The 72,089-nt window shown below is 46.5% G+C and overlaps 2 protein-coding genes and 1 pseudogene across 2 annotated transcripts; all 3 read left to right on the top strand.

Annotated features, from left to right (window-relative positions):
• Positions 1-12,023: 12,023 nt before the first annotated feature.
• On the top strand, positions 12,024-15,069 carry LOC147974374 (receptor-like protein EIX2). The gene has a single exon (XM_087519459.1). It carries the CDS (start codon positions 12,030-12,032, stop codon positions 14,964-14,966), a length of 2,937 nt encoding a protein of 978 aa, XP_087375585.1. The 5' UTR covers positions 12,024-12,029; the 3' UTR covers positions 14,967-15,069.
• A 22,346-nt stretch (positions 15,070-37,415) lies between these two features.
• Positions 37,416-40,244, top strand: LOC147974373 (receptor-like protein EIX2; annotated as a pseudogene).
• A 10,218-nt stretch (positions 40,245-50,462) lies between these two features.
• LOC125527124 (uncharacterized) lies at positions 50,463-53,026 on the top strand. Its single transcript, XM_048691689.2, has 2 exons — positions 50,463-51,953; positions 52,484-53,026. Exons 1-2 carry the CDS (start codon positions 50,648-50,650, stop codon positions 52,600-52,602), a joined length of 1,425 nt encoding a protein of 474 aa, XP_048547646.2. The 5' UTR covers positions 50,463-50,647; the 3' UTR covers positions 52,603-53,026.
• The last annotated feature ends 19,063 nt before the right edge of the window (positions 53,027-72,089 follow it).

Here is a 72,089-nt window from a genome sequence, read left to right as displayed (position 1 = left end):
CAAGATCCCCTCCGTGTAGACCCGGCGCGTCCGTTTCCCCCCTCCAGGTGCCGGCTGCGGCGCCGTCCGTGAGGGGGGCACACAGCGGACACGCGTGCCGGGCGTTTGCAACTGCCACAACACTTCCAGACTTGTGAGAGGCCGCCTACGCAAGATTTGGCGGCATGCTAGCCCCCGGAGGCCGCCGGCCACAGCCGTAGACGCGCCAAGGACAATCCGCGTAGAGGGAATTTTTCGGATACTTCTCCATCACCAAAAATTATGAAAAAATACCATTGCTCCTATAGCACATGTGCTGACGTCGTGCAAAAAAACTCATGATTTTATCACGCTCCGAGTATTTAATAATATTCACGCCGCATCGTTACCGCAGAACGTCTACTACCGTGTCATCGCCATCTGTGAGGGGGGCCACGCCCCGGAGACACGTGCCGCCTCTTCGGACATTTCACCACACCACCCCGCATGTATGAGGGCCCGGTGCGATGCTCCGGTGGCATTGCTACCCCCACAGGGCCCCCGTCCCGCCTGACCCTGTAGCGTTTGACCCCCACAGGGCCCCCATCCCGCCTGACCCTTTAGCGTTTGACCACGGGATCTAGCCCTTTGACTTTGCACGGACGGGGTTTGACCAGCGCACCTCCCCACCCAGTTGTGTTAGGTCACCCCATAGGAACACTTTGGAGCAACATCCGGGCCAGACCCACAACAAGATCCCCTCCGTGTAGACCCGGCGCGTCCGTTTCCCCCCTCCAGGTGCCGACTGCGGCGCCGTCCGTGAGGGGGGGCACACACCGGACACGCGTGCCGGGTGTTTGCAACTGCCACAACACTTCCAGACTTGTGAGAGGCCGCCTACGCAAGATTTGGCGGCATGCTAGCCCCCGGAGGCCGCCGGCCACAGCCGTAGACGCGCGAAGAACAATCCGCGTAGAGGGAATTTTTCGGATACTTCTCCATCACCAAAAATTATGAAAAAATACCATCGCTCCTATAGCACATGTGCTGACGTGGTGCAAAAAAACTCATGATTTTATCGCGCTCCGAGTATTTAATAATATTCACGCCGCATCGTTACCGCAGAACGTCTACTACCGTGTCATCGCCGTCCGTGAGGGGGGCCACGCCCCGGAGACGCGTGCCGCCTCTTCGGACATGCCACCAGACCACCCCTCATGTATGAGGGCCCGGTGCGACGCTCCGGTGGCATTGCTACCGCCAAGGGCCCCCGTCCCGCCTAACCCTGTAGCGTTTGACCACGGGATCTAGCCCTTTGACTTTGCATGGACGGGATTTGACCAGTGGACCTCTCCACCCGGTTGTGTTAGGTCAGCCCATAGGAACACTTTGGAGCAACATCCGGGCCAGACCCACAGCAAGATCCCCTGCGTGTAGACCCGACGCGTCCGTTTGCCCCCTCCAAGTGCCGGCGGTGGCGCCGTCCGTGAGGGGGGCCAAACCCCGGAGACGCGTGCCGCCTCTTTGGACATGCCACCACACCACCCCGCATGTATGAGGGCCCGGTGTGACGCTCCGGTGGCATTGCTACCCCCCCAGGCCCCCCTCCTGCCTAACCCTGTAGCGTTTGACCACGGGATCTAGCCCTTTGACTTTGCATGGACGGGCTTTGACCAGCGGACCTCCCCGCCCGGTTGTGTTAGGTCAGCCCATAGGAACACTTTGGAGCAACAACCAAGCCAGACCCACAGCAAGATCCCCTCCGTGTAGACCCGACGCGCCCGTTTCCCCCCTACAGGTGTCGGCGGCGGCGCCGTCCGTGAGGTGGGGCACACCCCGGACACGCGTGCCGGGCGTTTGCAACCACCACAACACTTCCAAACTTGTGAGAGGCCACCTACGCAAGATTTTGGCGGCATGCTAGCCCCCGGAGGCCGCCGGCCACAGCCGTAGACGCGCGAAGGGCAATCCGTGTAGAGGGAATTTTTGGGATACTTCTCCATCATCAAAAATTATGAAAAAATATTATCGTTCCTATAGCACATGTGCCCACGTCGTGCAAAAAAACTCATGATTTTATCGCGCTCCGAGTATTTAATAATATTCACGCCGCATCGTTACCGCAGAATGGCTACTACCGTGTCATCGCCGTCCGTTAGGGGGGGCACACCCCGGAGATGCGTGCCGCCTCTTCGGACATGCCACCACACCACCCCGCATGTATGAGGGCCCGGTGCGACGCTCCGGTGGCATTGCTACCCCAGGGCACCCGTCCCGCCTAACCCTTTAGCGTTTGACCAAGGGATCTAGCCCTTTGATTTTGCACGGACGGGATTTGACCAGTGGACCTCTCCACCCGGTTGTGTTAGTTCAGCCCATAGGAACACTTTGGAGCAACATCCGGGCCAGACCCACAGCAAGATCCCCTCCGTGTAGACCCGACGCGTCCGTTTCCCCCCTCCAAGTGCCGGCGGTGGCGCCGTCCGTGAGGGGGGCCAAACCCCGGAGACGTGTGCCGCCTCTTCGGACATGCCACCACACCACCCCGCATGTATGAGGGCCCGGTGCGACGCTCCGGTGGCATTGCTACCCCCCCCCCCCAAGGGCCCCTGTCCTGCCTAACCCTAGAGTGGTTGACCACGAGATCTTGCCCTTTGACTTTCCACGGACAGGCTTTGAACAGTGGACCTCTCCACCCGGTTGTGTTAGGTCAGCTCAGAGGGACACCTGGGAGCAACATCCGGGCCAAACCGACAGCTACATCCCCTCCGTGTAGACTCGATGCGTCCGTTTTCCCCCTCCAGGTGCCGGCGGCGGCGCCGTCCGTTAGGGGGGCCACGCCCCTGAGATGCGTGTCGCCTCTTTGAACATGCCACAACACCAGCTCGCATGTATGAGGGTCCGGTACGATGCTCCGGTGGCATTGCTACCCCCCCCCCCCCAGGGCCCCCGTCCCGCCTAACCGTGGAGCGGTTGACCACGAGATCTAGCCTTTTGACTTTCCACGGACGGGCTTTGACCAGTGGACCTCTACACCCGGTTGTGTCAGGTCGCCCGTAGGGACACCCGGGAGCAACATCCGGGCAAACCCACAGCTACATCCACCGTGTAGACCCGACGCGTCCGTTTCCCCCCTCCAGGTGCCGGCGCCGTCCATGAGGGGGGCACACCGCGGACGTGAGGGGGGTCACACTCTGGAGACGGGTGTCGGGCGTTTGCAACCGCCACAAAACTTTTGTCGGCATAGCTGTTTTTGATTTTAATAAAATATAATGATCTATATTCAAAAGAACATGACCGCACATTATTAACGTGCTCGAAAAAATACAAACCATATATATATATATATTCATAATATATGAAAAAAAATACAAACTACATATATATTCATATGTATGTTTATATTTAACATGCTACATGTTAGTTTATATAATAATACATAAAAAAGCTTAAAAAATACATATGAAAAAAAAACTCTACCTATGCCGACGGCTATGCCGTCGGCATAGAGACGGCCAGGTTTTAGGCGGCGGGCGGCGTGCCGCGGATCGCTGACGTGGCGGGTATGCCGACGGCAGCCGTCGGCTTAGCTCGTGGACGGTGCGCCGCGGATCGGTGACGTGGCATGACGATATATGCCGACGGCCGCCCATCCAGGCCGTCGGCATAGATTTGACGACGTTAGCCGCTGGTCACGGGCGGGGTCGCCGGGCCCACGGGTATGCCGACGGCCTGGGTATGTCGACGGTTGCTGTCGCCATGTTCGCAGCTGGGCTGACGACATATGTATGCCGACGGGTGCCGTCGGCTTAGCTCGTGGTAGCCCGACGGCCAAGATACGCCGACGGCCAACACGTGGCTGTCGGCATAGCGCAAAGTAGGCCGACGGCAGCCGTCGGCATTGATTTGGCCGTCGGGGTAGGGCCAGTTTCCGGTAGTGAACTGAAACGTCCATGGCAGTATGTGTTTTCGCTGTTGTAGTTCACTTCCATAAAAAAAACCGCCACCCATGGAATCATCGAGACGATTTCTTATGAGCTACCTACATTCTCTCATTGGCATCAAGTCTGAACTTTCACCGTATCCTAATAAGGGTAAGACTGTTCTTACTTATGTTAAAACATTCGGCCAGCCACATGTGATAATAAGTGATGTCGGTCCCAAGTGGTCGGCTCCTAAGTCTGGTTGGATGAAGTTGTGCACCGATGGCTCCTATGCCGATGATGGCTCAGCGGGTGCTGGCATGGTATTAAGAGATGACAAGAGGCACTACAGGAAAAGCACACGTTGCCTTGTATCATGTAGTAAGCCGAGTGTTAAAACACGGGTTCACGGCATCTTTCCATGTAAGCCGAGTATTCCGTAAAGGACACACGACAAACATTAAAAACTCGGCTTACTTCTACATACGCCATGGACCAAGCGGCTAGGCACTCGGTTTACCTACAAGACTCGACGTACATCCCTGTACGTCGAAGATATAGCGAAAACGCGCTCGGCTTACGATAAAGTATACGGGAAACTTGCCATGTGACCCGCGCGCCGCCGCTGACGGCTCTGTGACGGTGCTGGACATAAGCCGAGTACCCGATAATACACCCGGCTTACGGGTTACGGCGCACAAAATATATGTTGTGCAGGAAATGATTAGCATGTTGAGTTGGACTTATAATTACTTATTGCATTTCTTTTCCTTCCCCTATTTCTCACACATTTTATCTAGGCTTGTTTTCATCGCACTTTTGATCTCATTTCATCACTGTTAGAAAAATCTGAGACGCGTACTCGGTCTACCGAGCACTGAAAGCAATCACACAAAAATGACACGGAGATTTGCTAACGAGATTCAGCGATTCGGATACATCCTCGGGGCCTGACCACGGGCGCTTCTCCATGTGAGACCGTCCAAGCCTCTGCTGTTAAGCTGGCACATGTTACATCATGTGTTTATCCCCAAATATAACTGATAGGACTATGATACAAAGTGTTGGAAACCGCCCGGGCCCATGGATAGTCACGGCATCCCGGGGAGGGCCCAGAGACCGCACCTTCCTGCGTGGGGCTGGGATATATCAACTACGGCGGTCTATCATCCAAATACCCACTGCACCACATTGATGTGGCACCAGCCTAACAAACCGGATAATCACACAGGAGGGTTCAGGACATAGTGTGGTAGACTGGTAGTCCCCCCACATCGAGCAGACCGGGGGCGGGGGGGTCATGTGACCCATGCACTCTAACCAGGTCTGGCATGTCGACATGACCTGCCATGACACAGAACAAGAGGAAAATCCCCCGATCAAACCCCTCTAGCATCCGGTCAACGCCAAAGACCGCACTGGCCCATGGTCGAGGCGTCAAAAACTGCCCGGAGACCGCACCGGCTTGCGCTGGGCCTGGATATATCAACAAAAGGGTGGGGGTGTTTAAATACGCAGTGCACAACATTGATGTGGCACCTGTCTCACAAACAGGACAGTCATGCAGGAAGGTTCAGGACGTCGGGTGACAGCCCCCCCCCCCCCCCCACATCGAGCAGACGGAGAGGCGAGTCCTATGACCATATGCGCTCCAACCAGCTCTGGCATGTCGGCATGACCTGGCGTGACACAGAATAAGAGGAAAACCTCCCGGTCAAACCCCTGTCGCATCCGGTCAATGTCATAGACCGCGCGGGCCCACAGATGGCTGCGGCATCGAAAACGCCCCAAGGAGGGCCCGGAGACCGCACCGGCCTACGTGGGGCACGGATATATCTACGAAAGGGCGGCCTGATGTCTAAAGGCCCAGTGCACAACATTGATGTCGCACCTCATGGGGAAATGATTTGGCAGGATGATGATATGGAATGTTTGATCTAGTGTATTGACTGACTCGGGAGTGCATGAATGCAATGAATAGACGCGTTATGCTATCAAAATTTCTAGTGAAAATTTGTAAGACTTGTCAAAATTTTGCCTTTTATGTAAGAAAACAAAAAGTTTCCGGTCTTGGCTACATGATGCCAGGGTCTTCGTGCTGCAAAATTATGTTATTTGTGGGGATGGGCAGAGAATAATATGTTTTCTTTGTCGTGTTTGAGCGTTAACGCGTCTATTTTATAGTTTCATCCGGGCGGTAGACGAAGCGGTACAAAGGCGGGTAGTACCGCCCAAGGACTGAGCGGTACAACCACTCACACGTGCAGTACAACCGGAGCAGGAAATAGAGCTAGACCGATGTGCAGTTGTGTTGGTTGTGAGACAGGTTTTCAATTATTCTCAGACTGTTCAAAATCAGGTCTCCACTTGTTCTTCTTATGGCTTGGCAATCACAATCAACATTGTTGTTATGTTAGTAGGAGCTGCCAAGAAGGGAGGACACCAATTCTGATGTTCCTGGAAACAGAGCTAGACTGGGGTCACGGGCAATATGCTCCGCCATCTTGCCTCGCCATGGGCAAGCCTTGTCCAAACAAGGGCTCCAGTCAACTTCTTGACTCTTCGTTTGGTGGCTCAATAAGAATCGGCCTAATGGGACTATGACAATATATGTTTCTATTATTTACATCTGATATAAACAATCATAGTATCTGGGGATATCTATGAAGATATTTTCTAGACACATATTCTCAGAGCTTTGAGAAAGATAATAAAAGATACTAGTTTCAAATGCATAAAATACACAATAGTACATCTACTGATAGACATCAATCGTGAAGAAGATTATTTTATTATTATTTTGCATAGATCTAGCACATACTCATTGCAACCAAAAGTGTTCTCACTAACCGTTCAACAAATGAACATAAATGTTCTTTCCAAATGCACATTTAATATAACATGAAGTATATTTGAAAATATAGATGTCAAAAACTAGCAAATTAATAAGATATTATGCTTAAAACAATAATTCATAAATAAATAAAAATGTTTTGTATAAATTTAAGTATGCCCCTGAACTTGATGAAGCCAGGTGGCGACCTCTTCTCCCTGATTCTGCTATTCCTGGGGGGTCTTGACGGTTCTAAAAAAGAATACATGGTCATCCCGTAAGTTCATATTTAGAGACTTAAGGGAGTGTGCGATCTCTAGTATCTTACCAGAGGGAGAGGAAGAGCCGTCTAGCGGAGGGATTTGGTAACTCCCGAACATTACCACGCCAGCCGAGGGGGCAATCTCGGTGGAAAGTGGATCTGGTTGACGCGCAGTGGTGCCTTCCTGGTGGACTTGGATCTGGCCGAGCAGTGCCTGGTGAAGTCAACATGCTCACATGGTTCAGTCGATGGGGTTCAGTCACTAGAGAGAGGAGGAAGGTTGTGTTACCAGGCACGGGGAATCCAGGCAGGGGGGCGACCGTCGATGCTGGTTCCTCTTGAACCTCGGCGGCAGCCGGATCCGGTAGACGCGCGGTGCGACCGCCACCACCACTGCCAGTGCCAGTTGATGGACTTGGGGTCTGTCTGGCCTGTTTTCCTCGGTCGGATGAGGGGACCTCCCTACTCCTCTTCCTCTTCCCTGTCGTCCTCATCGGCGGCTGCTGCGGCGGAGATGGCGGAGGGGTGGAAGGGAGTGGTGGTCGGGCGACGGAGGGGTGGGACGGAGTGGTGGTCGGGCAGCGGAGGGGTGGGATGGAGTGGTGCTCGGGCAGCGGAGGGAGGGAGAGACTGATAATTAGGGTTGTGTCTCGTGTTATATATGAAAAGAAGCTTTAAGATGCGTGACAACCAGCGAGATCGTCCATTCAACCAGGCTCCTCTTGGGCCCAGCTGGGCCAGCCCATTTCGATAATTTTGTGTTTCCTGTTTCTAGAAACGGGGAAAAGGTGTGGGAGCCGGGTTTCCTTCGTTGCGAGGGCTATGCCCGTACCGCCAGGTTGTCGCTTTTTTTACAATTCGTGAACCTTTTTTCTCAATTGATGAACTTTTATAAAATTACAGGATTTATTTTCAAATTCGATGAACATTTTCCAAATTATATGAACATTTTCCAAATTATATGAAATTTTTTCAAATTAGATGATTTAAACCAAATCGATGACCTTTTCTCAAAACCGGTTAACTTTTTTTCAAAAAACCAATGCTTTTTTTATTTTGATGATAAAGATTTTCAAATTCAATGAACTTTTTTTCGTAGTCGCTGAACTTTTTTCAAACTTGATGATTTTTTTTCCAAATCCGATGGTTTTTTCTCAAATTTGTTGAACTTTTAAATTTTTCTTAAAATTTGATGAGCTTTTTTGAAAATCCATGAAGTTGTTTTTGAATTTATGTTTCTTTTTCAGATAATTTATATTGGGTATATGTAACATTTTAATAAACGAAAAGGTTAACTACCACCGCTTTCTTTCAGTAGACAACAAGGTTATTTTGGTCTAGTGGTTAGTGCGGTGGGCTCGCAACAATGTGATCCCAAAATCAAGCTAACATGACTTTCACCCGAACCTACTCCGGGCCAAAATCAAGCACGAACCAGCATGAGTTTCCCCAGAAGCAGCGCCGCGCCGCCCCTTCCTTCTTCCCGCCGCCCGATGCCGCGCCACCACTTTCTTCTACCCATCGCCCGAAGCCGCACCACCCCTTTCTTTTCCCCGCCAGCCGAAGCTGCGTCGTGCCGCCCTCTTTCCCCGACGCGTGTGGGCAACGAATACGTCTGTGTACGCGAAATGTGACCGTATTTGCACGTCTGTGCAAGTTTGATGACTGCAAGCACATATTTTACAAGGTATGCACCAAAATGACCATCAGGTGCAAATTCTATGATTGCTAGTGTATTTACCTCGACTCTAAAGGACAAACATGAATATACCAAATATGCTTCTAAGCAAGAGGAAAGGACATGAACAAACGAAAGATGATTTCTAAGGAGGAGCAGAAGACCTCAGTAGGATTACTCTTATAAACCAGTGATTGTGTAGGCAGATAATAGCTTTCATGATTATTGAGATAATTCATAATGTGCTCTCAGCCTTCATGTAAGCACACATGTCTACGGCAACCGAGTAAAATGCTCAAAACCACCATATTTGTGGCTAGAGTACTAAAAAACTATTGTTTTTGCTAAAAACTACAAAAAAAACATCAACTCTGTGGCAAGTGAGTAACAAATGGCATTAACTCGAAACTGAACCGCCTCTCACAGCAAAACTGATGAGTGAGACCCGTCTGCCCGACTGATTTGGCATGTCCACGTGGACAATACGATGAGGTGGAAGATGGCCCCACTAGTCAGCCTCTCATCCCTTTTCAATTTTTTCCCTACTTCTGCGGTCAACGCCATGCCCACGGCCGCCGGCTCCGGTCTGCGGTGCGCGGCCGATCTGCCGCACGCGTGGCCGCGCCGCCCCTACTGCAGCTCCCTCCGACGCCGCCTCCCCTCCACGCACCGACCCGACCTGACTTCCCCTGCGCGGCCGTGCCACAAGCACCACAAACCTGCGTCTCCCATGCATCCACCTTTGACGCCGCCGGTCGTCCACGCCCCGGCCCAGCTTCCGCCGCTGCCGCCGTAGCCGAGGTGACACCTGCGGGGGACCTCCTGCGCGTGCTCGTGTCGTAGCGGAGCAGCAGCTAGCCGGCCACGAGCCTCCTCGGCTGCGCGTGCCCATTGTTGAGTATAATGTTTATTAGGAAAGTCGAGATAGACTAGGATTTGTTTTGGCTTGTCTTGCACTCCAAGTAGATGATTGCCTCGAAGCCTAGCCAATATCTTTCTTTACACATGACTTGAATACGACTGCCCTTCTTCTTCAGCTGAGCTGAGCTCGCTTGTTTTCCTCCGCCTTTTGCTGCTGCACTGCGTGGTACCGGTGCAACGCATGTGCATGTCAGTTCACTGCAGGTCAAGTGTCATCCTCAGTCGCCCGAGGATCTGCTTGCTCACTTGCGTGTTGGAGCTGAGCAAGCGCCCGAGGCCGCGGCGGCTCCACCCCGACTTGGTCTCGTCGCCCCAGCCCACGCCGCCCAGGACGTGGCCTCGGAAGCAGGACGCGGAGAAGGAGCCATGGCGGGCGACGGCGGAGAAGCGGCCGACGCTGAGCAAGAGGGCCAGGTGCAGGCAGCAGCGCGTCGGGAGTCGAGCCGCCCGCGCCGGGCTTCAGCCTTGCAGGTGCTGCCGCTGCTCTCTCTCTCTCTCTCTCTCTCTCTCTCTGGTGTATGCGCTCGGCGGGTGCGTTAGTTTGAAATTCTCCGCTGTGGTGGACTGCTGCAATTCAGGGCCTAGGCCCGATGGGCTTGCCCATGGGCCGAGCTTGGGCCTGAGTTTCGAGCCCACCAGTAGGGCCTAGATGGGCTTGGGCTTAACATATTTCCATTTTAAGGAAGAAGCCCGGCCCACGGCCCTAAGCCCTAAGGGCTTTTCAGGGCTTTTTACCAGATGGGTCGGGCTTGGGCTTGAAAAGTAGGCCCGATGGTAGGGCTTGGGAGCGCTTGGGCCTCAGTTTTCTGCCATGGGCTTTTCAAGGCCCGGCCCATGGCCAGGTATAGCGGGGTGGTGGTGGAAGGAGGAAATAAAACCGAAGTATCATGCTACCAACTGCTCCATTAAAAGTAGAGATAATGAGATTGTAGATTATGGATCACACGATTGCCAATTAAGAATCACACGACATTGTAGATGGTTGTAAATGAAGAAGAAAGGCTCTGGTGGGATACATTAATTACATTGGTAGATGATATACAGGTGCAGATAAATAAAAGGGGCCCATACTATTGGTGATTTGCTTGTTGTGTTTATGCCTTGTCATTGATTTCTTCATTGGAGGAGTCTTCGTAGATGCTCCCGGGTTTGAATAGTAAAATCTTTTCAAAACAAAAGAAAAAAATCAAAGAAAATCTTAATACTATTTTTGGTGCAAGATGGACGAATGCGTCACGCCCATGTAAAATTTGGTGAAGTTTGGACACATTCAAGGAGCTTGTAGAAAAAAGACAAATTTCGGACATGTGAGAAAGTTTGAAAAAATGCACTGTTCATAGCCGATTCTGCCTTCTTTTTTTGCGCGAACTCATTGAATGTCATTTGCCCATCAATAGTTTCAGATTTCTTTTTGAACTTTTACAATTTATTTAAATTTTACTGTCCATTTATATAGATGAGTCCAGTCTTCAAATTGAATCATCTACAACACCCATCCTTTCTTTCTCCTCCTTCGGGAAATATCCCATTGTCCGGTCCCACCAGTGATCCTTTTTTTGCCTCCATCTCCTCCGGCGATGGCCGCCGGTCTCCTGTCGTCGTCGCCGCAGCCCCGCATCGCCGTCTGACGGCCGCGCCTGCACCTCTGCGGCTCGGCTCTGAGGCCCCACCACGGCTGCCGCATCTCCTGCGGCCGTGGTCGCGCGCGGCCAGGTTCGCCGCGTCAGCCTCCGGCGGTGGTGGGGGCGGGTGGGAGGCGCCGTCGAAGGGAGAGGTAGGCGGATGCGGCGCGCAGCGGACCGTCAGAGGAGCTGCAGAGACACGCCTCCGACGCCGACGAGTCCCCCTCCCCCTCACACCCTGAACTTCATACTTCTACCACTACCGCAGCGTTGTTGATTGCAGATTGCTTAGTAGTACTGTATATTCATATCATGTACACATAGGCACAGTGACACAGTGACATTACAGAACCAAATTAGGACGAAGAGAGGTGATTGGATAGAACCAAGCTGCACACTACCAACCAGCTAGTAGTTTACTTACTACTCATGATTTGTTATTACCCCATTTGTGCCTACTTGCAGAAGGTGGAGAAGGAGACTGGTCATATTTAGGGGTGTGTTTGCAGGTGGCATGGGAGCAGGCCGAAAGACGGCAAAAAAGATGTTCGATTTCGGAAAGCGATGTATGGCCTCCTGACTTGTGGTAGAATTTTCAGTGTTGTGGGATCTCTGACCAGCGTCGGCTTCACAGTTTGGTCCACAGCCATGGGAGGAGACCAGACTAGGAGAGAAGACAAGTCTTGATCTCGTCAGCCCAAACTGCAATTAGTACAGGAGACTAGACTTGAGATAAGGACATGCAGGGAGACCAGACTAGCAGTGAAGTCAGGTCATAAGATGCTTGAGATGAGTACCTAGCTTCTGTGTTCCCCAGCTAGCTTAATTTACCATGCGAGGTCATACAATGCTTGGATTGCTCACAACGCTGGCCCTTTGCTACCTTGTGATCATAAACAACACCAGGGGCACAGCTGCGTGCATTGCCGTGGAGAGGAATGCGCTGGCTTCATTCAACGCCAGCATCATTGATCCTGGTGGGAGGTTACACACATGGCAAGGAGAAAACTGCTGCAGCTGGGGCGGTGTGAGCTGCAGCAAGAAAAACGGCCATGTCGTCAAGCTGGACCTTGGTGGTTACTCTCTCAAAGGCGAGATCAGTCCATCTTTGGCCGGCTTGACCAGATTGGTCCACCTCAACCTTAGCCATGGCGACTTTGGCGTGGTGCCCATCCCGGAATTCGTGGGCTCCTTCAAGATGTTGAGGTATCTTGATCTGTCGCATGCCGGTTTTGGCGGAACGGCTCCTCCTCAACTTGGTAATTTGTCCAGACTCAGCTACCTTGATCTGGGTTCATTCGGAGGTCCTGGGATCATTGTGGATAATTTTCATTGGGTTTCCAAGCTGAATTCCCTGAGGTATCTGGACCTCAGTTGGTCCTATCTTGCTGCTTCCGTGGATTGGCTGCAAGCAGTGAACATGCTCCCATCACTCCAAGTGCTTCGCCTGAATGATGCTAGTCTTCCTGCCACCGACCTCACTTCTCTTTTTCAGGTCAACTTCACTTCCCTTAAGCTACTTAATCTGAAGAATAACGATCTGAATTCGTCCTTGCCGAATTGGATTGGCGAGCTATCCGCCCTCTCAGAGTTGGACATGACTAGCTGTGGGCTTTCAGGCATGATTCCTGATGACCTTGGCAAAATGACTTCACTTACGTTCATAGGGCTAGGGGACAACAAGTTGACTGGAGCAATACCAACATCAGCTAGTAGGTTGTGCAACTTGGTTCAAATCAGTTTGTCCGGGAACATCTTGTCAGGAGATATTGCAGAAGCAGCCAAGATCATGTTTCCCTGTATGAAGCGGTTGCAGGTCCTTGAACTTTCTGGTAACAAGTTAACCGGAAACCTTTCTGGTTGTCTTGAGGTCATGTCAGGTTTAAGAATCCTTGATCTTAGTGCGAATTCACTGTCTGGAGTTGTGCCACACAGTATTGGTAACCTATCAAGCTTGATAAAATTGGATATTTCCTTCAATGAACTTAAAGGCACACTATCGGAAATACACTTTGCCAATTTATCAAGATTGGATACTTTAGATTTAGCATCAAATTGGTTCAGGATTGTAGTCAAACAAAGTTGGGTGCCACCTTTTCAGCTCATAAATCTTGGACTGCATCATTGCCCTGTAGGACCAGAGTTTCCATCTTGGCTGCAGTCACAAACTAGAATCGAGACGATTGATCTAGGCAACACAGGCATCAGGGGTGCGTTACCTGACTGGATCTGGAACTTCTCTTCCTCAATGACTAGCTTAGATGTCTCAACAAACAAAATAACTGGCAAGTTGCCTGCAAGCTTGGAGCAATCGAAAATGCTGAAAACTCTGAACATGAGGAGTAATAAACTTGAGGGAGACATTCCAGATTTGCCGTTTAGTGTCCAGGTGTTGGATCTATCTGCCAACAACTTATCAGGATCATTGCCACAAAGCTTTCAAGACAAAGAATTGCATTACCTATCCCTGTCAGAAAATTTCATTAGTGGAGTAATCCCAGCAGAATTTTGCAAAATGAAATCAATGGAACTGATTGACCTATCGAAAAATAATCTTTACGGAGAGCTACCAAATTGTTGGCACCAGGAATCGAAACTGTATGTCATAGACTTTTCAAGCAATAACTTGTGGGGAGAAATACCATCCACCATAGGTTATCTAAGTTCCCTTATGTCACTGCATCTCAGCAAAAACAACTTATCTGGAATATTGCCCACCTCATTACAGTCATGTCAAACGTTGGTGTTCCTTGATCTCGCAGAAAATAATTTGTCAGGAAACATACCAAGATGGATAGGTGACAGTCTGAAATCTTTAATACTTGTGAGTTTAGGGTCCAACCAGTTTTCTGGTGAAATACCTGAAGAGTTGTCCCAACTTCCTGCTCTGCAATATTTGGATCTTCATAACAACAAATTATCTGGCCCTGTACCACGTTTCCTGGGAAATTTAACTGCCTTACACTTGGGCAATCTTGACCAGGAAACATCGCCTTTTGTTCAGTTCAAGGTTTATGGTCTCGGGGATGCTTACTTTTCTGTGTACACAGATGCCTTGGAGGTAACGTGGAAAGGTCAAGTACTTGTTTTTAAGATAATACCATTCCTGCTTACCGGAGTTGACCTGTCAGCAAACCAGTTAACTGGCGAGATTCCAAGTGAAATAGTGTTTCTGTCTGCATTACGGTTATTGAATCTGTCAAGGAACCACATCGGAGGAAGTATCCCTGCTGAACTTGGGAATTTGGTGGATTTAGAGTCACTCGATCTCTCATGGAATGATCTATCAGGTCCTATTCCTGAAAGCATTGTGTCACTAGTTTATTTGTCCTTCCTGAATTTGTCCTACAATGATCTCACAGGGGAGATACCGTCGGGAAATCAATTGCAAACTTTAGATTTGGACTGGTTCTTGGGAAACAAAAATCTCTGCGGGCCTCCACTTGACAAAATCTGTGTGCCCGAGGGTAACAAAAACCGGCGCCGCAAACATCATCTCAGATTCGACACACTGACATGTCTATTTACACTGCTCGGGTTTGCATTTGGAATCTCCACTGTATTCACCACCTTCATATGCAGCACGGTCGCGAGGAATGCTTACTTTCAGTTCACCGACAGGGTACTCGGCAAGCTGCGGACGGCAGTTGAGATGAAGCTTGGCATCAACAGGATGATGCCAGCAGGAAGAGACCCCTCCATGGCAACACGGAGTCAGGACTCTGTCACTTGCTACGAGCTGGAACAGCCTTCCACTGCTATTATGTAAAGCGCCTTGTAATATGAACGGATAGTCTGAAGTACCCATATGCTATTTTCTTGTAAGAATAACCAGCTGAGTTCTCTCACTTGCCCCGCTGGATATTATTGTACGATCCACTTGAAACTCATTTGATAACTCATACACATGGAGCATGCATAATTTTTCAAGTATCTTTGGCTTTGGTTTGACTCAATTTCTTGTTACAACTGCAACAGCTTTGATAAAGTTTAATTAATTTCGAAGTTGATCATCCCCTGACGGGTTGATTTCCAGCTGCTGGACGTCTGGTTTCAGTGCGGCGGCCATTTAGAGCTGCAGCAAGAACAGCAGACGGCGATATGTTTTGTAGCAGAGACGCAAAATATTTCCTTCCTCTACATGCTGGAGCGGCCCAAACAAACATTCAACAAGTTGGTTTAAATTCACCTTCTCCCCTGTTGCTGTGCTGTGCTGTGCTGTGCTGAAGAACATGGGCTTCACTGTTTATATGTTTGTTCATGAATGTGCCAAAGAAGGTATCGACGACAGCTATCTGAAGTGATGGATTGGTCATCAAAAAATTGCCGAGAAACGAAGCAACCAGCAGACTATGGGAACGGGACAGTAGAAAAAGGAAGCACGAGGAATCGAGGATTACCGGCGGGATCCCCCGGGGCGGTGAGGAGCTGAACCAGTCTCCACGTTGATAGGAACACTACGCTAGGCTCAGGTTGGAGATTTACTAGAATGAGTCGGGTTTTCACTGTTTTCTTCTCCGTTTTTTCAGGTTTTTCTCACCGGTTTTCATTTCATTTTATTTTTTATTTTATTTTCTTTTTCATTGTTATTCTTTCATTTTCTTTATTTTCTTTCTCGGTTTGCATTGGTTTTTTTTCCTTTTCCTTTTCTTTTTTCTTAGGTTTTGTTTCTTCCTTTCTCGTTTTTCATCGATTTTTTGTTTTATTTTTTCTATTTATTTCTTTTTTCTTCTGATTTTCTTTTTTTCTTTAACATTTGTATATTTTTTTGTTTTATGTTTCTTTTGATTTTCACCCTACATTTTTTATATATGTCAAAAACATTTTTCTAATAACATTTTTCAATTTTTAATACATGGTCAACAGTTTTTCAAATACAAGAGTAACTTTTTTTAATACATGATCAACATTTTTTTCTATACAATTTTTTAAATGCTTGATTAAGAGTTTTTAAATAAAAGATTACCAATTTTTAATACATGATCAACATTTTTTCTATACACATTTAAGATTTTTCACATAGCGGGTTTCGTTGCCCTTTGTGAAGCCTTTTTTGGTTGCGAGGCTTAATTCGGATTATGGTGATTTTTTTTGCCTAGCACCTTGTTCCCTCGACGGCTCTATATTTGAAGTGGGAGGAGACAAGGTGCGTCGGATTGCCGGGGCAGGTTACCTCCCTAGTACCCCAAAGGAGGACGTCTAGACGTGGGCGGCCTAATGGTTCTATATTGCCGACATGTTGCTCGAAGACCCCGTTCGACAAGGTCTTCTGCCCTTTTCCCATGCACTGCTGAAAAAGCGGTACAACTGGCGAGCGACAAGCCACTCTTAAGAGGATGATGATGAAGTTACTCGGCTAGCCGCTCAAATTGCTTGCCTCCGCCACCACAAGCTCACAATTGTCAATGTGATGGCTGTGGCCATAGGCCGAGCAGTCCAACCGCTTCAGCAGCGCATCCATCCATTGTGGCAATACGAGCCATAAGAAAAGGCTTTGAGAACCAAGTGGCCCTGGTGGCTGCTGGAGGCGATTTAAAGGGGGAAAAGAGGACTTTGCCCAACAACAAATGTTCGATGACTTCTCCTATTTCAAGCCCGTTGATGCAGTAAGTTACCATATCCGACCGCTCGGCTGGTTTGAGCAGGGTTCTTATACTTCTGACCAGTTGTTGAACATGTCTGAGCAGAGATGAAAACGTTGTATCGAGACAGTGAGTTGTCCGGCTCCACGGCCGGAAACTTACGGCCGTTCCGATGACCCTGGTTTTACCGATGACCTCGATTGACTCGTTGAGGGTAGAGTTGGTGAAGGAAAAAAAGTCCTCTTTGATAGGGTTCCAGCCGATTGAGAGCTTTCTCTCTTCATTTTGTCCACACAGACAAACTCATAGGGCGCTGGCGCCCCCTTTGCAACCACCCTTGCATGGCGTCGTGATTCGGTGAACCAGTGGTCCCACCGGTAAAAACCCAAATCAAATAGCCTTGCCGGTTCGATTACCGGTATGGTTTTCAAACTATGACGAAAGCAACACACTAGACAATAGGACTAAGGTGTATGCATACTTCATGCGGTGTCGTCTATAGGTTGGGTTGGTGGGTCCACCAAAATAGCCAGAGCTTCGTTGGGGCCCAACTGGACTATATATGGCCCGCCCAGGATCTCTACACAGTTGCTAGTATGCATCGGTTGCCAACCCATCTGCAGTCCACTAACATCAGGCCATCTCATATATTATTATATCCTGTCTCAACTATTTTTTTAATTATATCCAAAGCATGAAAGCCTCCAAGGTCTTGCTTTCGCACCGTGGACGAGGATCCTCTACCGTGCCCAGCGGCACGGTACTCTGCCGGGAAAATCCTATATGCCGCTCGTTGCGTCAAACTGCCGGCGCTTCGCACAGGCGAGCGACCGAGCAGCGACGCAGGGCCGGCCCGTTTAACCGTCCAGCGCTCCCGGTTTTGGGAACCTTCTAGAGGTTCCCAGCTGGGTTTTTTTCGGTTTTGGGAACCTTCTAGAAGGTTTCTGAACCGGTTTTTTATTTTCCTTTCTTTTTCTATTTCTGTTTCTTTTACTTTTCTTTTTTTCTTTTTTGTCTTTCAAGTTTATGTTTTCTCTTTCAAAAAAATGTTTGCGCTTTTTCAAAAATGTTCGTGAACAAGTTTGCTCAAAAAATGTTCTTTTCATTCATAAATTTGTTCTCAAGATTCAAAAAATGTTCATGCTTTAAGAAATTGTCCAAATTTGTTCTTCGTTTCAAAATTTGTTCTCAAGATTCAAAAAATGTTCGTACTTTTAGAAAATATTTATGTTGAAATTTTGTTCTCAATTTGAAAATTTTGTTCTCTAAAATCAAAAAATGTTCGGGATTTTAAATTTTTGTTCAAAAAAGTTCTTTCCATTCATAAATATGTTCTCAAGATTCAAAAAATGTTCATGCTTTAAGAAATTGTCCAAATTTGTTCTTTGTTTCAAAATTTGTTCTCAAGATTCAAAAAAATGTTTGTACTTTTTTGTTTTTATTTTTCATGTTTCTTTTGTTTGAAATTTTCAAATATTTGTTCTCAATATTAACAAATGTTCTCGTGTTCAAAATTTGAAAAAATGTTTCATGTTTCAGAAAATGTTCTGGAATTTTAAAATGTACTTGTTTACAATTTCAGAAAATGTTCAATAATTTTAAATGGACTCGCTCAGGTTCTTTAATGCTGGCGCTGCAAATTTGTCATATTAGCTCGCGTGTCGCAGTGGCTAGCGCGCGGTGCTTATCTACAGCAGCTCGCGGGTTCGATTCCTAGCTAGCGCGCTTTTATTTTTCCGATTTTTCATTCTGCGGAGGTTAGCTAGTGAGCCGGCCCAGGCGAGTCATCTCCTATGCGAAACTGTGACTACTTGCCGCAATAAGCGGCGCATAGGAGTTCCCACTCTGCCGTGCCTTCTTACCCAGCGTACCCATTGGTATTGGGCCTATGGGTCAGAAATTAGAACTAACCAGCCCAGCCGTTCATCTATGCACAGATTAACTAGACTAACTAGTAGAATGCCTTGCTACGGGCACAAGAGAAATATAGATAAGTCCAAGAGCATAAGTTGTGGCCATTTTTTATCTGCTCCACGAAGATGTTGTCCCTCAACTTTTCTACATATATAGGTAATATATACTTTTAGATATATACCAAGATTGTGGGAAGACATAAGGTAACATTTCATATCTCGTTCCTTTCCATTTCCTCCTTATTCACCATCGCAACAAGACGTGACATCATGTTCATTCTCCCGCAAAAAAATAAAAAAATGTTCATTCTCCCTAACTGCCTCCTATTTTCTGACAAACCTTGGACCTCACCTCCGACCTTGCTATCGCATGGTCATATCTCTTCTCTTTCATTGTTCATATCCTTTCTATCAACGGATGATAGTGCATTACATTTAGTTGAAATATATTGCCCATCTCTCTTCATTAGTTCAAACTTTTGAAAGTTGGCTGAAGCATGAATCAATATGGTATCCAAGCCAAGAGGTCTTTTGAGTTCAAGACCCCGCCAACGCAGTATTAAAATAAAAGATCCTACGGTCTACATCGATCACACATCTAAGCACTAAATAAGCCTAAACGTGAGGGGGTGTTAAAATATATTGTCCATCTTGCTTCATCAGTTCAGATTTTTGGATGAGTTGGTTGGAGCATGAATTCAATAAACACCCACATTAATATTCTCTCAGTATCTTGGAGGTGCTCATATGGGTAGAGTGTGCATGCATGCGTTCATAAGGATGAGTGTGTGTACGTGTTTGTAAACATCGGCATTTGTACTGTGTGTGTTTTAACTTCAGAATACACAAGAATTATATCACAAGCACAAGTGTCAAGATATAACAACATGATGGTTTTCAAATTAAGGAGTTCTGTGAATATACATTTCTTGCCAAAGGAAACAGGAATATACATAGCAACTGGTGAATAAAGTCATATGGAGGATATAGTGCACCCCCTCCTCCCATGTAAAATTCAACATGTTAATTGCTTTGCATCCATTTTATAAACCAAGCCTTGCTTTAGTTGATGCCACCTAACAAGAGAATAGGCAAACATATGTACATGATTACACAATACATTAATTTCAGTGGTATTTTTTAATATGTTCGATGCTAGGCTAGCATATTATCAGATCAACAAACAAAACTTCAACATTCATTCAGAAACTCGGGTAGGTGGTCTAAATATTTTACCAACTTCAACAAGATGGAAAACAAATAGCAAGATGCACAATACAAAAGTGTCTCTTACCATGACAACACCCAATATAAATTAAAAATACGAAAAAGTTGTTACAGTAGTACTATTACTTACAACAAGAATTGTATGTTTCCTAAGCAAACTGCAACTTTTCTGGAATAAATGTTTCTTGACATTCAATGTTCATTTTAGAATCCACATAAAGTGTTGTGGAATAATTGTTTCTTGAAAGTCAACTTTCTGTATAGCGTAATTTCTTATGCATGAGAGATAAATAATGCACAAAATATAGAACCATAAGATAGCTGGAAGCCTGCTACTGTAAATTGGTGAAACTATGAGCCAGCAACAGAATAACATGGAAAGCAAGTATGAGAAATATGAAACTGCTATTCCTCTGTACAAAGCCAATACGAATTCCAGCCCATGCTATTAGTGAATCCTGTTGACCATGAAGAAGCTAAATGGAAAAATACTACTTTTTATATAATAGAAAATAGACCGCAAGAAGACACTGTTGCACATGGTACAAGGTGCATGTAAGGCAAGAAATCCACCAAAAATCGAAATAACAAAGAAAAGCAAAAAAAAAGTTTAGAAGGTTGAACCTAATGCTAGCACCATGGTAATAAACCCATGTCTACAAAGGAACATTAGCATTCAAATGTGAGAGCTCAGTAGCTTGTCATGTCTATATTTTGTTGCACTTGTATCTGATTTGAAATTTAAAGAATTATGATGAGAAACTCACGTAGAACTGCAGTATAATCTTTTGAATAAACATTGTCAATTGTCTAAGAGTGCTAACATTTAAACTCATTCAAAATGTTGGCAAATGGAATGAGAAATGTAATACCCGATATAATACATTATAAGGCTACAACAAGTCCCCTCCAATTTTTAGGAAGCTCTCCACTATATGTGTAGCAATGAACCAGCCTCAAAACCCATTATAGACTGCCAGATAGATATTTGTTTCTTCAATTTCTAGCAAACATATAAAATATTGATTGAGAGGCACTCCTGCTTACTACACATTGATTCATAACATCAAAGTGCAGGAACAAACTTGATTTTGTTGAACAGATAAAATTCACCTTGTTCTTCTTCACCAAAGTCTTCCCCAAGATTTTTCATCTAGTCTTCTTTCCCATATATATTTTTTTCAGAAAGGAGGCCTACCTAGGCTTCTTTCCCATATCTGCACAAGTCATGCTTAGAGCTGGTCCTTGTGAAGCACTAACCTACCTTGGCTCAACGCCAATGTGCATCAGCCTATCAAAAGCATAGGTGTAAGAATCATCCATGTACTCTACACAAACAAGGGAAAAATCGTATGAGCTTTGATGCTTCACTATATTATAGTTGAGCAGAAGAGATAAACGGGCAGAAGTCTGGATGTATAGTAGTGGGGAAGCTGAGGTTACCTGGATTACCGGTCAAAGGTGCCTTCCATTTGCCCTTGTGGTTCAGGTTCCTAAATTTTTGAATGCACAAAAACTTATGCCAGAAGTTGGACGCCCGAGGTATCCTATGCCATTTGGGGCGATGGAATTTCGAGTAACTGCTTGTTGAATTGATGATATTGCTGCTTGTTGAATTGATGATATTGCTGGGCATTGAATTAACTGAATCAGAGTGACTTCTAAAGATAGGGCACGATAGAATCACAAAGCATAGAAAAAGTAGATAAGTTTGTGTGAGATACTCACAGTCAATAATTTAGAAGCTTCTACATTACTAAAAAAATGCACTACATAGATATTATAGTTGTATCCATTATTCTCTTAACGGGCATAAATTGTAGCAAACTAAGCCAACATAATCCGCCTGTAATACTTAACCAGTGTCCAACATCCTTGAGTAACAAAACCAAGTATTAATGTTGATCACTTACAAAAGAAATGGGCTACAATCACAAGATAAATGACATGGAAAAGGTCAACCGAACCTTTAAAAGTGGGAACTGTAGCGTCAGTCCAATTCCGCTGCCATGGCACCATTTTTTGCTGCACCTAGTGCCACCCAAAGTTTGTCCTAATATTCTATTGCTAGTATATAAGTTCTAAAGTATTTTACTAACAAACAAAAAGGTGGGAAAAATGTGAATCTGCAAATTACGAGGACAAAATAAAATCAAAAGTCCAAACGGATGTGTTAAGATCAGTTTATACGTGCAGCCAAATGTTACAAAGCTAGCTTACATGATTTCAATCCACCAGAATCGAAAAGATGCACAAAATGTCGGGAAACGAATTACAAACACTACCATTTTAAAGAACAAAAGGTAAACGTAGTCCAGCCTTTCAGTGAATACTGAAGAGGAAAATAGAAATATTTATGAATCTCCAGAACAAACAAAATAACACAGAGTGGAAGCTTAGAAAGATATAGTAATGCCTCGCCAGCGTCACCTTCAAAGTTGCATATGTTACACCCAGACACACATAATGACACAAAAGAATTATGCTGGAATTTAATGTTCGGGCTAGAAGTAATTTGTTTCCATTTTATTGTACCCAGATTCTGTTGGTTACTTTTCCTACTGAATTTATCCTGCATATAAATAAGGGTTACTGAATCGTTGGAACCTAATCATTGTTGGTACCAAAATTTTGAACCATACTCTTAAAACAAGTAGTACCGATTGTTCCGCATAATGCATATAAGGTGTGTCAGTTTATATCCGTGGCACCCTGCTCCAAGTACCCCGCCGGTGAATCTTATGGCCGAAAGGCGACCGTGTGAAGTGATGGCGTCTGGTCGTAGGCGTCTGCTCATGTTTCTATCCATATAAATGTCAAAATGTCAAACCAGATGTGTGTGCTAGAAGATTGTTCCTAATTCAATATAAATGGATAATTTTTTACTGTTGCCCTTTATTTCTTGAAGACCAGTCAGTCTAGTTTTCCCTAGGTTCTGAAATCGCTGCATGGGCCCTCAACTTCTTCAGGTTCGGCTCTTGTGCAGATACAGTTAGCCTTTGCACTACAAATTTATTAGCAAAACATATGTTTCCTACATAGAACATAAAGCTAGCCAATCTCACCGAGAAATCATAGTGCCCTGCCTGAAGTTCCTGAAGCTCCTGTATGCCAAAGATGTAACTCCGTTGTTGTCTGAGCTTCCACTGGGCAATGTGTAGACAACTCTAAGCTTCATTTCCTCAATCATCATATCAGCATCCTTGTTGAACTGAAGAATACATATATATATATGGAATATAGTTGGTGGAATGCTAATCATCCAGAGCCTGATGACATTGACAACACAACACTAAATCATAGAAACCGGTGAAATTCCATAAATATCTTGAAGAAAGATCGATTCATAAACTTAGGTGGATGGAATAGAACACATATGTGTGTGCTCGTTTCATACTACTGGGTGGACGGGATAAAATCGCCATGGACACTCTCTCATTGGACAACATCTCTACTGAATAGGGAATAATTATCTCTATCAATAAGCAAAAGCAAACAACTGAAACAAGATAACTATATCACTTCAGTCCTTACATTGAGACGCCAATTTGATCGCAGAAGACCATCTGTAAAAATGCAGAACAACATGGGCCTTGGCCTCAATTCGGCGACCCAACTTCAATTTTGAAAGCCTGCAAGCAAGCGAGAGATAGGAGTGAGCACAGTAATCTGAAATCAAATGAGAGAGTGTCAGCATTGTCGTCGTGCTCCCCTGCTCAGGCCATCTCGGTGCAGCCACATCCCGTTCAGAAAATGTTCGATAAATGACTTGAATTTATTATATATGCCTTCATGTAATCACCAATTTTAGTTATAAAATAATAGATTGACTTGGGATTTCCAAACATGTTGGTGTCAAATGTATATTTACTCACTTAACATTGAACTATACAATATTGTGTATAGGATATACTGTACTCAGGCATGTAAATACAATAACTTTGTCATGCATCATTCATACGAAGCTCATTCTCACTTTTCTCATTCATACGAAGCTCATTTGTTCTCCTTCTTTATTTGTATCAGAATTTCTGAATTTAATGATGTTGTTAGTTCTGACCAATTTGTTCAATGCACATACACATTTAATCAACCATCACCATGAGCCATTTTGTGAAAAAACTAATTAAATAGAACCATGCACTACCCGAAACTACATGATGCCAATGTCCTTACCTTTGTTGCTTGCAAGAATGCATACTAAAACATGGGGCAAAATCGTAGCTCTAATCATGGCAGTCCTTGTTAGTTGTCGTTAATCTACATCTCATAGAAATATTATTTGCTGAAGACAATCTCAACATACAAACCTGAAGAGTTTTATTAAAACTCAGCTAGATGCCTTTCCCAAAATAGTACTCAATTCATCCCAAAATAAGTATCGCTGGTTGAGTTCAACTTTAGTATTTTGAGATGGATGGAGTAGTATTTTATACAAAGATAATTATATAGGTTCCACACTTACAAAGATTGGTAGGCATAAATATGAGTACTATCCATGGAAGTCATATTCAGTACTTCGATGGAGAATATCAGTATCATCTTTAGAAGAATTTAGCACCATGTCTAATTTAATTACACGGACACCTATTTGCAGAGCCATGATGATGGGAACGTCACTGCAGTCACTGATTAGCTGATTGCTAGTAAAATATGAGTACTGCGGTATAACGAAATAGTGGGACAACGGTGCATTCATGTCATGGCGGACCTGGTAATATGAGATTTACATCAAAATTCAGAGCAAAGCTTGTGACAGCAGATTGTTCCTAGGAAAATAAATAAACAAATAGAGCAAATAACCAAATTCAAACCAGGTACCATTTCAGTAAACTCTGCAAAATGATCCTACAAAGCATTGCAGCAAATTTGTTGAGCTACCTCAAGGAATCTAAAAATGCCAAGACCGGAAGATCGACACTTACTATATCAGGCGCTTCCTTATCATCTCATCCATGATAATCTGAACAACCGAGCTTTAGAAGTTCATAAGTATCTGCTAGATCGCTCAATCCTGTATTCCTGTTGTAGGGCAAAATCAACAGTTAATTGCATTAAGGTTTCAGATACAATAGATAGATACGTAAGATGCATCATTATGGTGTACATAGATGAAGCATTATAAGATGATGACACTGTTCGTACCAGATAGTTCCCATCGCTTTCATAGTTTCCCATCTCTACCCACGTTTCTATGCATTTTGGATCATCATCTGTAGAAAACGAAGTCTTGAATATCAGTTTTTTTTGCCACCACACGGTACTTCCTAAAATTAGGTGGTTGCTTACTGTCAACAAAACAAGATTTTATGTTAGAAATAATAAGGGCATGTACTGTTTAATACAGATTCTGCGCAGTCAGACTTCTAATCCTATTGGTGACTATAGACAAAGATAAGATACGAGGTAAACAACTAAACATACACCCTTGTGAACATACACGGAAGAGATTCAGGATTGTGTTTCCAGTAACGGTATACCTCTGGCCATCGTGTTTCTAGTACCGGTGTGTGCCTCTGGCCATCGACACGAAGGGGTGCAGGAAGCGGAGGGCCTCGACATCAAGCCCCAGCCCGTCAACGTCACGACGCTCGGCGAGCAGGCACATATGCGTTCACGCGTCCTCGCCTCCCTGCCGCGGTCGAGCGTCGCCAAACGGCCCCACACAAGCTTTGACTCCATGAATTACATGCTCCTCTTCCCGTGACGAGCGCCGCCTGCCTGTCCCCTAGATCCAGCCTCGACGTGACAACGTCGAGCGTCACCGCCTCCGATTCCTACGAGCACGAAGCCGAGGGCTCTAGGAAGAGGCCGGAAGAGGATAGGTGTAGCGGAAGAAAACCTGAGCGAGCTGTGGGAGGGAGGAGGGGAGAAGGGACCATGATCTCGCTCGGGCAAGGAAAGCGATAATTGGGGAAGGATATATTTTGTAGTTATTGCGAGGATCGTGCGAGAGGATTTCTTGGGCTACGTAAAAGTGTGTGGGAGGGAGCGAAGGTGGAGCTAAGTATGGAAAGAGATCTGTGGCTTCGACGGTTGTGTTTTTTTCCGAGCGGAGCTAAGTATGGAAGGAGATCGGTGGGAGAAATAAATCGGAGAGGGAGGTGATTTGTTTGGAAGGTGATCTCCTGTATATGGTATTATTTCTGAATTCTTAATTACCAAATATTTACATGATTGAATTAAATCGACACCTGCCAAAGCAAGCACGAATAAATGGAAGGAGTATCAGACACGATTCGGTTTTAAGTGTGAAGAAGAAAAAATTAACGTGGGAGTGGTGGTGGAAGGTGAGACGAAAATAAACCGGACGAAAAAAACCAGACAAAAGTGGGGGGACTATTCAACCAACTCATCCATTAGGAGTAGAGATTACCTACTTATTATTGTATAAAAAGTTATCTAGATATGGATGTATCTAGACAAATCTAAGACAAGAATTTTGGAACGGAGGTAGCAATACACATGAGCAACATTCTTAAATGAAAATGAACTCGTATTAAAAAAATGGTTTTGCTAAATCTGAGTCATATTCTACGCGGAGCGATTTTTAATATTTAATATTTTTCTTTCTCCTATTTTTGATTTGTTATTGTTTAATCAGTTTGATTACTATGTTTTTTTTCTTTTTTGCGTGCTACTTGTGTAACTGGAGTTGCATATATATATTCGTCGCCCACGTGACACTACAGTTGCACACCAGATGCATGCCCGTCATTGCCTTTATGAGCACTTATGAGAAACATGTGAACACATTTATGCCCGCCCGACTGACGTGCAACTATAATTATGTGCAATCCATGGACATGTAACTGCGGCCACATGAATCCCCCGGATATGGATTTTGGTCAACGGGATATTCGACGGATATGGTAGCGGATACGATATCGATAATATCCGACGGATGTAGATTATCCGGGCTTTTTACGAATTATATGAGGTTATCAAATAGGATTATTCAATAAATTTAGCCCAAACAATAAGTAGCGGTCTATTTTTTGGTAGGCCGCTCCGCAAGCAAGGAGCATTGCGAGGAGAAACAAAAAGGCACAAAAAATAAAAATAAAAGGACCAATCCAACCGATAAAACAATAATAAGTAATAAAAAGGAAAATATAAAATACAAAATTCGCTCTGCATAATATATGACCGAGATACAAAATTGGTGTTTTTTAGATAATAATATTTTTTAGGGAAAATAATAATAGTTAATTACTTTTTCAGAAAAGTAATATTTTTTTGCGAATCATAAAAGTAATAGTTAATTAGTTAATATGCAGGGGTGTGATGCATTAGTTTTTTTTTAGCGGTGTGTGATGATGTATCAGGTTTGCTAGGCTGGTTGGACTCTGGCCCATATCTTCTTTTTTTAGGCGGTATTCTGGCCCATACCAGCGCGTACCCCTGGGTAGGAAGAAGGCACGGCAGAGTACCGTGCTGCTGGGCACGGTAGAGGAGCCGGATCCAGCACGAGCATGTAGCAGCTCCCAGCTAGTCATGCGTACGCCCTTCGTTCCTAAATATTTGTCTTTCTAGAGATTTCAATAAATGACTACATATAAAGCAAAATGAGTGAATCTACACTTTAAAATATGTCTATATACATCCGTATGTGATAGTCCATTTGAAATCTCTAAAAAAACAAATATTTAGGAACGGAGGGAGTAATTTTCTAATCAGATGACAAAATCGCACCATGACACTTGGAGAAGAATTGATTGGGTTTCTAATCTGATCGCTTCAAATGAGTCAAGCATATATATATTCTTCAAAATTTCAAATATTTTATGCTCTGCTTTAGTCTGGCCTGTCCAACTTAGTCCTATACTCTAGAATTTTTGTTTCGGTTACAACTAAGCTATACAATCCTACTCTAGAAACTTCTTCTATGGTATTTATTACAAGTGTGCATCATAAAATCTCTGTCACAATATTTGAAGATACTGCAAATTGGAACCGATGTGTATGAACTTACTATTGTGAAACTAAAGTGGTGCAAGTTATTGTGTAGATGAGTGTGACTTTTATTTTCTATTCTCAAATAGATGTGATCTAGTTAACTAAAATATCTCTAACACTATTTGAGGAAAAGATAAATATAATTCACTTCCAAATGTGGTTCTACTTATGAACTCCGTATTTCTAATCACAAACGCTTGAACTGTATAACTATACGCTTTGAGTTTTATATTAATTGTTGTTTTTTGTTAGATCTAATAGAATAATACATTGAATACTAACTAAAATTGTATGTTAATGGTTATATTATCGAATAATAATTAGTTAGTTTCTCATTATATAGTGATTTATAAAAAAGTAAAATAGTTTATTATAAACATATGATGCCTTGCTCATCATCTCATGTTCCCGCCATGGGAGACTTAGTGTTCAGCTCCTTAAAGAAATGACCCAGATATGCAGGGTAGACACTTCTGATTGCACTCTTTCCAAAAGTTCGCGACATAGATGATGTAGCGTCTCATTCAGGCCAACAACCTTTTGAGTGAAGGCGTGTTTGTTGAATAAGGACCTGAATGCATTCCTGCGAAGGTTTGCTATAGTTGACTGCAATGACGATACGCTGTAAACCAGAAATCAGAGACATGCATTAATACTATCAACTTCACAGTATTCAAAATATTCATGGCTACTTTAGAAATGAAAGTTGCAGTAACTAAAGCATGCTTCAATCATAAAATCATTCAGAAGTCATTCTTTCTTAAAGCAACTAGATTCAAATCATATCATTGGTGCATGCAAACTCTTAAAACAAGAGAATCGGAAACAAGACTTAGCATCAAATTTTAGAGCCGCAGCTGATCAATCACTATGGATTAAAACAATCTTTAGGAGTTTGAGAAGATACATATACTACTTGCGAAAAGAAGCAGCGGAAGACAACCAGCTATACCGAGCTAGCCCACGCTCTTAGAATATGTATTCCTATGCTTCTATTACTACATAATAGTGCTTCATTTAGTGATGGATAGATAAATTGCTAGACTGCGCAAACACAAACATATACAATAAATACAACAAAAGTCGTTGTCCCTACCTACTGAGGAATCAAAAGTGTACGTGAGAGTGAAATTCACAAGCCATCATAATATGGTTAAGACACCAATCCACCATGCAGTCAAGCATAAATTGAAGTAATCGTTTTGTGGGACATATTCATGCAATATCTTCAATATAACTAACTATTTTTATCACAAGAAGGATACCTCTTAGGAACATTGACAAGCTGCAGCTCGAAGTTGTGAAGGAGGCTTCTATTCATGGATTCTTCATTAGAAAACCTCAGTGAATACTCCTTCTTCTTGAATGTCTCGAAAACAGCCTCTCAAGCAGCGTCAGATATTGCTGCCTGCATTCTGCAAACAGAGTAATGAAACAGTTAGAGATGTCAGACCACCATACTTTAAGTATGTAGTGTGTCACATAGTCCCTCCGTCCCGAAATAAGCGACTCAACATTGTACAAAGTTGAGTCACTTATTTTAGGACGGAGGGGGTAGATCATCAAGGTTTTATTTAAAGCAAACTGTGGATTGAACTAATTAGATGGATTTCAGCTACCATCGATAGCCCAAAACATGGATGGGGATTTCAAAATGCAAAGATTTACTTGAAAAGGATAGTGGATTTCTTTATTTACTATTACTGGATGTAACGATATAGTTTGTTGTGATTCCTGACTCATAGAACATTGAGAGAGTACATAACATGTCAATAAAGATGAAAGGCCAACAACCCTATATAATGGCTGGGAGTTATAAACACCAGAGCTATGGAGCTTACAAACTACACACCATACTCTTCGGACATAGGCACAAATCTAATGGTTTGTTTGAACTCAAACTATAATGTGATGAGCCTATCATTAATGAGTCCCCATGAAGTCAATTTAACAGTCATATAATGTTCATTATTACAGATTAAAAATGTCTCGCACAAAGGGAAAAAATAGCAATGGGCACATAAATGTTGTTTAAGTGGGGAGCAAGTTACAGTAGAGGGTGCCTACCCCTTGTTGCTATTTGCGTTGCACAACTTCTACGCAACTTCCTTGTTGGCCGTCCAAAGTGCAAAGAAGTCAATTCTCAGATCAAAGTTGTTATGTTCCCACATATCATCAACGAGAAGAGAGCCATCGCTGCAACAAGTAACTTATCAATAAGAGAACCATAGTTTAGCAATAGAATCATTTAACAAGTAACTTATCAATAAGGCACTTTGTACCGCTATAAGTAACTTTGTAGAAGAGATTCAACATCACGAAACTTGTTTCCTCTCCATCTTCTTCCTATCGCAGTCTTAAAGGAGGAGGAGGAGGAGGAGGAGGAGGAGGGAGAGCTGTTCCTACACTCATTGTTACGAGGCGGCGACCTCTTCTCTCTCACCCTACACTTCCTTGAGGGCGAGGTAGGGCTTGGGCTTGGCACTTCCTGGTGGCCACTTCCTGGTGGAGTTGGATTTGGCCCTGAGTGGGGAGCAGTCCCTAGTGAAGTCAATGACCGGGGTGACGCTGAAAAAATACACGCTCATGCAGTTCAGGAATCGACAGGGTTCAGTCGTAGCACTCGAGACATGAGGAGGGAGCGATGTGTTACCATGCGGTGGAGAGTTGTAGGGCACAGGGAGCTCCTCGGCCACGAGGAAGCTAGGCGAGGGGGAGACCAGCGACACTGCTTGCTCTTGAAACTCGACGGCGACCGAATCCGGTTGACGCGTGGCGACGCCTTGGGTCCCCCATGCGGTGCGACCGCCAGCGCGGCCGATTTGTCTGGTCCGTTTCCCCCGGCCGGATGAGGGAACCTCCCTCCGCCTCTTCCTCTTCCCGGTCATCCTCATTATCGGCTGTGGCAGGGGAGATGGCGGAGGGGTGGGAGAGAGTGGTAGGGTCGGGCGGCGGAGGGGTGGGAGAGACTGGTGGTCGGGCAACGGGTCGAAGAGGCGGCGGGGGAGATGGCGGAGGGGTGGGAAAGAGTGGTGGATAGGCGGCGGGTGGGAGGGGAGACTGTGGAGTGTGGACTGGGAGAATTAAGGTTTTCTCTGGTTATATATCAACACATGCTTTAAGATGCGTGCCAGCGAGAGCCTCCTCTTCATGGCGGATCCTACTTGGGCCCAGCTGGGCCGGCCCATTTCTATGCTTTGTTTTTCCCGTTTCTAGGAACGGGGAAAAGTTGCGAGGGCTACGCCCTAACCACCACGCTGTCGCCCTGAATTTGGAAGGATACTTCGCTTCTTTCATTTTTTTGATGTGTGGTTTCTTTACAATTCGTGAACCTTTTTTCTCAATTGATGATTTTTTTTAAAAAAACTTAGATTATTTCTTTTCAAATTCGATGAATATTTTTCAAATTAGATGAACGTTTTTTCAAACTAGATGATTTTCAAAGAAACCGATGAACTTTTCTTCAAAATCAATGAAGTTTTTTCAAATTCATGAACTTTTTTACAAAAAATCAATGAACCTTTTCCAAAATTGACTAATTTTTTGTCAAAATCGATGAACATTTTTTTATTTTTATGAACTTTTTCAAATTGAATGAACTTTTTTTAACTCGATGAATTTTTTTTGAATTCAACGATTTTTTTTTCAAAATTGATGAACTTTTAAATTTTCTTAAAATTTGATGAACTTCTTTGATAATCCATGAAGTTGTTTTCAAATTTATGTTTAATTTTTTCAGATAATTTATATTGGGTATATGTAACATTTTACTAAACGAAAAGGTTAACTAGCACTCCTTTCTTTTAGTAGACAACAAAGTTACGTTGGTCTAGTGCTTAGTGCGGTGGGCTCGCAACAATGCGCTGCCAAGTTCAAATCCCAACAATCTCCCTGTATTAGGAGCGCGAACATGCGTCTGCACGATTTCACATGCAGCACGCCACTTGTCGCAACCTGAGAGTTTTTCTTTTTTTTGTAGATCCATTTATTCAAAATATTTTATCTCTTAAACCGTGCATTCAAATCTCGAACCGTTTTCACCATTAAATTCCTCGCGTCGAGATCTTCAAAACTAGATCCTATGTTGATAGGTTTTGATGAACTTTTTTTTATGAAAAAAACCGAACGACAAAACCGGACGAAAAAACTGAACCGGGAGCACGGTTTTTTCCCTTTCCGAAAGAGGCATGCCCGTGCCTCTCGCGAAATCACAACCGTGCCTCTCGTGGAAACAAAACCGTGACTCTCGTGGAAGGAAAAAAAAACAGAAAACGCGTTTTTTTCCGTTTCCGAGAGGCACGGCCGTGACTCTCGCGAAAGCAAAACCGTGCCTCTCATGAAAGCAAAACAGTGACTCTCGCGAAAGAAAAAAAACAGAAAACGCATATTTTTTCCTTTTTCGAGAGGCACGGCCGTGACTGTCGTGCAAGCACAACCGTGCCTCTCGCGGAAGCAAAACCGTGACTGGCGAAAGAAAAAAAACAGAAAACGCGTTTTGTTTTTCCCTTTTCGAGAGGCATGGCCATGACTCTCGCGAAAGCACAACCGTGCCTCTCGCGGAAGCAAAACCGTGACTCTCGCGAAAGAAAAAGACAGAAAATGCGTTTTTTTCATTTCTGAAAGGCACGGCCGTGACTCTCGCTAAAGCACAACCATGCCTCTCGCGGAAGAAAACCCGTGACTTTCGCGAAAGAAAAAAAACGCATTTTTCTCGTGTAAATTTTTTTTATCGAAAAGCTACAAAAGACCGGGGAAAAACCAAAACATCAAAAAAACCCAAAAAAACCGTTTAAAAAGCCGAAAACACGTGTGGAAAAATAAATAAAATAAAATAAAATTCGGAGGAAGCGTTCAGAGCGCGACACGTGGCGAATGGCTGAGAGCGTGTCAAGTGACGCTGATCGTTACGAGACTCCCGAAGGAGCACTCGTTAACTAGTTGCTCTCGGCGTCTGCAACGCCATATAAGAGCCCCTCTTCATGCGACTGGACTCCGCCAAACACTAAACAACGCCTTAAGCACCCCTTAATGGGTTATTTGCAAACAGCGCCGTAACCCCCCCCCCCCCTCCGTATGATCTAAGTGCGCCGGCCCATCTATGTTTTTTATTCTATCGAGTAAAAGAGAAAAAGAAAATGTCAGTGACCTCCTCTTTCAAATTCAACGAACTTTTAAAAAAAATTATGAACGTTTTTCTAATTTGTGAATTTTTTGAATACATGAACATTTTTATAATTCATGATTTTTTCAAAAAAAATTGTTCGATTTTTTTTCCGAAAAAACACATATTTTTTCTGAAATGTATGTGCAAGAAATAACATTGTTGCGCTTTTAGCATCTAGCAGATCCGGCAACTACACGTCCCACAAAATGCGTATAAGGGCTCCCGTAAAAAAATTACGGTGTGGCGAGCGCTCAGGCCAAACAGATCCGGCAAATGTTTTGTGGGATATGTTCGGCTGGAATGCTCGCCGCAGCGTAAATTTTTTCATAAAATATCAAATAAATTGCACATTTCACAATAATGTCAAACAAATGGAATCTAAAATAAATTCAACATACGAATATATAAATGGTCAAGCAACTCACAATATAACAATAGTCATCCTTACAACAAATGTTCGGATTCAAATAATTATTACAACACCAAATTGTTCAAATCTCACACGAATAGAAATGGATACAAATGGGGATCTATCTCCCCCCCCCCCACCTCCCCATAGAGCTGCCACCGATGCTCAATGAGATCATCTGGAGTTGGTTGTGCGAATCACGGTTCTCCATCTTCCGGTAGGTCTCAAGAAATGCATGGATGTCATATGTGTCCCAAGCAGTCATGATGTTTCGGAGGAATTTTTTTATCTCAGAATCGAGCATGACCACAAACAATGGCAAACCAAGCTTGCGACAAACCAAATGCCCCCTCGATATCCTCGACAAAACCAAAGAAGCAATGCCAAATTCATAGATCATGTGAAGCCACGGCTTCAAGCATGATGGTGGGTTTACATTTGTGGCCAGTGTATTGCCCTGCCCAAGCCACCAGGCTGTTCTTCCACCTTCAATGCAATGCAATCAATACTACCTAGCATGCCTAGCCATCCCCTTGCTTGGTTCATTGCCATGAGCATTTTTATGTTCTCTTTGTTTGGAGCTCCAAGATACTCTGGGCCAAAAACCCGGATTATTGTCTTCGCAAAGACACGGACACTTTTGATGGTTGTATCTTTGCCAATGCGAAGATAGTCATCCGCGTAGTCGAGCGGAACACCATATGCAATCACTCTCATGGCTGCCAATTTTTTTATATGCACTAAAACCAATCAAACCGACGACATTCCTACGCGGGGGTGAAGAAACGGCAATTTTGCTCGTAAGCGTCGATGATGCGGACGGAAAGTGACCTACGCATTCGATATCGCCTATGAAAGAGGTGAGCCGGATATGTCAGTACCTCAGTGAAGTAGCCCTTCATGAGCATTTTGTCACCGAGAGCTCGGTTGCGGGGAATGCATAGTCAGCCAACCGTCGATCCATGCCGCTTTTTCTTCGGTCCCGCCTCAAATTCGTCGATGAGATGCGACAACACTAGGTTCTCATCATCGTCGTCAAGGATAAAATCTTCTATGTCCGAATCGTCAGACGAAGACGACAAGGACGAACTCCAATCCATCTACAAAATGCACACAATCCGGCATGAGTTTCACCCGAACCTACTCCGGGACAAAATCAAGAATGAACCAGCATGAGTTTCGCCCGAGCATACCTCGCCCGAAGTAGCGCCGCGCTGCCCCTTTCTTGTTCCCGCCGCCGAAGCCGCACCACCCATTTCTTTTCCCCACCAGCCGAAGCAGCGCCGTGCCGCCCTCTTCTCCCGACGCGCATGGGCAACGACTACGTCCGGTGGATCGAGTCCGACCTCTGTCGGGCATTCTCCTCGCGAGCGCGACGAAGGGCAGTGCGGGCACGACGGAGGGCAATGCGGACGGACATCTCTTCCTCCAGTCCGACTGGGATGAGATCCCACTTTGAAGATAGGCTGACGGAGGGCTTGGATCCGCTGCCTGCCATGTCAGAGAAGGCCGGAGTTTGCCGGAAGTGAGCTTGAGCGCGGAGGTGAGGAGAGTGGAGTGGCAAGGGTTTGGTCCAGGAAGCGGATGGGGACAAATATATATGGTGTCGGGATGGTACAGCGTGGGTCGGATCTGGCGTGGCGGACGTGCCCAGGCCTTCCCATATCTGCCCTACATTTGGGTTGGATATGATGGGTGCCGGTCAGCCCAGGCATTTGAGAGGCCCGTTTGGGTCGCATTTTTCTTTGACCGATCACTGACTAGACAGTCCGTGTGAACGTTTCAGGGGTTTGAGACGCCCATTTGGGTCACATTTTACTTTTCCTTTTTTGACTAGGCAGTCCGTGCGGACGTTTTAGGGGGTTTGAAGCGTTCGACTATAGATTCCCTATTAAAATTCAAAATGAAATTCAGAAAAACTTGCCAGGCCTTTATTGATCAGCTAAAATGTTTGCAAGAATTACAACTTGAGTCATGCGAGTGTACCCCAGCCACAAAACTCAAATATAAACATCTAAAAAAGAGGTCTCCCAGGGCCAAACGGACGACGGCTCTCAACCTTCAGATCTCGGAGGAGCCAAACGGACGGCCCGGGATTCACGTAAGCGCACCTGTCCCCGCCAACCCGATGGAAGCCCCCCCCCCCCCCCCCCCCCCCCCCCCGCCGCCGCCTCGTCTCGCCGACGTCGTCGTCTCGCCCCTAACCCGATGGCCGATGCGAGTGTTCAGACCACGACTTGGTCTCGCCGCCCCCGCCCCCAGGACGCGGCCGCGGAGGCAGGACGCGGAGAAGGAGCGACGGCGGGCGGCGGTGAAGAAGCAGCCGGCGCCGAGAAAGAGGGCCAGGTGCGGGCAGCAGCGCGTCTACTGAATTGTGTGTTCATTTCAGGAAATTTGGTTGACATATCAACTGACTGGTGCGCTCACACCCTCGAGATTTAGCAAAGTGTTCGAATTGGTCCTGCATTGCATTGCTGCTGTCTGCAGTGGCAGTTTAGGCATCTGTTCATAGCTCCTTGTTTGATCCATTTGTTCATAGTTCTGCAACCTGGATTTTACTTGCATTTGTGTGACGCCCCGCAAATTACCTTGCAGTTTCGCCTACTGAACTGCGATTCAGGTGGTTTGAGCATATATACCAAAATCCATAATATCAAATCGGTATTTTTAAATTCATAATATCAAATTAGTATTTTTAAATTCATCATGAAATGAATTTCCATACTTTTTTGTTTAATATTGTGGATGTCGATATTTTTTCTCTAAACTTGGCCAAAGTGACTTTCAATACAATTATACCCCTTATATTTTGGAACAGATGAAATAGTTAGTTTGGTGGGTGGGGGAGATGATAGTGTGTTTTATTTTTATTTATAATGCAGTGATTTGATGAGCCTTTAATGGTGTGATTCTATGTTATCCACTAACCAACCTATATTTATGTGTGAATATTTTTGTGTGGGTGGTCGCATGAACTACTATATTGGTGCCACAATATCACATGGTGACGTTGATTTTTTTTTTTCAAGTGCTGGGAGGGTGGGGGTTGATATGTTTTTACAGGCCTATTGCTGCTGATTGATTTGAAAAATTGTTGGCCCCGTCGAAATCGTAAATCAAATTCAAAATTAAATACCTCAATTGGATGAAAGAGCTTCAAAATTACGGAACACAGTGAATAAAATAATTAAATGGGAGAGCTTAGGAAAGTGTTGACCCGGTCAAAATCGGTTGACCCAAGCCTAAATTGAACACCTTAATTAATTGTGAGGCCTTAAAAATTTGGAAGCATGGTGTATAGTATAAAAGAATTGAATGAGATATCTTTGGGAAATTGTTGACCCGGTCAAAATCGGGTAACCCAATTCTTATTGAAGACCTCAATTAAATAATGTGGACTCCGTAAAACTAGGGAGCTTAGTGTTATAGAGGATTCCCATTCATGATGGGTTAACGATCCCACACATTTTATTTTCGGGCACACAATTCGAATTTCATACCATGTGTACGATGTCATCATCGCACATAGTTCAGCATTAGTAGGTGCGATTGGGAGGGCTTAATAACATCGATTTGCACTAATTGTTCAAAGACAGGCGGTCATGTGGATTTTCTGCCCATATACTAGCTTGCTTGACCTACATATATAAGATGAGTACGTATAGAGTATTCCTTTCATTGCGTATGGAGTATGGAGTATTTCCTGCCCATATGCTGATTGCCGTCTGCCGGCCGGCCGGCAGAGGATGTATATGTTAGTGCTTGTAGTATATAATATAAGGTTGTCTCTCGTTTCCTCCCGGCCTGCAAGAATCTCCTCGGGATCTCACCAGTTATTTGAATTCAAACAGATGTGTTGCACACCTTGCCGTGCAAGCAGATCTGCCATCGGATGACCAACTTTTGTATTCCCCGGTTAGCTTAATTTTTAAGCCTTATAGTTTGGTCCCCAGCCACGGGAGGCCATAAGATGCTTGGATTGCTCACATCGCTGGCCCTTTGGTGCCTTGTGATCAACATTAAGGGCTCAGCTGCGTGCATCTCCGGGGAGAGGGATGTGCTGGCTGCCTTCAATGCTACCATCAGCGATCCTGATTGGAGGTTGAGCTCATGGCAAGGAGAAAACTGCTGCAACTGGGGCGGCATCAGCTGCAGCAAGAAGACCGGCCATGTCGTCAAGCTGGACCTTGGTGGTCACTCCCTCAAAGGTGAGATCAGTCCATCTTTGGTGGGTTTGACCAGATTGGTGCACCTCAACCTAAGCCATGGTGACTTTGGCACGGTGCCCATCCCGGAATTCATAGGCTCTTTCAAGATGTTGAAGTATCTTGATCTGTCGCATGCCGGTTTTGGCGGAACGGCTCCTCCTCAACTTGGTAATTTGTCCAGACTCAGCTACCTTGATCTGGGTTCATTTGGAGGTCCTGGGATCATTGTGGATAATTTCCATTGGGTTTCCAAGCTGAATTCCCTGAGGTATCTGGACCTCAGTTGGTCCTATCTTGCTGCCTCCGTGGATTGGCTGCAGGCAGTGAACATGCTCCCGTCACTCCAAGTGCTTCGCCTGAATGATGCTAGCCTTCCTGCCACCGACCTCACTTCTCTTTGTCAAGTTAACTTCACTTCCCTTAAGCTGCTTAATCTGAAGAATAACGATCTGAATTCCTCCATGCCGAATTGGATTGTCAAGCTATCTGCCCTTTCAGAGTTGGACATGACTAGTTGTGGGCTTTCAGGCATGATTCCTGATGAACTTGGCAGACTGACTTCACTTACGTTCATAGGGCTAGGGGACAACAAGTTGACTGGAGCAATACCAACATCAGCTAGTAGGTTGTGCAACTTGGTTCAAATCAGTTTGTCCGGGAACATCTTGTCAGGAGATATTGCAGAAGCAGCCAAAAGCCTGTTTCCCTGTATGAAGCGGTTGCAGATCCTTGACCTTGCTGGTAACAACTTAATTGGAAGCCTGTCTGGTTGGCTTGAGGTCATGTCAAGTTTAAGAGTTCTTGACCTCAGCCGGAACTCACTGTCTGGAGTTGTTCCACGCAGTATTGGTAACCTATCAAGCTTGATATACTTGGATATATCCTTCAATAAATTTAAAGGCACATTATCAGCACTCCACTTTGCCAATTTATCAAGATTGGATACTTTAGATTTAGCATCAAATTCGTTCAAGATTGTAGTCAAACAAAGTTGGGTGCCACCTTTTCAGCTCATAAATCTTGGGCTGCAAGATTGCCTTGTTGGACCAGAGTTTCCAACTTGGTTGCGATCACAAACTAGAATCGAGATGATCGATCTAGGCAGTGCAGGCATCAGGGGTCCATTACCTGACTGGATCTGGAACTTCTCGTCATCAATGACTAGCTTAGATGTCTCAACAAACAACATAACTGGTAAGTTGCCTGCAAACTTGGAGCAATCGAGAAAGCTCACAACTCTGATCATGGGGAGTAATAAACTTGAGGGAAACATTCCAGATTTGCCACCTAGCATCCGAGTGTTGAATCTATCTGACAACAGCTTATCGGGCTCATTGCCACAGAGCTTGGGAGATAAAGATTTGCATTACCTATCTCTGTCAAAAAATTCCATTAGTGGAGTAATCCCAACAGATTTGTGCAACATGATGTCAATGGAACTGATTGACCTATCTGATAACAACCTTTCTGGAGAGCTTCCCAATTGTTGGCGGGAGGAATCGAAACTGTATGTCATAGACTTTTCAAGCAATAACTTATGGGGAGAAATACCATCCACCATTGGTTCTCTAAATTCCCTTATGTCACTAGATCTCAGCAAGAACGGCTTATCTGGAATATTGCCCAACTCATTGCAGTCATGTCAAATGTTGACGTTACTTGATCTGGCAGAAAATAATTTGTCAGGAAACATACCGAGATGGATAGGTGACAGTCTAAAATCTCTGGTATTTTTGCGTTTAGGGCTCAATCAGTTTTCTGGTGAAATACCTGAACAACTGTCCCAACTTCCTGATCTGCAAGATTTGAATCTTCGTGACAACAAACTCTCTGGCCCTGTACCACGGTTTCTGGGAAATTTAACAGCTTTCCACTTGTTCAACAAAAACCAGATAACATCTCCTTTTGTTCAGTTAAAGGTTCCTGGGAACACTTACGCGTTGGGTACCTACCGTGCTTACTTTTCTGTGTACACAAATACCTCGGGGGCAGTATACCTGTTGAAGGGCATTGATCTCTCAGCAAACCTGTTAACTAGTGAGATTCCAAGTGAAATAGGATTTCTATCTGGATTACTTTATTTGAATCTGTCAAGGAACCGCATTGGAGGAAGTATCCCTGGTGAAGTGGGGAATATGCTCATGTTAGAGGCACTCGATCTATCATCGAATGATCTATCAGGTCCAATTCCCGACAGCTTGACGTCACTAACGCATTTGTCCTACCTGAATTTGTCTTACAATGATCTCTGTGGGCATCCACTTGACGGAATCTGTGGACCCGAGAGTGACAAACACCGGCACCGGAAGCATCCTCTCAGATTTGACATGCTCACATGTCTGTTTACACTGCTCGGGTTTGCATTCGGAATCTCCACTGTTTTCACAACCTTCATATGCAGCACGGTCACGAGGAAGGCTTACTTTCAGTTCACCGACAGGGTACTTCGCAAGCTGCACAATGCAGTTGAGATGAGGCTTAGCATCAACAGGATGCCAGCAGGAAGAGAGCCCTCCTTGGCAATCAGGATTTAGGACTCCATCACTTGCTACAATCTGGAACAACCTTCCGCTGTTAGTATGTAAAGAGTCTTGTAATATGGACGGATTATTCGAACTAGCCATATGTGTATTTCTTAGAATAACCGGCTGAATTCCCTTGCCCCGTTGGGTATTATTGTACAATCCACTTGGACCTCTTTTTATAGTTCATATACTACACATGAAGCATGTACTATGGTGGGTTTGCATTTGATTTGACAAACATGTAAGTTTACAAAATGCATTTTTCTCCACTGTTTACCAGGATTCATGCGTTTTTCTTGCTCCTGTGAACCAAACATGTAAGTTTAAAAAGTTCCTGTATTCTCTAAAAGAAAGGTCCTCTGTTTTGTGCTTGTATGTTTATCATATTCTTGTGTCTGTCCTTTCCTGCGCTCTCAGAATCCCGTGTACCAAAGAGGCCCTTATGATTGGAAACAGAGACGAGTTTCACATTACAATTTCAACAAGCTTAATGATTTCTAGTTAGTCTGAAGTTCGTCATCCACTGACGGTGTTGCCCATCTCCAGCTGCTGGAGCTCTGATTTCAGTGTGTCGGTCATTCAGAGCTGCAGCCAGAACAACTGACGGTATGTTTCCAAGCGAAAACACAAAATCTTCAAGGTAAAGTTCACTGTTCTGAAGCTGCAGCCAGAACTTTTACATGCTGGAGAACATTCAAGACATAAAAACAAGGAGTAGAACAAGGGACTTTACCATTCAAGGTAAAGTTCACTGTTCTGAAGCTGCGGGCGCATCTTCAGTTCACTGTCTGTTTGTTTAGCAGTGTGCCAAAGGAAGCATGATGGTTCATCAAATCACCAAACAGTGACTTGAGAGCATTTTTACTCTGCCTAAACAAAGCTTAATTACAGGTGCCGATAAACAGATAGATCAAGATACTTCCTTCCACCCACAACGATCAGTCTATTGAAAGGGAAGGAGGCGTGGGAGGATTGCCACGAAAGGAGAGGGGAGGCGGCCGGCGAGAGGACACCGGCGGGGATCTCCCGGAGGGACGCTGCTGATTGGGTTCTCCTATTTGGCGCCTAGGTAGCGCGTTAGCGACCTAGCGCACACCCCGTCGAGCGCCCGATCCTGTGTTTGGGCCGGCTCATTTGGAGTTTCTTCCCCACCGGCTTTGGGAGAACCTTTCCTAAACCTTTTTTTTATTTTCTTCTTCTTTGTTTTTTCTCCCCGTTTTTCTTTCAGTTTCTTTTCCTTTTTTATTTTCTTTTCTTCTTCTTTTTTTGGAATTCGTGAACTTTTTCACAATTCATGAACATTTTTTAAAATTGCGAATATATTTGAAACTAACATGTTTTAAAATTTGGGAACAATTTTAGAAATCCATGAACATTTTTTTATTTTGGATGAACGTATTTTTTAAAATGGATGAACAGTTTTTTAGTCAGCGCACATTTTTTGAACTGATGATATTTTTTTAAAACTGTTTGGGAGGAATTTTTAAATTCATGAACATTTTTGGCCTTTTGTGAACATGTTTTAGAAATTTATGAACATTATTTGAATTCACAAAATTATATTCAAATTCATGTCCTTTTTTGAATACGCGAACATTTTTCAAAATCATACACATTTTTTGAATTCACAAACATGTTGTGATTTCTTGAACATTTAAAAAAATGATGTTTTTAATGACAAATTAATTTAAATAAAAAAAATTAAAAAGAAAAGGCAAAAAGTCAAGGAAAAGAAATGAAAAGGCAGGTCATGGATCAGCCAAAAAGGCGCAGGGGAGCGGGGGTCACGCCCTGTGTTTTCGCGGTGGGCGATGCACCAAATAGGTGGTCCCATGCCAAGTCACTAATTGATGAGTACTTCTTTCAAAGGTCACTCCATCATCCCATATTGCAACAAATGACGCAATTATCGCAATCTGGAAGTTTTTCTTTCTTTGGTAGATCCATTTATTCAAAACGTTTAATCTTTTTAACCATACGTCTAAATCTCGATCCGTTTTCACCGTTGGATTACTCGCATCGAGATCTTCAAAACTAGATTTCATGTTGATATGTTTTGACGAACCTTTTTTTCTCAAAAAAAACGGACAAAGCCTCTCGCAGAAGAAAAAATATGATTTTTTTGTTACTGAGAGGCAACACGTTTTTCCTTTTTTGAGACACGACCGTACCTCCCGCGGAAGCAAAATCGTGCCTCTCATGGAATGAAGAGAAATGAAAACATGTTTTTTTTTTCGTTTCCGAGAGACACGGCCGTGTCCTCTCACGGAAGCAAATCCGTACCTCTCGCGGAAGAAAAAGATATGTTTTTTTCGCCTCCGAGAGGCACGGCCATGCCTCTCACCAAGGAGAAAGAAAGAAAACGTGTTATTTTCGTTCCTCTCATTAAAGCAAATCCCTGCCTCTCGCCGAAGGAAAAAACATATTTTTTCATGCAAAAATTTATCTTTTTAATTTATTTTGTCCACAAGCTAAAGAAGACAGGTGGAAAACCAAAAAGGTGAAATATTTTCTGGAAAAAAACATCTAAAAAGCCAAAAAGCACATGCGAAAAATTAACAAGATAAAATCCGAAGGTAGCGCCCAGAGCGCGACACACGGCGGCCGCTAAGAGCGGGCCATGCTCTCAGCCCACCCCAAGTGACCTTGGGGGAGGCTGCGAACGATCGCTCCTCAGTTAGTTGCTCCTGGTCCCCTGTTGATTGGTTGGGTTGGTTGCTCCCGCGTATGGGAACTTGAGGCCACGTTTGCATCTAGAAAATACTAGTAGAATAAGACCCTCACATCTATCTACTCCCCCCATTTCAAAATAGATGACCCAAATTTGTATTAATTTTGTATTAAAGTTAATATAAAGTTGGGTCATCTATTTTGGAACGGAGGGAGTATTACCTAATGCATCTCGGTTGTCTAAAAAAATGCATATGAGAAAATACTAGTAGAACAAGATCCTCACATCTATTTATTATCTAATTTCTCTAAAAAATTCTATTACCTAATAATTGTGTGGGTCCATCCACCTACTCTAAACTATTCATAAAGTTAAAGTAAATTACCCACCATGCCATGATAGGTGAAAAAACTCTTCGTTAATTTTTTTTCTCTTATTTTTCGCCTATCATTGGAACTAGTTCTAAAGTTGAAGTAAATTACCCACCCAGCCACCCGTAAGTGAAAAACCCTCTTCGTTATTTTTTTTCTGAATTTATTGTTTGTCAATGAAACTACTCCTAAAGTTGAAGTAAATTACTCATCCAGCCACATGTAAAGTGAAAAAAATGAGTTTTCCAACGAATTATTCGTATATCATATGGCCTTTTAGTTTTTCATCCATCGTGAGACAGACCTTTTCTTTTCCTTCTCATACATGCATCAGAGGATTTACTCAAAAAAAAATGCACGCATTAAGGATCAAGTCCAACATCGATCCATTGTTAGCATGTTCGAATGCACGTGTCTTACGTTCGCATGAGCGTCGGTTGGTGCACAAATATTCAGATATGGTATATACATGGACAACAAATATTTGGAACTTGATTTGAAGACCACGATTTTATTACCTGTTGCAATGCGTGGACCCTTTTGCTGGTAATACTCATTTACATTCCAGGTAAAGATTATCACTTAGGCTTGAAAAGTGATGCGATCATGAACGACGCAATCACGCACGCTGGTAAACATAAACTCTCAAGGACTAGAATGAGGGGAACCCAAGTAGACGAAAACAATGAGCAGTGCCAATTACAGAGTGCGAGAACATAAATCAAGGGCAAACCACTAGTTCATACCTACACTCTAGAAAAAAAAATCGATTACAACCAAACTAGACAATCCTACTCTAGAAACCTCTTTTATTTGGTATTTATTGCAAGTGTGCATCGTAAAACCTCTACCACAGTATTCAAAGATACTACAAATAGGAACCAACGTGTATGAACATACTAGATGTGATCTAGTTAACGGAAATCTCTCTAACAACTTTTAAGAAAAAGATAAATGTTATTCCCATTGCAAATGTTGTTCTACTTATACACTTCGTATTTTTAATGATGGACGTTTGAACTGTATAATAATACACTTTGAGTTTTATATTAGTTTTGGTTATTGTTGTTAGATCTAATAGAAGAGTACTAATTAAACTTGTACTCGGTACCTAGATAACTCTAAGTCTTAATTCGAGGCGGAGGTTGTATGATAACACTTATATCATCAAATAATATTTAGCTAATATCTCATGATATAATATTTTTAAAAATAAAACAGATTAGTATAAATATATGTCGCCTTAAGTTTGTTCATTATCTCACCTTGCCACAAGATCAATGTTTTCCTTGGGCACTCAATGACTGCGGCGTCGTGTGTGCAGATATTCTTAATGCCGAGTTATGGATCCGGGGTCGCTCCAACCTGCTCCCAGGGTGTATCTCACCCCGGTTGGCGTCGCCCTCAGCACCAACCTGATGCCCAACGGCGGTATGTCTAGATCTGGCAAGATCATGACCTGAAGCAAAAGCATTTATCCGACTGTAGTCTAGTTCTGACATGAATCTTTGCTGTGGCGCGCACGTGCGTGTGTGTCTGTCATGACAGGCGTTGTTGTCGAGGTTCCAAGCGACGAGGGACACAATGAGGGACGCGCATATCGTGTCTATCAGGATCACGCAGGACCTCGCGTGATCCGTTCCTTGATGCAGTATGTTTGTTGTATTTCGTCGAAGGATTGCACGATATTTTGCATGTACTGGGTTTACTCTCTTTGCTTGGCTTTAATAGACTGGATGCACAACCAGCGTTAGAATTCTTCGAACATGTGTAACAAGACACTAATGAACTTTAGATGCTAGTCATTTCCAATAGTGTTATTTTCCCATGCACTGTTAGATCATGGTTGGCACAACTCGAAAAAAATCTATAAGAAAAAAAATACTCTTCTGTTTATGTATTTTGCCCACGCATTTGTGTTTTTTAGTGCAAATGTATGTACTTCCTCCGTTTCTAAATATAGGTCTTTTTAAAATATGTGCTACGTATGGATGTATATAGACATATTTTAGAGTGCAAATTCATTCATTTTGCTCTGTATGTAGTCCATATTGGAATCTCTAAAACACATTATATTGACGTGATGAATGGTGTATCTCTCGATGACACAACATTTATCCACCTGTTTATATCCATCTACCAAACAAGAATATTTTACCCCCATGTAATAGCTGATGTACCTTTGTTGGCAAAGAAATAAAACACAGAGGTTTCCCGTCAAAAAAATAAAAAACTACCAAACAAGAAGAAACATGCCTTGCAAATATAGCTGCCATTTATCACACATAACCTTGCATACATACAATGATTGGAATGGAGAAAACACATAAATGTTGAAAACACATAAATGGAGTGGCATGGCATCTTCAGTACGTAGGATTCTTCACATGAGGTTGGAGTAGATGGAAATTTTCCTTTGAAAACTAGTACAAATGAATCCTATGAAAAAATTCCTATGTGTAACCCTACAAATCAAACAAGCTACACATAGGAAAAAAATCATAAGGGTTGCAATCCTCCAAAATTCCTTTAGGAATCCTTTGAATCAAGGGGGCCGTCAGCTATGGGCAATAACAGAGTGATACATGTCCAGAAAGGGAAATACATTGCACAGCTGCATCCACACAAAAGGAAATACATTGAATACACAATCCAAGCACAGCTGCCTTCAAACAAAATATAAGGGGGAAAATGCCTTGCAAAAGAGAACATCTCCAGACACAGAATCCTGTGTACATTCAACTGTGCAAATAACAGAAATAACAGAATGGCACATGGCTGAATAACAATGGCAGATACAATGACAGACAAGCAAGCAAGAGCTAACAACACTGGTCGTTCAAATCTGCATCCATCCATAATTGACTATTCATCGCCCTGGGTGAGAAATATTTATTCTTCGGTACCCTCTATTTTAACATCAGTGCACCATAATTTTACGTTCCATAAATTTTGTCGTATTTCATACATAAAAAGAGATTGTAAGAAAATATATAATCGCCGTAAAAATATTTTATGTTACGTCAAATTACAAACGTAAAAACATACTGTAAGATATACATAAAATGCATTTTTTCTAGTCTTATGACCTATATTTTTGTTTTTATTATGCCAAATTTGAAGTACTGAATTCATATGAATGTAACTATCTGTATTGAAAATGCAATCTATTTATGAAACTATCATAAGATTACCTCGGTCGAAAAATAAATCGTTCTCCACCCTGGATGATGAATAGTATTATTATATACTCCCTCCGTCCCAAAATTCTTGTCTTTGATTTGTCTAAATACGGATGTATCAAGTCACGTTTTAGTATTAGATACATCCGTATTTAGACAAATCTAAGACAAGAATTTTGGGACGGATGGAGTATATAACATGATCCAATGGAGCGATTGAAAAAAATACAACTTTATGTGTCCTGGACAAAAAAACAAGTAGTTCTGTATATATTTATGTGATGTGAGCTGAAATCTTTTTTTTGCTGAGAGGACACATAAATGCATATTTCAATAAAAATGGTTTAAGTAGATGTCACACGTATGCTAATTTGATATAAATTGTTGGAGAACGTTGCAGAAAACAAAAATTTTCCTACGGTTTCACCAAGATCCATCTATGAGTTCATCTAGCAACGAGTGATTGGATGCATCTACGTACCTTGTAGATCGCGAGCGGAAGCGTTCAAAGAACGGGGATGAGGGAGTCATACTCGACGTGATCCGAATCACCGGAGATCCTAGCGCCGAACGGACGGCACCTCCGCGTTCAACACATGTACGGTCAGAGTAACGTCTCCTCCTTCTTGATCCAGCAAGGGGGGAGGAGAGGTTGATGAAGATCCAGCAGCACAACGGCGTGGTGGTGGATGCAGGGGTCACCGCAGCAGGGCTTCGCCGTTCTACTACGAGAGGGAGAGGTGTAGCAGGGGAGAGGGAGGCGCCAAGACTCAAGGGTGCGGCTGCCCCTCCCTCCCCCCTTTATATAGGCTCCCCAAGGGGGGGGGGCGCCGGCCCTAGGAGATGGGATCTCCTAGGGGGGCGGCGGCCAAGGGGTGGAGTGCCCCCCAAGCCAGGTGGGGCGCGCCCCCACCCTAGGGTTCCCAACCCTAGGCGCATGGGGTGGGCCAAGGGGGGCGCACCAGCCCACTATGGGCTGGTTCCCCTCCCCACTTAAGCCCATGGGGCCCTCCAAGATAGGTGGCCCCACCCGGTGGACCCCCGGGACCCTTCCGGTGGTCCCGATACAATACCGGTGACCCCCGAAACTCTCCCGATGGCCGAAACTGCACTTCCTATATATAATTCTTCACCTCCGGACCATTCCGGAACTCCTCGTGACGTCCGGGATCTCATCCGGGACTCCGAACAACACTCGGGTTACTGCATATACATATCTCTTCAACCCTAGCGTCACCGAACCTTAAGTGTGTAGACCCTACGGGTTCGGGGGACATGTAGACATGACCGAGATTGCTCTCCGGTCAATAACCAACAGCGGGATCTGGATACCCATGTTGGCTACCACATGCTCCTCGATGATCTCATCGGATGAACCACGACGTCGAGGATTCAAGCAACCCCGTATACAATTCCCTTTGTCAATCGGTATGTTACTTGCCCGGGATTCGATCGTCGGTATCCCAATACCTCGTTCAATCTCGTTACCGGCAAGTCACTTTACTCGTACCGTAATGCATGATCCCGTGACCAGACACTTGGTCACTTTGAGCTCATAATGATGATGCATTACCGAGTGGGCCCAGTGATACCTCTCCGTCATACGGAGTGACAAATCCCAGTCTTGATCCGTGTCAACCCAACAGACACTTTCGGAGATACCCGTAGTATACCTTTATAGTCACCCAGTTACGTTGTGACGTTTGGTATACCCAAAGTACTCCTACGGTATCCGGGAGTTACACGATCTCATGGTCTAAGGAAGAGATACTTGACATTGGAAAAACTCTAGCAAACGAACTATACGATCTTGTGCTATGTTTAGGATTGGGTCTTGTCCATCACATCATTCTCCTAATGATGTGATCTCGTTATCAATGACATCCAATGTCCATAATCAGGAAACCATAACTATCTGTTGATCAACGAGCTAGACAACTAGAGGCTTACTAGGGACATGTTGGTGTCTATTATTCACACATGTATTACGATTTCCGGATAACACAATTATAGCATGAATAAAGACAATTATCATGAACAAGGAAATATAATAATAATGCTTTTATTATTCTTTAGGTTTCTAATCATTTATTTATTTTTTACCCGTTGCAACGCACGGGCCTTTTTGCTATGATTAATAACGACACAAAGCATCGTTGAATTATAAGAGAATTCATATAGTATAAACACCAAATATCTCACAGATATGAGGACTTGATCCGTAGAACTTTTCTGACTTGATCAGTAGAACTTTTCTGATTTCATGCGACCTTAGTGCTTCCTTATTCTAATTAGTTAAATTTGAGATTCGACAGATATATTTCATGACAGAGTACATAATTCTAGTTCCTATTTTCGGCTTGATTAGTTCCAAATTACAAGGCTACGAGTGTTCAAAAGATAACTAATTGAAACACTGAACATGTTGGTTTGATGACCTCCGACTAGCAGTTATATGCATGTTCTTCTCTCTTCCGGTTGTGTGACATGGATTACTGAATTTTAAAGAATATATATGTTTTAGGATTTTTGGTGATGTTTCATTCAAGAAAAGAAGAAACTTAATTAGGCTTGAATTTTGGTAGAGAATATCCGTATAATATGTTCTTGCTGTAAATTAATTACTTTGTTGTTTAGGCTTGAATTTTGGTAGAGAATATCCGTACAATATGTTCTTGCTGTAAATTAATTACTTTGTTGTTGGAACTTTTTATAAAATGTTTCAGCCTTTTTTTAGTTTTGGAGATACACTAAATGGACATACAGAAAAAATACAAAAATATAACATGTATGCATGTATTTATGGCTTTTCATTTCGAGATTTAGATGACCTGAAACAGTTAAATGAGATACTTCTAATTACAATTATCAATTTTTTAAAGTTGGATCCCTTGGCCAACATGCGATTTTGTACATGTTGTGCCACATATCTTATTCAAGATTTACGGTCTTCAGTTCATTAAATCAGTTTTTCTCTTTCACGGATGCTCCATGTCATAAATAGTTTACGGGAGATCTGACCTGTGAGCTGCTCTTAAGTTATGCACTTCTTGAGTTAATCGTTGACGATCGAGATTGAGCATTCAACATTCTAATTATCATTTATATCTGCAGCTCAATGCACTTCCTGAATTAGCGGTCGACGATAAATATTGAGCAATCTACATTCTAATCATCTTTCTTTTTTGTTGCCCCGTCATCTTTGGCTTAACTTTGACATTTCTCTTATTCCAATTTCCAAGGTAACAATTTTACGGTGCCCAGAAAAATTTAATTCATATAGGATGTAACTTCTATGTTAGGATGCCCAGCATAATATACTTTTTCCTGATGCCACCAACTAATCTGCCATGCCGCTTCTATATAGTGGTTTCTTTGAAAATGGCTACACATAAAAAACAATACAACGTTCCTGTTTTACATAGGATGCCAACCTCTTTGGGTCTGACATGACCTATTTGGAGCACAATTTCATCTCCCTTCAACGCATTATTGCATCTATATTATTTGGTTGCCACAAAGTGCATACATAATAAAAGAACAAGATGCCTCCTTTTTAATGTCAGATACTCTTGAGCTTTATTAATCCTGACTACCATACATATAAACCCACTTAGTATAAAAAAGAAGTCTTGAAAATTTCTAGCTCACGCAGTTGCGTGGGTCGATGACTAGCTCAACAGCTTTGTTGCCACCACTTGGAACCGGGCCATTGGCCTCCCCCGGGTCCTCCTTATCAATTGCAATATCTTCTTGCCCAGGTTAATTCCCTCCTCCTTGCCAACGCCCCCTTCGATGGTGGCCTCCCATAAAAGCACTCAACACTACCGCGGAGCCGGTTCTGCACCCCATGGTTTTCTCCCGTTGCAAAGCACGGACAAATTTCCTAGTAAAGGTAAAGAATTGGAATAAAAAACATAGGGGATATGGTTCGCCCTGGGCTGCGGCCTAAGGTCGGAGGCCCAAGTTGCAGCCCAAAGTGGCGGCTGTCAGGAGGAGGAGGCCCGAATAAAACCCTAGCCCCGGCAATAACCACCCACCGCTCTCACTCGCTCCCCCCAGGATTTCATCTTCCCAATTCAATTCGATTTCATCTTCCCACCCAACACGGATCGATCGTGCCAATCCATCCACGCACACACCCGCCGAGACGAAGCAACGATTTGTGATCCATCCAGCTTGAACAAGGCAATCGATTTGGGATCGATTGACGGCCAATTTGAAGACTGGGAGGATCCGATGGCCGATTACGGCTACCCCGACGGCGGCGGCAAAGAGAAGGACATGCAGTGGCCACCGGCTCCTCCCGCCTACGGCTACCCCGACGACAACGGCGAGCGGCCGCCCTTTGTCCTCATCGATCCAAAGGCCTACTTCGCCGACCGCAAGAACGCCACCACCGCCTTCTGCGATATGAAGGCCCCCAAGCTCAGGGGCCGACTCCAGGTCACCTTCTGCGCCGTCGCCCCGCCGCTCGTCTCCTACTTCTGCGTCCACGCCACCCACATGGACCACACCGAGTTCGCCGTATCGCCCTTCATCGTGGCCACCGAGACCGACGGCGGCCTCGTCCTCCTATGCGTCGTCGCCGGTAAGCATCCAACCGATGCCCAGCTTCTCCGAAATCGCCAATACTTCGTCTACGACGCCTGCGACTGCCAACTTTACCACCTCCCGCACCCTGGCCCCCAACACGAAATCAACGGCTTCTCGCTCGCCATCATGCGCGAGCCCAACAAAGGCACCGGCACCTGCAACCTACACCCCCATGGACAGGCAGAGTTCGGTCACTTCGTCGTTGCCGCACAAGCTCGCTTCTTCTGGGGTAAAGAATCTCCTCAGCTCTGCATCTATCACTCTGCTACCAAGACCTGGAGCAAGAAGCCGGTGGTGATAGATTCATCTCCACAAAAACACTCCACAACCAAGACATTCACCATTGGAGGACCTAAGGGCACCGTGGCCTGGGTGGATCTCTGGCGCAACATCATCTTCTGCGACGTGCTTGCCGAACGCCCCAAGCTCAGCTACCTGAATCTGCCACCGCCCCTCAGGCCCCGCCCCAACGTCGGGGCTGGCAATCCAAGGTCTCATCGCAACATTGCGGTCCTTGGCAACACCATCAAGTATGTCGAGATGCTGCCTCACCCCGACAGAAGCTCCTCTACACACCCCTCCCATCGTTGGGAGGTCGCGGCATGGAGCATCCAGAAGGCAAATCGGTCCTGGCCCAAGGACTGGCACACCGAATGCAACCTCGATTCCACCCATATAAAGGTTGATTCTGGTACCACAGCGGCTGCCCTCCCAACCCTGTCGACTCTCCACGTTGGCCTGCCCACCCTCAGCCTGCAGAATGATGCCATTGTTCACTTCCTCGCCAAGATTGACTACCGCCAAAGCGAACACACAGCTTGGGTGCTTACTGTTGACATGCAGACCAAGACTGTCACGCAAGTGGCCGAGTTTTGCGCCGAGAGGACTCTTGGTTTAGCCTTGGGCTTCGACGCAAGTAGCATCTCGGCATATCTCCAAACTGCTCCAGGTAACTGACTGTACTTTATTTTCACCCCTGCCTCGCTCTCTGTTACTTCCAGCGATACATGCTAAACTACCAGATTAATCCATGTTCTTCCTGGTGGAGTTGGTGACGGCATCGTCATTTCACACACATCGATATTGGGGGGTTCAGGGTGGATAATCCATCGTAAGATATGCTAGGTCATGATACTATATTCATCTCAAGACTTGTTTGGGGGAAACATAGGGAGGTTTTGAACACATTATGTTGATATATAGCACTGAGATGGGAGATGATATACATCCAGCTCCAAGTCAAATGCGAGCTATTTGGGGATGCTAACGGTGAATTTCTCACCAGAACAATTCACACTTCTGCTGTGACATGTAATTTAAGATATAGGGCGAGCGTTGCATGCTTAGCTAGTTTGGTCTTTTCTCAGTTGTCTTTTCGCGTGGAAATATAGGACAATTGTTGTATTAGCGCTAGTTGTTTGTGGATCAGTTCTTCTTTCCCAAACTATTACTGAAGACGTGTGGAATTTGACATGCCAGGTACACAGCGAATACCTAAACGACCAGGGGTGCCGTTGATGAAATGCCCTAGCAAGAAGCAGAGTAAAGATGCTCGAGATCATAAAGAAGACGACGCCATGGTGATTTTTTCTTCATGAGGTTGCATGGAAGCTGTATGACCTGCGATTGGTGCCGGGTATCAGTGGAGGGGGTAGTGGATTATCATGTCTGCTGGTCTGCCCCTTCCTTTGTCTGTCTTTTGTTTATTTTAGGATTATTATGGCCCTCTAGACCCTGTTCTGGAGTTCCTTTCTTCATTATCTCACCGCCTACTCTACCGGCTTGTCTATAATACAAGCTGTATTATTAAAACTGTGTATGAACTATATATTATGTCAGTTGTAGTACCCCCTTCTGTTTTCTGTTCCCCGCGGTTGTCTTCTGTTAACATCATAACCTGCTGTTACCATCATACCTGTGGAGAGTTGGGTGAGTATTGTTTCTGACATGTGTTGTCAGTGACGCAACATCTCCATTTGGGTGGGTGGGGAATTTATTAACATTTTGAGCTATGTAGCAAGTGTTTATTGTGATGTCAGATTTTTTTGTCTGTGCTTATTGATTAGCTGCTTTCTTATTTTCTTGGCGTGTGCTAGGAGTCATCCTCTGTTTGTTCGTGCTTGCAATTGCAATGTTGTCTGTAATATCCTTGTTTTTTATTTTATTTTTAAAAGAAAGAGAAACTAAATAGACATGTTTGCAATTTATACTTGCTGGTAACTCTTATTTGTTTCTCATGGAACCAGGAAGGACCCCCTTTTTTATCCAGGTTCACCCTAATAATCGGTTATATTCAACAGTCAGTTATATGTGTAGTTATGCTAGCTAGCTCGTGGTTTCCATGACACAATACTCCTAGCTTTTTGGGAATTAACCTTGCAGTACAAAACACTATTATGCTCACCAAGGTTAAATTGAGTTATTCGGTAGATGTGATATATCCAGGTTAATTTTATTTGGCAACCTTCAAAATGACATTCCCTTTTAGTTTTATAGAGGGAGGGAGTACCCTTTTTTTGGAAACCGAGGCAAAAGATTTATATTTGTCGTTAGGGCATTTCTTCGACCAGGTGAACAGGAGGAAAAGTACCAAACTACCCTCAATTTGAAAAAAAATTACTTGTCGCTGGGATGGTCGTCTTCCTCCATCGCTCCTCCCCTCCGCCAGGCTCCGCCCCTCTGCTGTTCGCAGCTCCGGCGTCCGTCCCTGCCGGCCACAACTCCCTTGCCGTCCGCCTTCCTCAGCTCCAATCGAGAGCCCCAAGTCCCGTTCTTGCTGGCCACAGCTCCCTCGCCGGCCGTCTTTCTCCGCTTCAGATTTGTTTGTCTGTGCTTATTGGTTAGCTGCTTTCTTATTTTCTTGGCGTGTGCTAGGAGTCATCCTCTGTTTGTTTGTGATTGCAAATGCAATGTTGTCTGTAACATCCTTATTTTTTATTTTATTTTTAAAAGAAAGAGAAACTAAACAGACATGTTTGCAATTGATACTTGCTGGTAACTCTTATTTGTTTCTCATGGAACCAGGAAGGACCCCCTTTTTAATCCAGGTTCACCCTAATAATCGGTTATATTCAACAGTTAGTTATATGTGTAGTTATGCTAGCTAGCTCGTGGTTTCCATGACACAATACTCCTAGCGTTTTGGGAATTAACCTTGCAGTACAAAACACTATTATGCTCACCAAGGTTAAATTGAGTTATTCGGTAGATGTCATATATCCAGGTTAATTTTATTTGGCAACCTTCAAAATGACATTCCCTTTTAGTTTTATAAAGGGAGGGAGTACCCTTTTTTTGGAAACGGAGGCAAAAGATTTATAATTTGTCGTTGGGGCATTTCTTCGACCAGGTGAACAGGAGGAAAAGTACCAAACTACCCCTGATTTGGAAAAAAAACTTGTCGCTGGGATCGTCGTCTTCCTCCATCGCTCCGCCCCTCTGCCGTTCGCAGCTCCGGCGTCCGTCCCTGCCGGCCACAACTCCCTTGCCGTCCGCGTTCCTCAGCTCCAATGGAGAGCCCCAAGTCCCGTTCTTGCCGGCCACAGCTCCCTTGCCGGCCGTCTTTCTCCGCTCCAATCGAGAGTCCCAGGTCTGTCCCCGCCGTGCATCCTTCTCGAATTGATCCTCTACTATTGCTCCTCTGCCTTTGCCGCTGAATACATGAGTAGAAGTTGGCGAAAAACAGAAGGCATGAGAAATGCAAAATTACATCTTCAGGGCAATGGCAATGATCTGCGATTTGTTCTAGCGTCAATGGTTCAGCAGGGTCTTTCCAGCTGAAAGAGAACAACCAAACATAATATGACCAACAGGAATCTCAGTACGTCCAAAAGGAACATTCATAGAATCAATGAAAAAATGAAAATTAAAGTATAGATGGATTTTACTCCATTTGTGGAGAGGAGAGGATTGCATTCAGAGAAGAGAAGAGAAGAGAATGGAGGGCACAAGGGGAGTATTTGCAAGCCCTACACTAAATTACAGATGCAAAAAGAGAAAGAGAAGAGAAAGAGAAGAGAGAAGAGAGAAGAGATGTCCTACTGTAACTGAAAAAAAAACAGATAATTAACTGAAACTTACACTAAATTACTGAAGCTTCATGTGCAAAATTACAGAATTTGCAAAATTTTGTAAACTGAATTTTGTAATTACTGCAAGCAGCTCCATGAAAGGGAGTACACTACAACTACTGCTTAACAAGGGAGGCAAAAGGAACATACTCCATCTTATAAGCAGTTCATTACAAAAGCTTGAATTTGCAAAAGGAACTTGAAGAGTGAAGTCTGTTTTAAACGTTGAATTCATGTGGCTCGTCGGAATCAAACCCTAACCTTTTTTTTCAGGGAAAACCCTAACCTTTTTTTGATCCCGGTCTATCTTAACCCTGGATCCAGTTACACCAATTTGGCACGCTAGGAAAACAACGATCCCGGTCAGGATCATTCTCTACTCTCACTGAGTACATGGGTCCACATGTCATATTCATCTTATCTCCTCGTTCTCTTCATTTCTCTGTATGAACTGCACCTCGTGCTCAACCCCAGCCAGCCGGTGTTCATGGCAACGGCAAGGGAACGCCTCCTGCTAGCATCCCTCGACATGGCCGCTCCGCCATGCGTGGGGTCGCGGACAAGAGAATTCGGGTGTGCTCCGCCGCCACCCCCTCCTTGTCGGATTTCGGGGGTTCCAGCTGACCCTTAAGGTTCGAACACTGGGGTGCGCGCGGAGATTACGCCTTCAACTTCTCCGTCTCACTAGGAACTAAACTACTAAAAGAACTGCACAAGAGACACAAGATTTATACTGGTTCCGGCCACTGATGTGGTGTAATACCCTACTCCAGTGTGTGGTTGGTGGATTGCCTCCTGGGGCCGGTCATGATGAACAATACAAGGAAGAACAGCCTCGCGAGGGGCTGTTCTTGGCTGGGTGATGAACTGCTAGGAGGGGTTCAGTCACCTCTCTCTCTCTCTCACTTCTCGATTCTCCGACCCCTTGCTACGTGGGTGGCTAGTCCTATTTATAGAGGCCCTGGTCCTCTTCCTAAATATTGAGCGGGAAGGGATCCAACAATGGCGGGGTAATTCGAAGGGGGACAGCGAGTACACTTATCCTGACAAAAGCAGTCTCCGCCTGCCAAAGGCTCTGTTGATGACGCCGTGCTGGGCTCCATGGTGACCTCCGTCTCGTAGTCCTCTTGGTCTTGGTCTCGTTGCACCGAAGTGGCAACCTTTGCCTGATGCCTCGGTACTCCGCGGCTGCGCTTGTCCCCTTTGCACCAAGGAGGAAAGAAGGACGCTGCGTGCGCTGGCGCCCGCCTGGCATCCTGAGTCGTCATGGCTTACGTCATGGGCACCTCGCGAGGTACCCCGCCTTGATGTCTCCGCCTCCTCGCGAGCCAGCCTGATGAGGCTGCACCTGAGGATGCGCCGCGTCGTCCGCCTCGCGAGGCCTGGCCCCTCGCGAGGGTCTTGAGTCTTGTGCTGATGAAGATGGGCCATGTTGGGCCCCCACTTGAGCCACGCCGCAGGCCGCAGGCAGGCAAGTCTGGGGACCCCCGTTCCCAGAACGCCGACAGTAGCCCCCGGGCCCAAGGCGCGCACGGACTTGGCCGTGCCGAGAGGCGAAAGGGCAAGGGCGAAGCGCCGCGGGCCCTAACAGCCTGTGGCCTTGGGCACCGCGTGGCGGTTGATCGGGCATGGCGTCTCCATTTCCCCACGAAGCCTCGGTGACCGCACGAGTTGGACGAGTCCCTGCATGCAGAACGTGTTACGATTACCTGTGATCGTGGAGGCCGGCGGTTGGCCTTCGCCGGCTATAAGCACGGCACCGCGCGTGCCCTTCCAGTCCATCCCTTCTTGCTCTCTCTTTCGCCTCAATTCTTGTTCCGTCTTGGTGTGATGGCTCCATCGAGGAAGTACTCGGCCGCAGAGAAGGGGAAGGCCCTCCAGGTTGGTCCTGCCTCTCCCCCGCCCAAGCGCGGTCGTGGTCGCCCTCGGAAGCATCCGGTGGCCCCCCCGGCAGCGTTTGGTGGCCATGGGGGCGGCTCCCAGCGCGGCGGCGGGCGTGCCGTCGTGGCCGAAGGACGCGCCTGGGTCGCGCGCTCTCCCAGGCCGCGCTTTCGCGCTGTGTAGGCGCTGCCGGAGTTCGTCGTCTGGTCGGCGGAGCCGACTTGCGCCCGGCTCCCGCTCCCTCGCTTCCTCCTGGGTGAACTCCCGGCCGGTGCCCCTGGTGGCCTCTGGCTTCAGGCGGAGGGCTGCTGCAGCAGGTCTTCATGGGTCGCGCAGGAGGTCTCCGCCAGCGGAGGCTTGGCCTTTACTCGTGGCTGGCAGGCGTTCGCCCGCGCTCGCGACCTGGAGCGCCGGTGCACTCTGCACTTCAGATTCGACGGCAATGCCACCCTCTATGTGAGGGTGTTTGGGGAAGATGGTCGCCGCGTGGGGTGCTGCCCCGAGGACGACGACCGTGTCCGTGGGCCCCGCTCCGATGGCGATGGAGGAGATAGCGCCCGCGCTGATGGCGGCGTCCGCGACTCCTCAAGCTTCGTCGACTCTTCCTCAAGCGACTCCTCCAGTGGCGGCAGCAGTCCGCCCCCGCGCCGCCGAGCTCGCTTGGGAGGTGGTGGTTCGTCCGCCCGCCATCGTGCCCCGGTGAAGCGCGAGAGGGAGTCCGCCTGAAGCCCGGAGGCAGCCCGTGTCGCCTCCGCGGGCCGGTGTGAGGAGGGCTGCGCCGGGCCCGTCCCTTCCTTTTCCCTTTGTTTCCTGCGTCAGACAGAACAGCTGCATGGAGCCCCGCTGGGGCGTGTTGGAAATATCGCCATTTCAGCTATTACCTCGATCTCATTTTTGCGCCTCTTAATTACTCGCCTGTGCGTAGATAGTTTTCGACCCCTTCCGGGGGGTGGGGCGACCGACCCAGGCCCTGTGTGCGCGTCGCGGTGCCCGAGGGGCACAGACTAGAAGGGGTGCTCCTGTAATGCGCCAGGGTGTAACGCCCGGATAATTTGGCTACAGTAAAACTCTCCTAATGATGCCATGTCATCTGCGATTACTGTTACTAATCTCGGGATAATTCGAAAACGCGTCAAATTCAAACTTAAAATTAAGGTCAACAATAAAAGTTTTCAAAATTGAAACAAAAATGTTCGGTGGACGCCAAATATTACAAAGGTAATTATGGTGCAGAAAACACATTTTTAGTAAAAGACTAAATACTTTAAAATGAAATAAAACAGAAAAGAAAAAAAGAAAGAGAAAGGAAAACCCCCCAAACCCCCCTGGGCCATCTGGCCCAGCTAACCCACCTGGCCCATCCGGCCGAACCGGCCCGCCTCCCCCTGCCGCCTCCCTTCCCTGTTCCCCCGACCCGGGTCGGAATAGGGGCGCGTCCCCGCCTCACCCTCTCGCCGACGACGGCGAGGGGATAAGGTCGCCACGCCGCGCCCCCTCGGTCTCTCCTCCCACTCGCCCCACTCTCCCCTCGGTCCCCGCGCCTTCCCCCTCAGATCCACCGCGCTCCCCCCTCGTTCCCCTCCGTAACCGAGCGCCACCGCCGCCATGGCTCCGGCCTAGCCACGGCCACCGTGCCCACCTCGCCGCCCCACGGTGTCTCCAAGGGCCGCCGTCGTCCGCTGCTTCAACTGGTGCTCCCCGTTGGAGACCGGAGCCACCGCAACGCCCCGACGCCGCCTTCGTCTTCCTCTGCTCCGACAAACTCCACCGCCGTTCTTCACCGACTCCGGCCGCGCCCCTGCAGCTACTAAACCCCCAAGGGCCACCGTGTGCGCCGCTCGGTGAGCCCCTGCTCCCTCCTCTCTCTCTCTCTCTCGTGCGCCCTAGCCAGCTGCCGCCGAAGTACCCGAGAGCCCGTCGCCGCGGATCGCCTCACCACCGTGGCCGTACTCTCCGTCGTGCTCGCCTGAGCACGGCATCTTGTTCCTGGTGCCCCCTGGAACCCAACGCACCCGCTCGCGCACTGCTCCGTGGCCGCTAGCCCCTAGCTCGATGAACGCCCGAACGCATCGCCGCACGCGCCCATCGCCGGCAGCCGTCCGGTGACCATTTGGTCCCGGTCATGCCTGTCGTGCTCGCACGCGCCCGTAGAGGCCTCCTGGCCGTTTAGGGTACTTGCTGCCGTGCCGCAGTGCCGTTTCCCTCTCGCGGCCGAACGCCGGCGTCCGCCCCGCTCGTCACCGGTGACGCTGCGGCCCTCCTCCGGCCACGCCACCGCCCCCACTAGATGGGCCTCTGCGCGCTCGTTCGAACGAGCCCAGGCGCGCGCGGATCCGTGCCCTGTGCGCAATTTCCGGTGAACTCCGGCGGGTCTAGGCCGTGCTTTTGGTCGCCGGCGGCGAGGGCCGGCCCTGCTGACCTGGCATCGTGGGTCCCACCACCTGGGCCACTGACTGGTGGGCCCAGGGCCCCCTGTTGACCTATTGACTGGGTCAACTGCTGACTAGGCCACCCCTATCTCACTGACCTGTAGGCCCCACTTCAATAAACGAAATAAATAAAAAGAATAATTGGTTAACTAAATAGTTAGCTAATTAAAACCCTATTCTCTCACTAACTGCTGGGTCCCACCCTCTAATTAACCTGTTTAGTTAGTCTAAACCCCCTGTTAATGCCCCTGACAATGACATGTGGGTCCCACTGGACCCACCTGTCTGGTTTGACTGGTCAACCGACCAGTTGACCTGCTGACATCACTCTGATGTCATGCCTACGTTACCACACACTGTTTTGGATAATGTTGGAATTAAATATATAATTAAAATCAGAAAATGATTTAAATCTTTAGAAAATCATATCTTTTAATCCGTAATTCGGATGAAAATACTTTATACATGAAAGTTGCTCAGAACGACGAGACGAATTTGAATACGCAGCCCGTTTATACGCCACACATCCCTAACATAGCGAACACACAACTTTCCCCCTCCGTTTCATCTGTCCGAGAACGCGAAACACCGGGAATACTTTTCCGGATGTTTTCCCCCTTCACCGGTACCCCCTCGTACCGCGTTAGGGCACACCTAGCATCACGTTTTGTCATGTCATGCATCGTCATGCATTTGTTTACATTATATTTATTGTTTCTTCCCCCTCTTCTCTTGCTAGACACCGAGACCGACGCCGCTGCTACCCAGTACGACTACGGAGTTGACGACCCCTCTCTCTTGCCAGAGCAATCAGGCAAGCCCCCCTTGATCACCAGATATCGCCTACTCTCCTCTATACTGCTTGCATTAGAGTAGTGTAGCATGTTACTGCTTTCCGTTATTCCTATCCTGATGCATAGCCTATCCTTGCTACTACTGTTGTTACCATTACCTGCTATCCTACTGCTTAGTATAGGATGCTAGCGTTCCATCAGTGGCCCTACACTCTTGTCCGTCTGCCATGCTATACTACTGGGCCGTGATCACTCGGGAGGTGATCACGGGTATATACTATATATTTTCTACAGGATACATGTGGTGACTAAAGACGGGTCGGCTTGTGGAGCACCCGCGAGTGATTCACGGATTGGGGGCTGAAAGGACCTTTGTCCCAACGGCCCTCTGTGTGGATCTTTATGGCGAAGCGACAGGGCAGGTTGGGACCACCTAGGAGAGAGGTGGGCCTGGCCCTGGTCGGCGTTCGCGGTTATTTCAAAATAACACGCTTAACGAGATCTTGGTATTTGATCTGAGTTTGGCTACTGGTCTATACGCACTAACCATCTACGCGGGGACAGTTATGGGCACTCGACGTCGTGGTATCAGCCGAAGCCTTCGTGACATCAGCAACTGAGTGGCGCGCGCCGGATTGGACTGGAACGCCTACTAGGCTAGGTCTGCTTCCGGCTGCGTTCGCAACGTGCAGGTGTGCAAAGGGCGATGGGCCCAGACCCCTGCGCCATAGGATTTAGACCGGCGTGCTGACCTCTCTGTTGTGCCTAAGTAGGGCTGCGACGTGTTGATCTTCCGAGGCCGGGCATGACCCAGGAAAGTGTGTCCGGCCAAATGGGATCGAGCGTGTTGGGTTATGTGGTGCACCCCTGCAGGGAAGTTAATCTATTCGAATAGCCGTGATCTTCGGTAACAGGACGACTTGGAGTTGTACCTTGACCTTATGACAACTAGAACCGGATACTTAATAAAACACACCCTTCCAAGTGCCAGATACAACTGGTGATTGCTCTCTCACAGGGCGACGAGGGGAGGATCATCGGTTAGGATTATGCTATGCGATGATACTTGGAGGACTTCAGTCTACTCTCTTCTATATGCTGCAAGACGGAGGCTGCCAGAAGCATAGTCTTCGAAAGGACTAGCTATCCCCCTCTTATTCCGGCTTTCTGTAGTTCAGTCCACATATAATAGCCTTAATCCAGTTGATACCAATGCATACATATGTAGTGTAGCTCCTTGCTTGCGAGTACTTTGGATGAGTACTCACGGTTGCTTTCTCCTTCTTTTCCCTCTATCCCTTCTACCTGGTTGTCGCAACCAGATGTTGGAGCCCAGGAGCCAGACGCCACTTTCGACGACGACTCCTACTACACCGGAGGTGCCTACTACTACGTGCTGCCCGCTGACGACGACCAGGAGTAGTTAGGAGGATCCCAGGCAGGAGGCCTGCGCCTCCTTCGATCTGTATCCCAGTTTGTGCTAGCCTTCTTAAGGCAAACTTGTTTATCTTATGTCTGTACTCAGATATTGTTGCTTCCGCTGACTCGTCTATGATTGAGCTCTTGTATTCGAGCCTTCGAGGCCCCTGGCTTGTAATATGATGCTTGTATGACTTTTTTTATTTGTAGAGTTGTGTTGTGATATCTTCCCGTGAGTCCTTGATCTTGATCATACACATTTGCGTGCATGATTAGTGTACGGTCAAATAGGGGGCGTCACAAGTTGGTATCAGAGCCGACTGCCTGTAGGAATCCCCCTTCCACACTCCTTGGCCGAAGTGGAGTCTAGACATTACAAAAACTTTTACTAACATGGTTGTGTGCCTTACGGGCCCACATCGCCATCTGGGTGGTATTAGGCTCTTTTACTCCTCGATCCTTACTCTGGGACACTGAACTCTCTCCTACTCGGGTTAAACGATTTTACTAACTCTAACACTAGGATCCCGTGACCACGTTCACCCCAAAGTTGGATAAGCCCTAGTTATTCTTTAGAGTAGTATCTGAACATTATCCACATTGTCATTTGACTCCTGTGAAAACATCTTTGTTTTCAGATGGAACCCACGAGGCAGGTCGTGCGCCACACGACGGCCATTGGTGCCTCAGGATCACCTGCTGTGTTAGTTGAGATGATGACCTATCTGGGTTATCGCTGGCACCCTGAGTACACCGTCTATGAGGAGTATCAGGACTTCAACCAAGAGCAGTACCGTGCCATCGTCCACCTCTACTCTCGGGAGTATGACTCCACTACTGTGCTGCACACTGCTCATGGTGTTGGAGTGACTATCGATATGGCGGTCCACGATGCTGCTTATGCTGCTCTGACACGTCTTCGTGGAGAGTATCAGGAGTTGGATACCTCCCCCTTCAGGCACATTGCTATCGCATCCGATGTTGGTGCGGAGGGATACTACACTGCTGCCTACTCCACTGTCACCCGAGAGCCCTTCTACCATCAGAACCTGGTTCTGCATGCTGATGGGCTGGATAGAGCTAACCGAGCTCTTCGCCACGAGTTGTACACCACCCGTCAGCACCTGTATCGTGCTCTGACGCTGTTGCACCCCTCTGTCCAATCTGGTGATCTGTCGCGTTCTGCGATCTACCTTGCCAGGACCGTGATGCCCCAGGGCGTCGGCTGGCCAGATGCGGGAGGCTACTCTCCTGCACTTGGTCCTCTCCTGCCACCTGCGCATCGGGTTCCGCACCAGAGTATCCGCGGACCCCAGGCTACTCACGTGGAGGTCTTCCCTTCGTGTCACTATTAGCTGTCGGGCTACACCTACCTCCGCAGTACCGCGTGGGACTGATGTAGACTTGCTTGTTAGTGTTAGATGCATTCGCCGCGAGCCTGTGTGCCGCCTATGATGTCTTAGCCTATGTACCGAACTCTGTGTAACAAACTCTATGCATGATCTCTTTTGTAAGATATGCCGACTACTATGTAGTATCTATCGTGCTGCTTTCTTTGTGCATGTTTCATCATGAATGATTCTTGTTTTTTGCAAATTTCTCAATGCTGAACTACCCCTGTTAAATATTAGCAGGATGGTTAGACCAGGTGGTCGTGGTCGTGGTGGCAACGCCCCACCACCGCCTGAGTACATGGCTGGGATGATGCAACAGTTTGAGCTGAATCGTCAGTTCATGGAGAATATTATGGCTCAGTTTCCTCTCCCCAATATGAACCAGCAGCCAACCCAAGTGACTCTGCAGGATTTCATGCGCCTCAACCCAACCGTGTACCGCAGCTCAACTCAGGCTCTGGATGCTGATGACTGGCTCCGTGACATCACCTATGAGATGGAGTCTGCTGATGTAGCCCCTGCCAGCTATGTCACCTTTGCTTCCTTCTTCCTGAAAGGACCCGCAGCTCAATGGTGGGACAGCCATAGGCGTACTCTGCCAGCTGGAACAATCATCACCTGGCCAGACTTCCAAGCTGCCTTCCGTGCTCGCTTCATTCCTCAGGGAGTCATGGACCGTAAGAAGCGCGAGTTTCGCAACCTCACCCAAGGCAACAAGACTGTTGAAGCTTATCAGCGGGAGTTTCTTGACTTGTCCCGCTATGCTGAAGAAGACATTGCAACTGATGCACGCAGACAGGAGAAGTTCCGTGATGGCCTTCAAGCTGATATCAAGCTCGCACTTCTAGTGCATGACTTTGCTGATTTCGCCACCCTGGTGAACAAGGCCATCAATGTTGAAACTGGTCTGCAGTAATACCAGGGCTCTCACAGGCGCAACCATGACACAGGCTCTTCTTCGGGCCCGTCCTCGCAGAAGCGCAAGATATGGATTCCCAACAGCATGTACCAGCCGAATGCACCCACCCCAAGGCAGACCTATGCTGCACCTCGTCTGCCTGCTCCTCCAACTAGGTAGCCAAGACTTCCAGCTCCACCACCACAAGCTCCTGTCCCCACTCCCAATAATGGATTGTGCTTCAGGTGTGGGTAACCAGGGCACCGTGCTAGGGAATGCAACCAGAACCAGAATCAACTGGCCCTTCCAGCAACTGGCCGTGGAAGCAACCAGCCCCGCAACAACAGTACCAAGTCTTATGGTCGTGTTCATGCCAACCACGTTGATCTCAATGAAGTTCTAGACCAGCCTGCTACCGTGATGGGTACACTCCTCGTAAATTCCATACCAGCATCTGTTTTATTTGATACAGGAGCATCACATTCATTCTTATCAGCTGAGTTTGCATTCATGCATGGCATTAAATACGAAGAGATGAACACTGCGATTGTGGTACACACTCCTGCGGGCCAGTGTCAAACCTCTATGGTTAGTCACAACGTTCCCGTTGAAATTGAAGGACTGGAATTCCTTGCCTCCCCCATCGTACTAAAGTCCTGTAGCATTGACCTCATTCTGGGAATGGATTGGTTGAAAGCGCATACTGCTTCTATAGTTTGCGCCACTAAGGTCGTCCATCTGCTACACCCTTCTGATGAAATAATTGCTTACCAAGCTCATCTAGTTCAGAACGCCGAGGCACGTCTTTATGCCTTGAATGTGTTGAACGCTGCACCACTCGAGGGCATTGAAAACATTCCCGTCGTTCGTGAATTCCAAGATGTCTTCCCAGAAGAACTTCCGGGGATTCCCCCTGCTAGAGCTGTCGAATTCATCATCGACTTGAAACCCGGCACTACCCCTATAGCTAAACGACCCTACAAGATGCCGCCGCATGAACTCATTGAGCTTAAGGAGGAAATCGACAAATCTCTTGTCAAAGGTTTCATTCGCCCAAGTTTCTCTCCTGGGGAGCACCTTCTCTCTTTGTTAAGAAGAAGGATGGGACAAACCGATTAGTCCAAGACTACCGTCCTATAAACCAAGCTACCATTCAGAATAAATACCCTCTTCCTCGGATCAATGATCTTTATGATCAACTGGCTGGCTCATCAGTGTTCTCCAAACTCGACTTGAGGTTGGGTTACCACCAGATCCATGTTCGTGAGGAGGACATCCCAAAAACCGCATTCGTGACTCGGTATGGATCATACGAGTACACCGTCATGTCATTCGGCTTAACGAATGCTCCCGCCACCTTCTCTCGTCTGATGAATTATATATTCATGGATTACCTCGACAAGTTTGTCGTGGTTTATCTGGACGATGTCCTTGTATTTTCCAAGAACGAAGAAGAACATGCTGCACATCTTCGCCTTGTGCTGGAAAAACTTCGAGAGCATCAACTGTATGCTAAGTATTCCAAGTGTGAATTCTGGCTCCCCGAAGTAACCTATCTTGGGCATGTCATCTCCAAGAATGGTATTGCCGTCAACCCTGAACGAGTTCAGGCTATTCTCGATTGGACTCCTCCGAAGAATGTGAAGCAAGTCCGAAGTTTTCTCGGCCTCGCCAGCTATTGCCGTCGATTCGTCGAGAACTTCTCCAAGATTGCCAGGCCTCTGACTAATCTGTTGCATAAGGGTGTCAAGTTCGAATGGACAGACAAGTGTCAGGAAAGTTTTCAAGCGCTCAAAGACAAGTTGACCTCTGCCCCCGTGCTTGCTCCACCTGATACTAAGAAGGACTTCGTCATTTACTGCGACGCTTCCCGTCAAGGATTAGGCTGTGTCCTAATGCAGGAGCGCAGAGTGATTGCTTATGCCTCTCGTCAACTACGCCCTCACGAAGAAAACTACCCAGTTCACGACCTCGAGCTTGCTGCTGTCGTTCATGCACTGAAGCAGTGGCGACACTACCTTCTCGGTAATCGTTGCGAGATCTTCACCGATCACCAAAGTCTGAAGTATCTGTTTACTCAGCCAGATCTGAACCTCCGTCAACAAAGATGGATGGAGACTATTGCAGACTTTGACGTGGGTATATCCTATACCCCCGGCAAGGCTAATGTAATGGCTGATGCCTTGAGCCGCAAGTCTTACTGCAACCACCTCCAGGTTCACAAATTTCAGCCCTCGCTTGTCGAAGAATTTAGAAAGCTGAACCTCCATATTGTTCCTCCTGGAGCACTCGCTCCCCCTCCCCCGGAGTTCCGCAAGATGAATCTTCTTGTTGTTACTAAGGGTTCTCTAAATACCCTGGCTGTCATACCAGATCTCATAGCTGGTATAAAGACTATTCAAGGTTATGACTCTGAAGTCCATAAGATTAAACGCCATCTAGCAGAAGGAAAGCCCTCATTCTTCACTATCGCCGACGATGGCGCCTTGTATTTCAAAGGCCGCCTAGTGGTACCATGTTCGAAGAAAAACCTGGATAAGACTAAAAGGGTTATGCAAGAAGCTCATGATACGCCTCTGTCCATCCATCCTGGTAGTACAAAGATGTACCAGGATATTCGTCAAAGATTCTGGTGGTCTAATATGAAGCAGCACATTGCTCGTTATGTTGCTGAGTGTGACGTTTGTCGCCGTATCAAAGCAGAGCATCAAAAGCCTGCTGGAACACTGCAACCTATCTCTATTCCTGAATGGAAGTGGGACCATGTTGAAATGGACTTCGTCACTGGATTTCCCAAATCGCAGAAAGGTAATGATGCTATTCTTGTCGTCATTGACCGACTTTCCAAAGTTGCCCATTTTCTGGCGGTCAAAGAGACAATCACTGCTAGTCAGCTTGCTACTCTCTATATGGCCAGAATTGTTTCACTTCACGGTATCCCACTGGTTATTAGTTCAGACCGTGGCAGCTTATTCACTTCAAGGTTTTGGGCGAGTTTCCAAGAAGCTATGGGAACTCACTTATCTTTCAGTACTGCGTTTCATCCGCAGTCACAAGGGCAAGTTGAACGTGTCAACCAAGTTCTCGAAGACATGCTTCGAGCTTGTGTAATCTCATTCGGCAAGAAATGGGAGGAATCTCTTCCATATGCCGAGTTCTCTTATAATAATAGCTATCAAGCTAGTCTGAAGATGTCCCCCTTCGAAGTGCTATATGGATGAAAGTGTCGAACCCCTCTGAACTGGTCAGAAACTGGGGAACGTCCACTCTTCGGTCCGGATATTATCCAACAGGACGAAGAACAAGTTCGCATTATTCGCGAGAATCTCAAGACTGCTCAGTCACGTCAGAAAAGTCAGTATGACCGTCATCACCAAGACATGGTCTATCAACCTGGCGAAAAGGCTTATCTTCGAGTTACACCAATGAAGGGTGCTCACCGCTTCGGGATCAAGGGCAAGCTAGCTCCTCGCTATATCGGTCCCTTTACTATTCTCGAAAGGCGTGGAAAAGTGGCATATCAACTGGAGCTTCTGCCGAACCTTTCACAGGTTCATGATGTGTTCCATGTGTCACAACTCCGCCGTTGCTTCAAGGATCCAATCCGAGCGGTGGATCATGAAGTGCTCGAATTGCAACAGGACCTCTCTTATAAAGAGCATCCGGTCCGCATTCTTGACCAAGCTGAACGCCGCACACGTCAGAAGGCGATCAAATTCCTCAAAGTCCAGTGGTCGAATCACTCTGAAGACGAAGCCACTTGGGAACGCGAGGACCGCCTGCGTGATGAATACCCCGCACTGTTTCCTTCTACCTCCTAAATCTCGGGACGAGATTTCTTGTAGTGGAGGAGATTTGTAATGCCCGGATAATTTGGCTACAGTAAAACTCTCCTAATGATGCCATGTCATCTGTGATTACTGTTACTAATCTCGGGATAATTCGAAAACGCGTCAAATTCAAACTTAAAATTAAGGTCGACAATAAAAGTTTTCAAAATTGAAACAAAAATGTTCGGTGGACGCCAAATATTACAAAGGTAATTATGGTGCAGAAAACACATTTTTAGTAAAAGACTAAATACTTTAAAATGAAATAAAACAGAAAAGAAAAAAAGAAAGAGAAAGGAAAACCCCCCAAACCCCCCTGGGCCATCTGGCCCAGCTAACCCACCTGGCCCATCCGGCCGAACCGGCCCGCCTCCCCCTGCTGCCTCCCTTCCCTGTTCCCCCGACCCGGGTTGAAACAGGGGCGCGTCCCCGCCTCACCCTCTCACCGGCGACGACGAGGGGATAAGGTCGCCACGCCGCGCCCCCTCGGTCTCTCCTCCCACTCACCCCACTCTCCCCTCGGTCCCCGCGCCTTCCCCCTCAGATCCACCGCGCTCCCCCCTCGTTCCCCTCCGTAACCGAGCGCCACCACCGCCATGGCTCCGGCCTAGCCACGGCCACCATGCCCACCTCGCCGCCCCACGGTGTCTCCAAGGGCCGCCGTCGTCCGCTGCTTCAACTGGTGCTCCCCGTTGGAGACCGGAGCCACCGCAACGCCCCGACGCCGCCTTCGTCTTCCTCTGCTCCGACAAACTCCGCCGCCGTTCTTCACCGACTCCGGCCGCGCCCCTGCAGCTACTAAACCCCCAAGGGCCACCGTGTGCGCCGCTCGGTGAGCCCCTGCTCCCTCCTCTCTCTCTCTCTCGTGCGCCCTAGCCAGCTGCCGCCGAAGTACCCGAGAGCCCGTCGCCGCGGATCGCCTCGCCACCGTGGCCGTACTCTCCGTCGTGCTCGCCTGAGCACGGCATCTTGTTCCTGGTGCCCCCTGGAACCCAACGCACCCGCTCGCGCACTGCTCCGTGGCCGCTAGCCCCTAGCTCGATGAACGCCCGAACGCATCGCCGCACGCGCCCATCGCCGGCAGCCGTCCGGTGACCATTTGGTCCCGGTCATGCCTGTCGTGCTCGCACGCGCCCGTAGAGGCCTCCTGGCCGTTTAGGGTACTTGCTGCCGTGCCGCAGCGCCGTTTCCCTCTCGCGGCCGAACGCCGGCGTCCGCCCCGCTCGTCACCGGTGACGCTGCGGCCCTCCTCCGGCCACGCCACCGCCCCCACTAGATGGGCCTCTGCGCGCTCGTTCGAACGAGCCCAGGCGCGCGCGGATCCGTGCCCTGTGCGCAATTTCCGGTGAACTCCGGCGGGTCTGCGCCGTGCTTTTGGTCGCCGGCGGCGAGGGCCAGCCCTGCTGACGTGGCATCGCGGGTCCCACCACCTAGGCCACTGACTGATGGGCCCAGGGCCCCCTGTTGACCTGTTGACTGGGTCAACTGCTGACTGGGCCACCCCTGTCTCACTGACCTGTAGGCCCCACTTCAATAAACGAAATAAATAAAAAGAATAATTGGTTAACTAAATAGTTAGCTAATTAAAACCCTATTCTCTCACTAACTGCTGGGTCCCACCCTCTAATTAACCTGTTTAGTTAGTCTAAACCCCCTGTTAATGCCCCTAACAATGACATGTGGGTCCCACTGGACCCACCTGTCTGGTTTGACTGGTCAACCAACCAGTTGACCTGCTGACATCACTCTGATGTCATGCCTACGTCACCACACACTGTTTTGGATAATGTTGGAATTAAATATATAATTAAAATTAGAAAATGATTTAAATCTTTAGAAAATCATATCTTTTAATCCGTAATTCGGATGAAAATACTTTATACATGAAAGTTGCTCAGAACGACGAGACGAATTTGAATACGCAGCCCGTTTATCCGCCACGCATCCCTAGCATAGCGAACACGCAACTTTCCCCCTCCGTTTCATCTGTCCGAGAACGCGAAACACCGGGAATACTTTTCCGGATGTTTTCCCCCTTCACCGGTACCCCCTCGTACCGCGTTAGGGAACACCTAGCATCACGTTTTGTCATGTCATGCATCGTCATGCATTTGTTTACATTATATTTATTGTTTCTTCTCCCTCTTCTCTCGCTAGACACCGAGACCGACGCCGCTGCTACCCAGTACGACTACGGAGTTGACGACCCCTCTCTCTTGCCAGAGCAATCAGGCAAGCCCCCCCCCTTGATCACCAGATATCGCCTACTCTCCTCTATACTGCTTGCATTAGAGTAGTGTAGCATGTTACTGCTTTCCGTTCTTCCTATCCTGATGCATAGCCTGTCCTTGCTACTACTGTTGTTACCATTACCTGCTATCCTACTGCCTAGTATAGGATGCTAGTGTTCCATCAGTGGCCCTACACTCTTGTCCGTCTGCCATGCTATACTACTGGGCCGTGATCACTCGGGAGGTGATCACGGGTATATACTATATATTTTCTACAGGATACATGTGGTGACTAAAGACGGGTCGGCTTGTGGAGCACCCGCGAGTGATTCACGGATTGGGGGCTGAAAGGACCTTTGTCCCAACGGCCCTCTGTGTGGATCTTTGTGGCGAAGCGACAGGGCAGGTTGGGACCACCTAGGAGAGAGGTGGGCCTGGCCCTGGTCGGCGTTCGCGGTTATTTCAAAATAACACGCTTAACGAGATCTTGGTATTCGATCTGAGTCTGGCTACTGGTCTATACGCACTAACCATCTACGCGGGGACAGTTATGGGCACTCGACATCGTGGTATCAGCCGAAGCCTTCGTGACGTCAGCAACTGAGTGGCGCGCGCCGGATTGGACTGGAACGCCTACTAGGCTAGGTCTGCTTCCGGCCACGTTCGCAACGTGCAGGTGTGCAAAGGGCGATGGGCCCAGACCCCTGCGCCATAGGATTTAGACCGGCGTGCTGACCTCTCTGTTGTGCCTAAGTAGGGCTGCGACATGTTGATCTTCCGAGGCCGGGCATGACCCAGGAAAGTGTGTCCGGCCAAATGGGATCGAGCGTGTTGGGTTATGTGGTGCACCCCTGCAGGGAAGTTAATCTATTCGAATAGTCGTGATCTTCGGTAACAGGACGACTTGGAGTTGTACCTTGACCTTATGACAACTAGAACCGGATACTTAATAAAACACACCCTTCCAAGTGCCATATACAACCGGTGATTGCTCTCTCACAGGGCGACGAGGGGAGGATCATCGGTTAGGATTATGCTATGCGATGATACTTGGAGGACTTCAGTCTACTCTCTTCTACATGCTGCAAGACGGAGGCTGCCAGAAGCATAGTCTTCAAAAGGACTAGCTATCCCCCTCTTATTCCGGCTTTCTGCAGTTCAGTCCACATATAATAGCCTTAATCCAGTTGATACCAATGCATACATATCTAGTGTAGCTCCTTGCTTGCGAGTACTTTGGATGAGTACTCATGGTTGCTTTCTCCTTCTTTTCCCTCTATCCCTTCTACCTGGTTGTCGCAACCAGATGTTGGAGCCCAGGAGCCAGACGGCACTTTCGACGACGACTCCTACTACACCGGAGGTGCCTACTACTACGTGCTGCCCGCTGACGACGACCAGGAGTAGTTAGGAGGATCCTAGGCAGGAGGCCTGCGCCTCCTTCGATCTGTATCCCAGTTTGTGCTAGCCTTCTTAAGGCAGACTTGTTTATCTTATGTCTGTACTCAGATATTGTTGCTTTCGCTGACTCGTGTATGATCGAGCTCTTGTATTCGAGCCTTCGAGGCCCCTGGCTTGTAATATGATGCTTGTATGACTTTTTTTTATTTGTAGAGTTGTGTTGTGATATCTTCCCGTGAGTCCTTGATCTTGATCGTACACATTTGCGTGCATGATTAGTGTACGGTCAAATCGGGGGCGTCACACAGGGCCAGGAAACCCTCCCGCGGCTAGGGCAGAAACGCTCGCGAGGACGCCCAAGCACCATCCCTCGCGAGGTTGTTTACGAGAGAAACCAAAGCGAGGAGCGAAAATCGACTAACCACAAATCAGCAACAGCGATAACTTCAATAAGACTTCAAATGCAAACAAGCACGTCAACTGCGGAAAGCAAATGAAAAGGCCACGTCCGGCACCTAGTCTAGTCTTCGACGTCTGGTCACCAGCGCGGAGCTAAGTGCTGCCACTGGGCGTGGGAGGGAGCCCCAGGGCCTGAGGCCGGCGCTCCTGAGACTCCGGGGTGTGTACAGCCCCACTCATTATTACGTGAGAGTGTCACGGGGCGGCGAGCTTCACAGGCATTGGCCTTGCTTCACAGGCTCCGGGCCTTTTTTCCAAAGCGCGATAGCTTCACAGGCA

This window comes from Triticum urartu, chromosome 4A, assembly GCF_056163025.1.
Source record: "Triticum urartu cultivar PI428250 chromosome 4A, HENAU_Tu73, whole genome shotgun sequence".
Classification (NCBI taxonomy): domain Eukaryota; kingdom Viridiplantae; phylum Streptophyta; class Magnoliopsida; order Poales; family Poaceae; genus Triticum; species Triticum urartu.
This window is presented reverse-complemented; position numbering and strand designations above follow the sequence as displayed.

Excerpts from the sequence above, each read along its gene's own strand:
- LOC147974374 (XM_087519459.1), top strand. The coding sequence starts at position 12,030 with ATGCGAGGTCATACAATGCTTGGATTGCTCACAACGCTGGCCCTTTGC.
- LOC125527124 (XM_048691689.2), top strand. The coding sequence starts at position 50,648 with ATGGCCGATTACGGCTACCCCGACGGCGGCGGCAAAGAGAAGGACATG. Across the intron at positions 51,954-52,483 it reads ATATCTCCAAACTGCTCCAG|GTACACAGCGAATACCTAAA; the intron begins GTAACTGACTGT and ends TTGACATGCCAG.